We start from the raw sequence: 55,080 nt of genomic DNA on the forward strand, positions 1-55,080 counted from the left end.
AAATGCTATTTGAACACGACTATGCTTAATTTATAATGTATTTGTTGAGGGGCACCCTTGGTGGCTCTGTCGGTTAAGGTTTAACTTCAGCTCACATGATGATCTTGTGGATGATGGGCTCCAGTTCAGAGCCTGGACCCTGCTTCACATTCCGTGTCTTCGTCTCTTTGTCTGCCCCTCCCCAACTCGTGCTCTATCTCTCTCTCAAAAAATAACTAAACATTAAAAATAAAATAAAATAAAATAAAATAAAATAAAATAAAATAAAAGTAAAAAGTATTGGTTGATTATCCAGTAAATGGCATTACTACCACATACTTATTTTGAGACTGGTGGGTTTTGTCAGATTTTTTATATTTGAGTATTTGCAATATGTTGTCCTGGTCACTCATGAGGAGTTCAGAATATGTGTCAAATAAGTCTTACTTCCAATATTATTTATCTCTATGAACCATTTGATTCCAATAAAATGTTCATGGGAGAGGGGTTCCCAAGCATTTATTTTCACATTTATTAAATTATGATAGAATCAAAAGAACTAAGACTCTCCCAGATATTTTATATTTCCTTGGATTAAGTGTAGAGCAACTTTGCACTCTATTGTAACATGGTGACTAGTATCTAGCAACAAATAAATATTAAATGAATGATGAAGGATTAGTGTATTGTACAGAAGGTGACTTTTCGGCATGGACCAAAATGACTGCCAACAGGCCAACTCTACCTCTAATTAGCTGGTGACCTTGGACAAGGTGTTCCCTCTTTCTCCTTCAGTTCCTTGCCCGCCCCCCCCCCCCCCCCCCCATGAGATGCACGAGTGGACTTTCGGCCTAAGCAGTATTCAGAGCTGTTGGAACCCCTGCCACCAGCTAGTCTGCATGGTCACATCATGGCTTTCCACTAGTGGGTGCCATTGAGCAGACTTCAGAGACTGCCTCTGCCTCTGCTCTCCGGAGTAGCCTGCAGCATTTCCCATCCTGACTGACGCATTTGGGTCTGAAATGGCATAGGATTAGGAAAGTCATTGGGCATAATTCGACGCCATCAGCTATTCTGAAGGTCTTCCTTGGCTCTCTGGTTTTGAGTCATGCCCACACTGGAAGCTTACAGTTTTGCCACCACAGCCTGTTGCCATCAAAACAGTTCATCCTTTGTGGAAAATGCTGACCCTTCTATTGCTCTGCTCTCTTAATAGGCAATTAATCTCTTCCTACATATTCAAGGCAGGCTTCATCCTCCCTGGGCTCCTGGACTAATTTTCACAGGCAAAATCTTAGAGATGACTTAAGTTGTAAAAGTTCAGAGCAGAGTGAAAGCTGAAGAGTCATTCTAGTCAAATCCTCTTGTTTTACAGAAGAAAGATCCAGAGAGGATTAAGTGATTGGAAGCCACTCAGCCCCTCAGAGAGGCAGGGCTGGAACCCAGGGATACTTGTGACCTCAAAGTGACTTGTGACCTCAAAGGGACCAAAAAGTGACCCTCAACTCAAGGTTTCTCGTAGCTTTCATTACCTTAACTGCCCTCTCTGGCATTTTCAGTGATGCGGAAGGTATGTGAGTTGCAGCTTGTATTGGTCTGTTTTTGAATAAATGTCCTTCACTTTGCCCTTATTGGCTGGTCATTGTATGCCAAGTGCTAGGCTAAGCTCCCAAATGCATTGTCTCATTTAACCCCAGGCCGTGCAGTCCAGCCTCATAAGGACAGTCTCTGGAGCAAGCAACCTGTGCTCAAGTACCAGCTCTACTTCTCAAGAGACTTGTGGGCTGGGGCAAGTGATATACCCTCCCCGTGCCTCATTTTCCTCTGCTGAATCTGGGGATGATACTAGAAAGTCCTTCTATTCAGTGAGATAAAGCATACAAGCCACTTAGCAGATAACCTGGCCCATGGGAAGCACCCCCAAAATGTTAGCTATTGTTTCTATCATTCTAAGACATTAGTTTCCTTCATATTGATATACAACACAAGAACTATCTATGTTCCCATTTATACTGTAAGCGAAATATTAAAAGTATATTTAGCTATCAATATGTTAATAACTCTATCATTTGTCCTTCATGTAAATAATGTTATTGTGAAATGAACAAATAAAACCAAAGTGATATAATTCTGCTTAAAAAATTCTATGCTAGTCTTCAAAAACAGTTTGTTTTCTCCTGATGGATCTCTTCACCCTCACATTTAAAAAGGTCAAAACATGGGGCACCTGGGTGGCTCAGTCAGTTAAGCATCTGACTTCAGCTCAGGTCGTGATCGCATGGTTCGTGGGTTCGAGCCCCGCGTTGGCCTCTGTGCTGACAGCTTGGAGCCTGGATCCTGCTTCTGTTTCTGTGTCTCTCTGCCCCTCCCCCATTCATGCTCTGTCTCTCTCTGCCTTCCAAAAATGAATAAATGTTAAAAAAAAGGTATATAAAAAGATGAAAACAAAAATAAGAAAACACTCCAGATCAAAGGCATCACCGCATTTCTTCCTGATAGTCTGTTTTCTTCTTTTTTCTTTTTAAGTTTATTTATTTTGAGAGAGAGAGAGAGAGAGAGAGCGCACAAGCAAGGGAGAGGCAGAGAGGGAGGAAGGGAGAGGATTTGAAGCAGGCTCCATGCTGTTGGCATGGAGCACAACACAAGGCTCAATCCCACAAGCTGCAAGATCATGACCTGAGTCAAAATCAAGAGTTGGACACTTAAATGACTGAGCCACCCAGGCACCCCTCTCTTTGTTTTGTTTTTTCTTTTTTTCTTTTCTGTTGTGTTTTTTTTCTTTTAAGGATTGGCACTGTGTTTATGGCTCTGACCCAAAGTCCTTTTCCACATACACTTTGTAATGTGTAGGTGATAATTGTGGTTAACTTGTTTCTTCACAGAAGAGGACAGTGAAGGACAGTGGAGACTTTGATTCCCCACATGGGTCAATGTGGTAGCATTGTCTGAGCCGTGCATCAGATCCCCATGACAATAACCCCCACATGTTTACAAGTTACATAAGTTCTTGCCTTCTGGACAGCCATCAGAGTTAATACACCACAGTCCGAGGATTCTGCTTGAATTCCCTTGACAGGCTCAATATTCAAAGCAATAGCTGTTTTCAGTTTGTTGCATTATAAACCTGAAAGCTGGGGTTCTAGATATAAATAGTATGCACAGTTGGACAACAGCATTGCCATCACGGTGAGATCACTTCCAGGAAAACACTGAAATGTAGCAATGGGAATAACATCTGGCCTTTCAACAGTTGCATTTGATTTAGCCTTGGACATCCCGCATGAAATAGAGGCTGTATTTATTAATGACTTCAGTTTCCATGCAGTTCACTCATTTTAACTTGGAACTCACAACTTCCATAGCTATTTGTTAAACCTACTATGTTTAGGGTATGGATGCAAAACTCATTTGACCTAGTAACTGCTTGCTCACGCATTCCTCCCTGATGCATCCATTCCCACCTTATACCACCCCAAAAGAATACAGCCAAAGAGGACCCTAGGGAACTACGTTTGTCTTTTTCTGATAGTGGTGGTGGTGATAGGCTGGGGCTGGAAAAAAATTGTTCATTTAATAAGATAAGATCAAAATGGGAATCCTTTGTTTCTCTGTTTCCATTTCAGTGTCTGGATATCATTTTAGTTTTCCCTGTGTAGCAATGAAATCCTCTTTTTCTTTTTCTTTCTTTCTTTCTTTTTTCTGTTTTGCTGGCTACATGGCCAACCAAAATAAAAGTTCCTTTGCCAGCCTTCTGTGAAGCTAGATGTGAAAGTAACAAGTGTTGGCCAAAGAGATACAAGCAGAAATAGGACTTGCAAATTCTTGAAAAAAAATTTTTAAATGAGCTTTTAAAAAAAAAAAAATGTTTTGTTTTGTTTTGTTTTTTTAAATGGGTGGCACAGTCAGTTAAGCATCCAGCTCTTGATTTTGGCTCAGGTCATGATCTCACGGTCATGAGATTGAGCCCCACATGAGGCTCCGTGCTGAGCATGGAGCCTGTTTAAGATTGTCTCTCCCTCTCCCTCTGCCCCTCTCCCCGCCTGCACATTCTAAATTAATAAATAAATAAATTAATTAATTAAAGGAGCTGTGAAATCCCTTTTCTTATCTTGTTCTTCCCGTATTTGGAAAGTGGTTCCAACAGCTGGAGTTTCAGCAGTCATTTTGGACCAGGGGTGGCCTTGAAAATGGAAGATATATATGTGTTGTGGAAACAGGAAATAGAAAGAGCCTCAGTCTCTGACACAGTGGAGGGTCTTAATAATCCTAGGCAGAGAATTTCCAGATTAATGTGGAGAAATAGTATAAAAACAGTAATGTAAATAAAATACAAATATACAGCACAATGAGTTATCAAAAAAGAAAGCCCCGTGCAACTACCACTTGGTCCATTTTTGTAAATATTCCATGTAGGCTTGAGAACAAAAATGTATCTTTTGTGTTTGGGATTGTAGAAGATGTGTCCATTGTGTTAGTTTGCTAATCATGTTGTCTACATTTACTATATTTCAGTTGGCTGGCTGCTTGCTCTTTTGGTTCTTGAAATAGGTGCACAACAATCTCCTGCCTGTATCCTCTCTGATACTTTATTCACACACTTATATTTTGAGGCGATTTTATTGGATGCATACAGTGTTAGAATAATTGCATTATCCTCTGAATTGAACTATTCAAAAACACTTTTTAAATTTGTTTAAATTCAAGTTAGTTAACCTACAGTGGAGCTTTGGTTTCAGGAGTAGAACCCAGTGGTTCCTCGCTTACATGTGATACCCAGTGCTCCTCCCAACAAGTGCCCTCCTTAATGCCCGTCACCTGTTTAGCCCATCCCCCCACCCAACACCCCTCCAGCAGCCCTGTTTGTTCTCTGTATTTAAGTCTCTTATGGTCTGCCTCCCTCTCTGTTTTTATCTTATTTTTCCTCCCCTTCCCCTATGTCAATCTGTTGAGTTTCTTAAATTCCACACATGAACAAAATCATATGAGATTTGTGTTTCTCTGCCTGACGTACTTTACTTAGCATAATACACTCTAGTTCCATCCATCTTGTTGCAAATGGCAAGATCTCATTCTTTTTGATCGCTGAGTAGTATTCCATTGTATAGTAGTGAGTTGAACTACTTACTTTTAAAAAAGTGTTTATCTCTGGTAATACACTTCACCTTAAAGTCTCCTTTATCTTTAAATGTTAATCTAACAAAGTCAAATATATTTAGAGGTTTCCGTGTTAATCTTTTTTCATTCCTTCACTTTCAACCTTTCTGGATCCCTATGGTTTAGGTACATCTCTTATAAGTGGTATATAGTTGGGGTTTGTATTGTTAAATCAGGTGTCACAATCTTTTTTTTTTTAATTAGAATACGTAAACTGCCTTAGCCACAGTGAAGAAGCATGATAGGTCCCTACGCAAAATATGTTGGACGTTGAGGCTGATGGCACCACACATACGTGCCAGAGGATATGAAAAGGTTTATCACTTACATAAGTGAAGCTGTCTGGGAGAACATGTCAGGCTCCCAGAGGAGGTCTGAAATGGCTTGAGAGAGCAAGGAAGGGAGACTGTGGTTAGAGTATTGGGTCCGGGGCTTACGTGGTTTGAATCTCCTACTGGTGCCAAAGGAGAGAGCACCAGCTTATCAGTTTTCCTGGATATGGGGGAGGGTGAGGGAAGGGTGAGACTTAAGACCTGTCGGCACTGAAATTTCCAAAAATGGATGCAGACTCTCTTTGTAACGTAGACCCATTTGTTTAACGTAAAAACTGATACTTTCGTTTAAATCCATCATCTTAGTCCCTTTCCATTTTTCTTGCCTATTCTATATTAGCTTTTCTCCCCACTCTTTCCTTTCTTTTGACTAAGGATTTTTATATTGGCATTAGTCTCTCTGTTAACAGAAGCATTTTGTATGTTTAGTCATTCTTTTTTCCTCTTTTTTATTGAAGTATAGTTGACATCCAACGCTTTATTCATTTCAGGTGTACAACATAGTGATTTGACAGTTCTTTCCATTATGCAGGACTTACCATAACAAATGTGGTCACCATCTGCCACCATACAGTGTTGTTATAATATTGTTCACTGTATTCCCTATGCTATACTTTTCATCTCTGTGGCTTATTTGTTTTATAACTGGACGTTTGTACCTCTTAATCCCCTTCCCATATTTTGCTCTTTCCCCCACCCCTCTCCCCTCTGGCAACCACCATTTTGTTCTCTGTATTCATGAGTCTGTTGGTTCATTTGTTTTGCTTTTTAGATTCCATATATAAGTGAAATCATATGGTATTCTTCTTTGCCTGAGTTGTTTCACATAGTATGATACCTCTAGATCCATTCTTGTCGTCACTCATTGTGAGACTTCATCCTTTTTAAAAATGGCTGAGTAGCATTCCATTGCACATGCACACTACATCTTGTTTATTCATTCGTCCACTGATGGTCACTTAGGTTGCATCCATATCCTGCCTATTGTCAATAATACTGCAGTAAACATAGGGGTTCATGTATCTTTTCAAATTGGTGTTGTTTTCTTTGGGTAGATACCCAGTAGTGAAATTACTGGACCACATGGTGTTTCTATTTTTAATTTTTTTGAGGAATCTCTGTACTGTTTTCCACAGTGGTTGTACCAATTTGTATTTCTACCCAACAGTGCACAAGGTCTCCTTTTTCTCCACGTCATCACGAATGCTTATTTCTTGTGCTTTTGATTTTAGCTATTTTGACAGGTGTGAGATGATATCTCATTGTGGTTTTGATTTGCATTTCCCTAATGGTTAGTGTTTTGAGGATCTTTTCATGTATCTGTTGGCCATCTCTATGTCTTCTTTGGAAAAATGTCTATTCAGATCCTCTGCACATTTTTAATTGGATTATTACAAGTTTTTTGCAGTTGAGTTGTATGAGTTCTTTGAATATTTCAGATATTAACTCCTTATTGGATATATCATTTGCAAATATCTTCTCCCATTCAGTATGTTGACTTTTCATTTGGTTAATGGTTTCCTTAGATGTGTAGAAGCTTTTTCTTTGAGGTCCCAATAGTTTATTTTTGCTTTTGTTCCCCTTGCCTCAGGAGACACATCCAGAAAAATGTTCCTAAGGCCAATGTTCAAGGGATTATTGCCTGTGTTTTCTTTTAGGCGTTTTATGGTGTCATGTCTCACATTTAGGTCTTTATTCATTTTGAGGTTTTTTTTGTGCATGGTGTGAGAGAGTGGTCCAATTTCATTGTTTTGCATGTTACTGTCCAGTTTTCCTAACACCTTTTGTTGAAGAGACTGTCTTTTTGCCACTGCATATTCTTGCCTCCTGTGTTGAAGATTAATTGACCATATAATTGTGGGTTTATTTCTGGACTCTCTATTCTGTTCTAACGATCTATGTGTCGATTTTGGGCCAGTATCATACTGTTTGGATTCCTACAAGTTGGTAGTATATCTTGAAACCTGGGATTGTGATACCTCCAGTTTTGTCTTCTTTCATAAGATCCCTTTGGCTAGTTGGGGTCTTTTATGGTTCCAGACAAATTTTAGGATCATTTCTTCTAGCTCTGTGAAGAATACTGTTGGTATTTTGATAGAGATTGCGTTGAATCTGCAGATTATTAGTCATTCTTTTAATAATTATTTTAGAGATTTTAGCACATATTATGACTTTCCAAAATCCAGTGTGAATTGGTGTTTCTCTTTCTTTCTGGACAATGCTGTGATTTTATTTAATACTTTAACTCTCTGCTTTTGGTTGTATTTTCATTTTTATGACTTTTCAACACGTAAGACATTATTGTTTTACACACTTGAATGTCATTTAGATTTATCCACATATTGTCCATTTCTTTTCTTCTTTGTCTCTTTCTGCATCTTCACATTTCTGTCTAGGATCATTTTCCTTCTACCCAAAAAATACTTTTTAGTATTTACTTCAGTGCAAGCCTGCTGGAGAAAAAAATCTCTCATTTTTTTACTTGTCTGAATTTTTTCATGTCACCATCTCTGAAGAAATTTTTTGGTGGATATAGAATTCTGTGAGAGCTGAGAGCACAGAGCCTGGAGGCTGCTTGGGATTCTGTGTCTCCCACTCTCTCTGTCCTTCCCCTGGATGCTCTGTGCTTACAACACAGAGCCTGGAGGCTGCTTGGGATTTTGTGTCTCCATCTCTCTCTGTCCTTCCCCTGGAGGCTCTGTGCTGAGGGCACAGAGCCTGGAGGGGCTGCTTGGGATTCTGTGTCTCCCTCTGTCTCTGTCCTTCCCCTGGAGGCTCTGTGCTGAGAGCACAGAACCTGGAGGCTGCTTGGTATTTTGACTCCCACTCTCTCTGCCCTTCTCCTGGAGACTCTGTGCTGAGAGCACAGAGCCTGGAGGCTGCTTGGGATTCTGTGTCTCCCTGTCTCTCTGTCCTTCCCCTGGAGGCTCTGTGCTCTCAGCACTGAAGGCTGCTTGGGATTCTGTGTCTACATCTCTCTCTGTCCATCCCTTGGGGGCTGTATGCTGAGAACCTCTGTGCTGGAGGCTGCTTGGGATTCTGTGTCTTCCTCTCACTCTGTCCTCCCCTGGAGGCTCTATGCTGAGAGCACAAAGCCTGGAGGGGCTGCTTGGGATTCTGTGTCTCCTTCTCTGTCTGTCCTTCCCCTGGAGGCTCTGTGCTGAGAACCTCTGTGCTGGAGGCTGCTTGGGATTGTGTGTCTTTCTCTGTGTCTACCTTCCCCTGGAGGCTCTGTGCTGAGGGCACAGAGCCTGGAGGGGCTGCTTGGGATTCTGTGTCTCCCTCTCTGTCTGTCCTTCCCCTGGAGGCTCTGTGCTGAGGGCACAGAGCCTGGAGGGGCTGCTTGGGATTCTGTGTCTCCCTCTCTGTCTCTCCTTCCCCTGGAGGCTCTGTGCTGAGGGCACAGAGCCTGGAGGGGCTGCTTGGGATTCTGTGTCTCCCTCTCTGTCTGTCCTTCCCCTGGAGGCTCTGTGCTGAGAGCACAGAACTTGGAGGCTGCTTGGTATTTTGACTCCCACTCTCCCTGTCCTTCCCCTGGAGACTCTGTGCTGAGAGCACAGAGCCTGGAGGCTGCTTGGGATTTTGTGTCCCCGTCTCTCTCTGTCCTTCTGCTGGAGGCTCAGTGCTGAGAGCCTCTGTGCTGGAGGCTGCTTGGGATTGTGTGTCTCCCTCTGTCTCTACCTTCCCTGGAGACTCTGTGCTGAGAGCACAGAGCCTGGAGGGGCTACTTGGGATTCTGTGTCTTCCTCTCTCTCTGTCCTTCCCCTGGATGCTCTGTGCTTAGAGCACAGAGCCTGGAGGCTGCTTGGGATTCTGTGTCTCCCACTCTCTCTGTCCTTCCCCTGGATGCTCTGTGCTGAGAGCACAGAGCCTGGAGGCTGCTTGGGATTTTGTGTCTCCATCTCTCTCTGTCCTTCCCCTGGAGGCTCTGTGCTGAGGGCAAAGAGCCTGGAGGAGATACTTGGGATTCTGTGACTCCCTCTCTGTCTGTCCTTCCCCTGGAGGCTCTGTGCTGAGAGCACAGAGCCTGGAGGGGCTGCTTGGGATTCTATGTTTGACAGAGAGGGAGGGAGACACAGAATCCCAAGCAGCCTACAGGCTCTGTGCTCTCACCTGTCTATCCAATAGTTACTCCTTCCCGGGTAATCTGTTTTTAATGTTTGTCTGGGATGTTTTTACAGTTGTTTTTGTTTGCTTATTTTTGTTTGTGATCTTGAACAGAATTGCTGTGGTGGTCCTATTGTGGCTCTCTCTTTAGCCCTGTTAGGTTCTTAGAGCTTCTAGGCTCTGTGGCTTGATATCTTGTATCATTTTTGGAAAGCCCTCAACCACTGTCTCTTAAATTTTTGCTTGGGATCCAGTCTCTCTGTAATCTTGTTTGGAGATTGCAACTACACTTTTGTAAGACCAGAGTCTCACCATCTTTGCTGTGCCTCTTCCTTTCTCCTCTGTGTTGTTTAGTACCTTTTCCTTTCTGAAAATTTTCCTTTTTCTGACTAATGCTTCTCCAATTTTAATGTCTTTAAAATCACATAGGGATCTCATTAAAATATAGGTCCTGATTCACTTGGCCTGTAGTGGGGGCCAGGATGCTGCATTTCTAAAATGCTCCCAGGCATAAAGAGAACATTAAAAAAAAAAAAAAAAAAAAAAAAAAAAAACAACTAAGGAGGTATGAATAAAGTTGGACTTGAGTATTAGTTCATTAATTCTAACAAATATACCATATCAATATAAGATATTACTGATTGCAGTAATTGGTTGTGAGTTATATGAGAACTTTCTGTACTATATTTGCAACTTTTCTGAAATCTAAAATTATTTAAAAATTTAAAAATCTACTTAAAAAAATACCCCCAGCTTATGTCAGTGCTGCTCGTCCACTAACCATAGTATAAGCATAATATTCTAGCCTATCTTACCAATTTTCTCGTGGGTTATCTCTATTATTAAACACATCTATTGAGTTCTTAATTTCATTTATTGTATTTTTAATTTCCAAAACTTACATTTGATTCTTTTTATAACTATTAGTTCTCTGACCAATATTCTCAAGCTTATCTCCTATCTCTTTGAAGGTAAATAGCATAGTTGCTTTTAAGTCTGTGTTGTAACTTAAACATCTGAAGCCCGTGTGGGTTTATTTCTTCTCTCTATTGTTTTTCTTAATTGTCTCTCATGTTGTCATGTCTTTGTGTGCCTCTGGTTATTTTTAATCCCATGTTGAACATCATATTTACACATTTTTTATAGAAGTAATTAGAGGACTAAGATGCAGTTATAATTCTAGAGAGGAATTATGTTTGCTTTTGCCAGATCCCAAAGCATCCCAGGAAGCCAGGGTGAGCTCAAAAGCATTCTAAGATTCAGATGAGCTACAGTCCCTGCAAGACCTACCCCCATCTTTCACCCCTACTCCCTGGGGGTGCAGATGATTTTCAGTGTCTTGCCCTGAAGCAAAGGGGGTGACTTAAGTCTTTTACTTGACAGGCCCTGGATTCCACTGCCAGATCTCCTACGCTGCCTAAAGTCTGTTTAGACTGTAAGTCTAAGTAGTAGGTTGGATCAGTTCAGCCAGAGGCCACTGAGAGCAATGCCCTTCTCTCATTCAAGATAATTCCTGTATGTTAGCAATACACTCTTTCTCTCTTAAGCCTTCATAACATACAAGTCCCTCACTCAGCCCAAGTACCAGTGACTTCAAGTGGGAAGATTCAAGAAAACTGTAGGCTTTATTCTACATCCTTCTTTCTCCCTATCCTAACAGTTTACAAATTCAAGTTGAAGAATAAAACTGGAAAAGATGTGACCCTTCAAGGCAGAAGATTAAGTACAGCTATGTGGTCCTCAGATGTCAGTACACATGAGAATCCTTGGTATGGTTATTGAACATGCTTATGTCTGGGTCCCCTACCTAGAGGTTTTTGGCTAGAGTGTTTCCCACAAACTCTGGATGGTTTTGATGCAGGTTTGATCACGAGGTCTTCTCAAAATGCCTCCATGAACAGATTGGTGCCACCCTCCCCCACCCAGCTCAGAGCACCTCGGTGGCTTCATGGCACAGGTAGACTGATCCAGGTGATCTGGCTTCGGCCTCTCCGCTTCTTTATTCCCATGCCACCCACTCCCCACTTCCACTCTGCACCCTTTTAGCCAACTGGATGACTTCTTCCTGTTTCTCTAGCATGCCACGTTTAGTTCTGCCTCGGGGCCTTTGCACTAGCTGTCTCCTCCACCTGGAAGGCTCTTCCCTGTCTCCCTTCTTTTGTCCTCAGAACTCGCTTTAAAGGACACAGGTCTTTCCTGACCCTTATCACTCTCTATTCATTTTCATTCCTTTAACAACTGCTGCCATTTGATTTGTTGGTTGGTTGTTATCTGTCCCCTCATTAAATTCAAACTCCTTGCGGGTAGGAATCTTACTAGTCCTATTCACTGCTGTATCCTCAGTATCTAAAAGAATACCTGGCATAGAGTAGATGCTCAGTAAATATTTATCCACTACAGAAACCAAACACACGCAGGCCGTGTGGGTGCCTTCTGGGGAAGGCTGTTCTCTCTGCTCTTTAGCGAAGTCTTGAGCTGACTTATTTATTCGGTGTAAGCAGTCACTGCTGAGCACTGAGCATGCGCTCTGCATAAGCTGCATCTGAGGTGAGGAGTGGACATGGCATGCAGACTGATGGAGAGACAGCCACAGAGACGAATACGGGACAGTCTGGAAAATGCTGTGACCCAGCTGGGGAAGCAGAGAAGGCACGATCTTCTGCTGACCCTCAGGCAGCAAAGTCCGGGGCAGCCACAGAGAAAGATCCTTTGGGATGCGTGCATTTCCCCCTCTTGCTTAATGTCTCATTCCAAACTTTAGTAAGTGCCATTGAGGACAAGTGTGTGCTTCTCTTATAGTGAATAACAAGGGAGTCTGGCCTAGCCTGCGAGTCAGGGAAGGATTCCTTGAGGAAGTAATGGCCTGAGCCAAGATCTGCAAGAAGGGCAGGGGATCAGAGGGGGCTGGTGCTGGGGCAATGCCAAGGGGGAGAGAAGAGGAGGGCACCCCAGGCGCAGGTATAGCTCGCGCCAGTGCCCTGCACAGAGATGACCCGTGTGTCCTGCAGGGGCACGAGAAGGGAATGTGGGGTGAGAGGAGCCCACAGGTGGGGCTTGGGGCAGATGTTCAGAAGTCCAGCACACAAACTTCATGGACCACATGAGAGACTTCGGTGTCTATTTCAGAATAAAATGGGAAACCACTGAAGGTGTTTATAAGCAGAATAAGAGCCATGACCGAATTTGTGTTTGGGAAGAGGACTCTGGCTGCAGGGAGGGAAACTGAGAATGACAAAGAGGGACTGAGAAAGGGTAGCAGGGAGGACATCGCAGTATCAGTGGCTGGGTCTTCGCTGGCAGTGCAAGTGGAGAGAAGTGGACAAAGTTGGGAGACATTTCGGAGGGAATACAAGCAGCACGATAACAGGAACACTCATGTGCTGTGCTGCGCTCACTGCAGTCTGTCACTGCCCAGCACAGAGTACCCGGGTGATTACCAGTAGTGCCATCAGCCCTTCGGATTAGCCCAGTACGTCATTCAGAGGGTCGGTTCCCAGACAGGCCTTCCAGAGTGACTGCAGGGAAGACGTTTCCATTCGATGCAGCTCAGGTGTGTGAAGAAGCTGGCAGGTGAACCCAGGCCCTCTCCACGTGGCCCACTCTGGGGTAACAAGGAGCTGCTGGTTCTTAGCACCCACACCGATGAGTAGAGGAAAAGCTGCCTCCTGTCTTCTCTGTGTGCTCCAGCTGCCCTTCCTCTGTGTTCCCTGTTGTCAGCTAGCTCCATGTGTTCCCTCACACAGATGAGGGAACTTCTGATTCGCCCAAACACGGAGGCTGCATGAGCCAGGAAAGGGTTAAGTCAGCCAAGTACATTTTCTGAGTCAAGTTGCCCTTCTCCCACCCCTGCTGCTCCTTCTCTTCCATTTTATGTTTCCTCTCTCTTCGTCATATTCCTATGCAGCTTTTTCCTCTGGATTTCCCATCCGTGGGGAGAACAAATGACATGCTAATGCGTTCAATTGGTATCATATGTGGTCGCTTGGAGAGGAAAGTGCCAGAATGGGTAAGGGAAGTTGTGGGGCAGTGGAAAGTATCCATGGCAATGTTACCCTGTTTAGCAAACATATTAAGAAAATTTGTGCTGAGATAATCAAAGCATAACTTAGAGGTACCCTTTGGCAGGTCCACATTCAAAACTGGGATTTTCCACTACTTGGCTACAAAGCAGAAATAATTTTCATACAGTGTGTGCCCTGAACGTTGTAGCAGTGGTGAGGTGGGCTTTCTGTCACTGTGGATAATGATCAAAGTGTCCTGTGACTTTGGGGTGTATCCGGATCTCACAACAGTATCAAATTTCATGTAAGACAAGTCCACACACCTCTCCCCCACCCTCTGCAGTGAGATGACCTCTGGTCATGCCTGTTTCACCAAATAATTTTTATTGTTGTTTCCTTACAGATTCTGTAAGTACGTGGAAAGAGAAATATTTACACAAAATACCAAAAATGCTTACTCAGTGCAATCAGCATTTATAAGGAGTTGAGTCATTGGCCATCACTCACCATTGAGTGTGCCCTCACTGCTACTCATTGAAGTCCTCCTTGTTCACGCAGCAGGTGTCCCTGCATGCCTTGGTGCATTCCGAATTGCCTAGAGTTTATGTCTTGTCTAAACTTGGCCCAAGAAAAAAGATTAAAAGCAGCAGCGTGTCGCAGTTTTCTGGAGGAAAATGGAAGGTCTGGTTTTGGGGATGGCTTTGAAATTGGCATACATTCCATTTTCTTGCACGTAAAGTACGTCAGAACAAATTAGGCGTTGGCCTGTGGGTCCTCTGGGAATTGAATCAAATTCGTCCAACAAGGAACTATGCAAAGCTCTGCGAAAATCCAAAAGGACCTAAGTTTGGGGGCTTCTAAGAAGTGGACATTGAAATCAACCAGCTTCCAATGGCAAACGCAGTATGTGACCAGTCGGTAACAATTTGTTTAGTTACAGCAGCAAATAACGTGCTGTCCTTGCTAAGTGTCGATGATTCACTGTTGAGAGGACATTTTCCTGGTAGGCTAAGTTAGACATAACCTAGGTAGTGGTATGTATATATTATTAAATGCTGTATAAACATAAAAATTGCCCATTATCCAATTATCCTAAGGGCCATAGATAATATTTTGTTGTATGTTCTTAGGGTCTGTGTATCTCTGTGTGATGCAAACTACCCTATGCTGATGCAAACAACCTGGAAATCTGTTTCGTTGGGTTGTCACGTGACCACTGAACTTCGCACAGGGCTTAGTATACAGTAATTATCCAATGAATTTTTGAAACAGCATAGTGATAAGGGCAGTTTAGTCTAGCTTTGGTACCGAATCTTAACAGGCATGTCCAAGCCCCTCTATAAAACACATTGATAACATCTACTTTGTTTTCGGTGATCCTTGTAATTACCTCAGCCAGAAAAGTGATTTTTGGATTTATGGCATTCTTGTCATTCTTGTCTGTCATTCGTTCTGCCAGACTGAACCCAGGCTACTCTGACATGACACAGGCCACGTGCTGGGTCCGTGGCTGCCTTTCCAAGCCCAGAGTCTTTCTATGGAAGAACGCTAACAGCAAGGCCTCTGCGCCCAGGTGCTTGGCACGGGAAGGGAAGAATGTCAGTGTCTCCCCATCCCAAACCCCAGCATGTACTCCGGGAGCACTTGTTACATTTCCACTTCTTCTGGCTGCCCACCCCACCTTTCCCCTGAAGTCACAGAGAGCCACCCAGCTGAAAATGGTGTGTTAAGTTATTCAGAACACCTAACCTAAGGTGAGATCAACAACCTTATTCTGTCTCAGAAAATCTAACTGAGTCATCGTTTGGGTTAAGTCCTTTTCCAATCCATTTATCCACCAGACCTCCCACATTGAATGTTGTAGCTTTACTTCTTCATTTTTTAAGTTATGAGAAAGAAAAAGGAGAAGGAAGAGAAGAAGAGGAGGAGGGGGGGAAGGAGGAGGAGGGGTGGGGAGGAGAGGAGGAGGAAGGGGAAGGGGAGAAGGAGGAAGACAAGGAAGAGGAGGAAGACGGGAAGGTGGAGAAGAGGAGGAGGAGGAGGAGGAGGCGGGGAAGGCAGAGAAGAAGAAAGAGACTATCTGGACGATGGCTCTGTGATGCTTGCTCCACTTGGTAACTTGAAAGGGAAAGATAAAAACACGGGAGCCGGAGTCTACATGAAGCAGAACGTCACCTACTTTGTCTCAGAAGCATAGGCATCTTCGGAAGGACATTCTGCCTCCGTAGAAAATCATTTCTAGAAAATTGTCCAAAACAAAGACTTCAGATGAAACAGGCTCTAAGGAGTCAACACCAACAAAACAGATGATTTCAAAAACCTTTGAAATGTACACAGCCACAGATCTCTTTTCTGTCATTGGTGGGGTTTCAGGTTTAGCTCACATTTACCCACCTCCCTGCAAGCTAAAGTTTCTGAGGCTGAAAGCCCATGGGAGATGCACTCTGTCAGCCGGCAAAAGGAGAAAGGGCACAAGACCACCCCGACAGAGAAGATACTGGAAACTTTCTCCCCAGTGGCTCACTCCCCTCCTGCCCAGAAATGCCTACCCCCTCGGATGTCTGACTCATCCAAGAGCAGACAGTAAGCAATCAGGTTCGTTGATTACAAATCAGCCTATCTGGAATATAAATATTCCTTTCAAGTAGCTATATTACTCTATCTCTGAAGCATGTAGGAAGTCTGCTCCGTGTCATTTTTCCATTAAAATGTAGTCCTAACAGAATTCCAGCTACCCAATAACATCTCCAAATCTTCACATGATTTATATGATTTGTGGCCAACTCCATGTATAAACACAGATAGAGTCCGAGAGGGATCTCATTCTAAACATGAGTAAAAGGGGAAAGATAGGTACTTAATTACATCATCAAACTTGTTTTAAATCTTAGAACCTCATATTGTCAACCACATTTATTATCTCACATCATTGAATCACAAGAGTGCTGTAGATATATATGTTCCTTGTAATTCTGAATATTTTACATAATTTATTTCTATGATAACTGCAGGCAAGAAAGAAGGAACAGATTCCATGAACTCTGTTCTATGGCTGATGGAACTCAGTGGTCGCACCACAAATCAGGTAACCAGCACCCTACCCTTTTGACTCTCAGCTTACTTTTTTGGTTGATAGTCTCTGCTCAAAGTCATAAAAGTATATTTTTAAATTTTTTAAAAATGTTTTCATTTTTGAGAGACAGAGCGTGAGTGGGGGAGGGGCAGAGAGGGAGACACAGAATCGGAAGCAGGCTCCAGGCTCTGAACTGTCAGCACAGAACCCGATGCGGGGCTCAAAACTCACGAACTGTGAGATCATGACCGGAGCCCAAGTCAGATGCTTAACCGACTGAGCCACCCAGGCACCTCGTAAGTATTTTAAATAAAAATAAGGAGAAATGTATGGCCACATTTGATTGAGGGGAAGGGCAATGCCACTCAAAGGTCAGCAAGTTCCTGTGTCAGAGTGGCCCTCTTCTTTGGCTGGGAATTTTGTGTTAACTTACTTTGGCTGCTGTGTGGGAAGTAGACTATACCCTCAGGGTGCACAGGTAGGGTTGGGGAGGCTGTGCCACTGTTCCGGGTGAGAGACGGTAATAGCTTGGGCTTGGGTGATGGGGTGTTTGCGCTGTGAATGAAGAGCAGGAGGCTAGTTCAAGGGAGATGTGGAAGGCCAACCAAGTGGGCTTTCTGATCACGTATGGAAGGTGAGGGAACGAGAAGATGGAAAGAAGGGTGGCACTCAGGTTCCTGCATGGATGGTCTGACCATTCATTAAAATAGGAAGTTCAGGAAGAGGCCAGGGGTCCAATCAAAGAGTTTCGTCTTTAACAGACTGACAGGAGATTGAGGCTTGGAGCTGAGAGGTCACTGGGAAAGCAGACCGGGCATGCGGGCCTTGCCCCCCTCACACCTGCTCCCATGTGTGTGATAGGTTAGTGTTCTGTGTAAATGGGTTTTGGAGAAAATAGTCTATAACCACGGAAAATACTTTTAGAAACACCAGCTGTAGGCAATGGGGAGTCACTGAAGGATTTCAATCAGGGAAATGCATTGAATGGAATTGTGTTTGCGTCTGCCTTAGATCAGGAGAGAGGAGAGGGAAGAGGTTTGAATCGTGGCAGGGGGCCCTCACCAGCTGTTTAGATTTGGGCAAATTAGCCAAACCCTCTGGGCCCCAGGTTCTTCGTCAGCAAAGTGGACCTAGGACTTCCTTCCTCCCAGGGTTGTTATGAGAATTGTAATTAAAATGTCTAGGATAAGAAATACTTAATATGTGTTGGTTCTCTTGTCTGTGACTAAGCACCTATTGGCGCAATTCAGCAAGTGGGGTGGCTGGAGGTGATTCTAGCAGTCTCCCCAGGGAGGGGTGGGCAGAGTCCAGACTGCTGGGTTAAGTGGGTCAGGGCCACGCCGATGAGTGTGGGGTTGGGGGCCCGGATACAAGGTGGTGCTGTTGATCGTGTTCAGGGGGAGAAGAGGAGCATTTGGAGTTTGGTCAGGTAGAGGGGCCATCTGATAGCCATTTGTATAAACAGGCCCCGTGATCCTACTAGACCCTAAAGCTGCTTTGCACTTGTCTTTCCTCATCAGCACCCACTCTTCCTCTTTTAGTCTCTGCTGCTGCCACTAACCACTGCTCAGCTCACGGCCTTCTTCCTCTTCCCAGTGCCCACGACCTCCTGAGACTCTCCACTTCTCACAAGCCACCAGCCCATGTGTAAGCGCTCTCTGTTTTAACCCCAGGATTTGGTTTCTGCCTCTCTACAGTTAGGGGTGCTAGTTGCTCAGGTGTGAGCTCTTTGCTTCCAAAGATGGGGATGTTTTCTTTTTACCTGGTTCTCTCCATGTCTAGAACCCTGCTACCGTCTCCTTGCTTTCCAGCCACTGCCTTTGCTGAACCTCATCTCGTGGGCAGTATCCTGAGTGACAGTGGGAAGTGGGGTAGTGGCTGGCTAGCCACAGGCCGCACCAGGCAGCAGGACCTGGGCAGTGGCCCTCTGACCCTTGATCCTGGTGAGGATGCCTTTCATTGGTGGGAAACCCCATGCCCCCTGTTCAGACTGTAATCAGGCTGGTGGCCGGGACGTGTGGATTCAGAGCAACATGGTATGTCCTGAAAGCTCTTCCCTCTGAGCCATGGTGAGGCCTCTGCATGGCTTACCCGCTGCATGGCATGGGATAAGCTTGGGGGTGGCCAGACCATCTTTGAACCTCCAAATCCAGGCTTCTCTTTCAGAACACCTGGCCCCTCTTTGTTTTCCTCTCTCTCTTTTTTCTGGGCTTTTGTTGCTGAGCGGACACTGTTTTAAGTCGGTTAGTTCACCTTATAAGCCACATTTTGGTCTCAGCCTAGGAGCTCATCTGTCTGGGAGAGACGGCGATATCAGTGTTCTAGGAGCTGGCTGCCTCCAACATGAGTCCGCAGGCATTTTCCCGGGCTCACCCTTTACAAATCATGTGCACATCTCCATTTCAGAATGGTATGGCCTATAACGTTGCCAACAAAGTCTTAGTTGATTACGAATATACAAAGATTTTTTCTTTTTAAGTCAGTCTTGAGGCATGACTTACATATCATAAAATGCATCCATTTTATTTATCTTTTAAATGTTTTATTGATTTTTGAGATAGAGAGCATGAGCAGGAGAGGGACAGAGAGAGAGGAGGACAGAGGATCTGCGCTGACAGCAGTGACCCTGATGCGGGGCTCAAATTCACAAACCATGAGATCATGACCAAAGCCGAAGTCAGAGGCTCAACCAACTGAGTCACCCACGCGCCCCCCAAAATGCATCCATTTTAAAAATACAATTGGATGACTTTTGACAAATGTATACTTCCCTGTAGCCAGCACCACAATCAAAATACAGAACATTTCCATCACCCAACATGGTTCTTTGTGCCCCTTGGCAGTCATCCCCCTGACCCCTAGCCCCAGGCAGCTACATATCTACTTTCTGTCAGTACAGATTAGTTTTGCGTTTTCTAGATTTTTCTACACATAAATCATACAGTATGTTTACTTTCCTGTCTTATGCTCAGCATAATGTCTTTGAGGTTCATCCATATGATAGCATGTTATTAGTAACTTATCCTTGCTTTAGCTGAGCAGTATTCTATTGTATGGAAATCACATGATTGGTTCATCTCTTTACCTGTGTGTCCAGTGTAGGGGGTATTATGACTACAAATGCCTTTTCTGATTCTGGATGTAGCACCTGGAGTAACCATGGCTGTTGCCCTTAGAGAGCTTGAAATCTTGGCAGGAAGAGGTTTAAATGATGCGATATTCGTGGAGGTGTATTATTGGTTGTAATCAACTGCAGGGATGCTTAACAGTTGTACCAGGTGTGATAGAATAGTCAGAGAGTGAGGGAGTACAGTGGGAGGGAGTCACTGTTATTTTATCTGGGGGGGGGGGGGGTGGTGTGTTAAAGCTTCATCAAGTGAATGGGGACTAAGGAGCAAGGGGCAGGGGAAGTGCTCCTGGGAGTAGACAGGAGTGGAACACAGGAGGGAGCAATCCTGGCAGGCGGGAAGGGCCATGCGGATTCCATCAGACCTGGAATAGAGAAGTTGTGTTCAGTGAGAGGGAGAGGAAAGGGCTGGAAGGCCTTGAACACTGGGATTAGAAGCTCAGAATTGATGTCCCAAGCAAAAAGAATGGAGGTGCTGTAGGTTTTGAGCCGGGAAGGGCAAAAGCTGTATTTTTGAAAGATTCCCATCATTCGTGGGCAGATTAACTTGAATGGAGCAAAGAATGCAAGAATAGAGATAACAAACAGTAGGTGTTCATTTGAGCTCATTTTCTTGCCAGCTTCAAGGGTGGCCTCCCCAGCTGCAAAACATGCCTGGTCATAGAGTGGGGCCGAGACACAATGGGGGCGGGAAGTCGCTCAACATACCTCTGTCATGGTGTATTAGTTTTCGGTTGGTGCATAACAATTACTTCAAAATCAGTGGCTGAAACAACCTGTTTTGTTTTGTTTTGTTTTGTTTTGTTTTGTTTTGTTTTAATCGCACAGTTTTCTGAGTCAGTAGTTGGGACATAGGTTAAGTAGAGTTCTCAGCTCATGGTCTCATCAGGCTAAAATCAAGGTGTTGGCTGAGGCTGTGTTCTCATTTGGAGCTCAGGATCCTCTTCCAAGTTTATTCAGGGTGTTGACACAGTTCGAGTCCTGCACTTGTAGGGTTGAGGTCCCCACTTCCTTGCTGATCTAGGGGCTGCCCTCAGATTCCAGCCAGGTGGCCCCCTCCATAGGTCATTCACAACATGGCTGTTTGCTTTCTTCCAGACCAACAGGAGAGAGCCTACTGTCACTTTGTCTCTTTTAAGAGCACTCCAGATTAAGTCAGCTTCACCCAGGATAACCTCCCTTTCGGTCGACTCCAGGGATCTTAATTACATCTGTAGAACCCCTTTTTGCTATGTAAAGTAATGTAATCATTGGACTGATATCATATTTATAGATCCCGCTCATGCTGAAGGGGAGGAGATCAGGCAGGATGTACACCAAGGAGTGGGTGGCTGGGAGCCATCTTCGAATTCTGCCTACCACACGTGGTTTGGTTTCTCTTTTGACTCCCCGTTTCCTCTACCTATAAGCGAGGAGTTGTTGGCTAGGTCCTCTCAGAGGTTCTGCTCTGTGTTTTCCCTTCCTTTATGATTATGGACTCAAGGTGGAAGCTCTCTTACCAATCCTCTCCTCCAAAATGTGACTGAAACATTGTGGTGACCTGCTGGGCAAAGATGGCTGACTGTCATTGAGAAGGGTGTGTGCTGAGGGAGAGGACAGCCAAGTGACAACAGGTGGGTACGTTGTGGAATGGGTGGTTGGTGTAGTTGTTAGGGCTGTCCACACATACACCCTTTCCTCTCCTTCTGAGCAGCACATGGTAGGACTGCTTACTTTGGCCAATGGAATGTGAGCAGGTGTGACGTCTATAATTCTGAGTGGGAGTTTTCAGAGCCAGTGTGTGTGTTTTGTGTCGCTCTTTTTTCCTCTGCCACAGTGACTAATAAGATTTGAGACAGTGGCTGCTCCTTTAGCCTGGGTCACTAGGTGAGGGTATGCAGAGCAAAGCCCCAGCCAACCCACCTTGGACTGTGGCATAAACAAAAAATAAACCTTTGTTGTTTAAAGATCCTGAGATTTGGGGTTGTTACTGCAGCATAACCTAGCCTATCCCTGGCTGATACAAAGGACAGTATCAATGTTAATCTTGCTGCCACCTTCTCTCTCTTTTAATTGAAGCCTAATTAACCCACAATATTAGTTTCATTACAACATAATGATTCAATACTTGCGTAATTTTATGACCACATGTGTCACCATACGTGGTTATCAATTTTTTTCTCGTGATGAGAAATTTTAAGATCTATTCTCTTAGCAACTTTCAAACATGCAGTGTGGTATTATTAACTGTAGTTGGCATGCTGTATATGACATCCCCATGACTTATTTATTTTATAACTGGGAGTTTATAGATTTTTTTAAATGTTTATTTATTTTTGAGAGAGACAGAGACAGAGTATGAACAGGGGAGGGGCAGAAGAGAGGGAGACAGAATCCAAAGCAGGTTCCAGGCTCTGAGCTGTCAGCATAGAGCTTGACACGGGGCTTGAACCCACAAACTGCTAGATCATGACCTGAGCTGAAGTCAGAGGCTTAACTGAGTGAGCCACTCAGGAGCCCCGGGAGTTTATGGCTTTTAATGTGCTTCACCCATTTTGTTTACCCCGTAGGCCCCCTGTCTCTGGCAACCACCAGTCTATTTTGTGTATCTATGAACTTGGTTTTGTTTTTTGTTTCTGTTAAGATTCCACGTGTAAGAGCAATCATACAGTATTTGCCTTTCTCTGTCTTATTTCACTTAGTGTATTGCCCTCAAGTTTTATCCATGTTGCACATGGCAAGATTTCACTGTTTTTTATGGCTGAATAATGTTCCATTGTATCTGACTATGGCACATTTTCCTTATCCATTCATCTATTGATGGACATTTAGGTTGTTGTCTATGGAACTTCTCACCTTAGCCTGATCCATTTTCTTCTGTGAGATATAGCTGTAGGACCCAATCCAAAAACCTTCATGAAAAGTGATGGTGTTGCTGTGTCGTCTTGTATTTTGTTTCTGCCATTCAAGCAGGACTACCCACCTGCTCACTGAGAAGATGCTTTCTCACACCCTGGGACCTTGGCCATTATGACAAATAAGCTATTTTTGTTTGAGAACAAATACGTGTAATTAGCACATTTGGGGAAAGCAGCCAGGCAGGTGCACCCTCTCCTGATTTGGATGTGCTTGATGCAGTTTCCCTGTCCCCACTTTCTGAAAATCTCAATTACCGTGCAGTCTACACAGACCCTGGCTCTTTTCTTTTCCTACACCTGTAATTTGTCCATAATGTTGACGACTTTATGATTCTTGTGTTTACAGACTTGCGTGTTGACTATGTCTCTCTCTTAGATCTCTCTTTTCTGCCACTGAACTGTTTCTCTTTCCTGAGCATTTTGAAGGTCTGTCCCTTCTCTGACGTCTTGTCAAATGCTCCTTGTTTGCTTCCCTTCCTCTGAGGACGGTTTCCCCCTTTTCTTCGTAGACCTGCCTTTGCAACCCTCTACTAAGGGCTTTCTTCTCCTGCTCCCTCATATCTTAGGGCTTCAGGAGATGCCTCTCTACTGGGACTATCTACAAGCCTCCATCTGGCTCTCAAGACTGTTGTCGCTGCTACACAACTGCCTGATGGGGGGAAACACAGGGCCTTATTGGACTGTCACACAGTGATCATATACAACAATCCGGACTCCTCCCAAAGACAGCATAAATCATTGGTGACTGCAGGTGGAGATCCATGTGGGGCACATAGGCAGGGACCAGCCTCAAGTAAAGACTGAAAATAGTTGCTGCTATGGGAAGAAATAAGGCACAAGAGCATGCCATGGTGTCAGTTATGCTGTGGTGTAAAGAGGAGGGAAATAAAACAGCGAGAATCTGGCAACTATAACAATGATAGCCAGTCGTTAACAAACACTTATTGTGTGCCAATTACTCTGTAGACACCTGCTATGGTTTATCTCCTGCATGATATTTCCTATGTGGTAACAGAAGTCTCATGCCCACCTGTCTGATGAGGAAATCGAGGCTCATGGCGTTTAGGTAGCTGGCCTAACGTAATGCAGCAAGTAAGCAGAGAGCTGGGATGAAATCCTGGACAGGACAGCTGGTTCCAGAGCCCATGCCCCTACCCAGGAAAGCATGGTGCCTCAAGGCAAGGGGAAGGAAGAGCCCCATGTGCAGGATGGCTACCTGTTGCCATTGCTTATAATGATTCCCTTCACTGCAGGGTGCAAGGCCTGCTACCCACCGGCCCCTCCACCTTCCTTCCTAGCTCCTGTACACAATGCAAACTGAAGAAGCCCCAGTTTGAATTCTTCCCTTGCTGGTCCTAAGAGCCTAGAGCCGCGGGGTCCAGACCATGGGTTCAGGGGTCGACTTGCTTCCGCCTGAGGCAGTGCAAGATGGGCTTTGAGTTTACAGCTCAGCCAAGGCAGGCACCCAGGGAGGTTGGACGGCCTTGCCTTTCAGAATAGGAGAGAATTGAGTCATTGTTACATCAACTCCCCTGACACTTTCAAAACTATGGCCTCCCGCCCTCCTTCCTCTGCAGCTTTTCTCTGCCTATAAAATGAAAAGCAGATTGCCTTGCCGGGGGGCTCAAAGCCGGCCCGCATCGGAGGTGTGTGAGGAGGGGAAGCACAGCGTGCGAGGGCGTCTGGGCCATCTGCTTCTCATTGACCGCGGTGCCGCCATGGAACACAATGGGCCAGTGTGCAGCCTGCCCCCAGAGCGGCCGCAGCGGTGACCCCGGGCCTGCTGCCTGGCAGGCTGGGGAGTGGCCCCAGAGGCTGGGATCTGCTTTCCTAGAGTGTGGGGGTGGTTCCCCCTCATCTGACCATTTCTTCTTTCTTTTCTTCCTAGAAAGATGGCTTTCAGCTGTTTCCTCAAGACTCCTGGTAACCTCTTGAAAAAGCGGTATTTATTGTATGTGTGTTTTAACGTTATAAATGTAATCTGCATTTGATGCACAAAACCCAGAAGAGTAAAAAGAAGCAAAAACTCGTGTGACAGTCCCACTACCAAGGGTTAGTATGTGTTCTGCTAGTCTATTTTCCGTGAATGTTTTTCAGCATTGTTTTTAAAGACATTAATGACCTAATTATACGCTTCTGATTTAGGCATCGTTCTAAGTACTTTGCCTGGATGCTCTCAGGCTGCATATAGTACAGCCCTGTTACATCAACACTTTTATTACCACCATTTTTACAAATGAAGGCGCTGCCGTTTAGAAAGGGCAGGAAATCTGCCCAGGACTTCCCAAGGCGATGGTGGGGCCAGGATTCAGTAGCAGGCTGGGCTCTGCAGATTCCACAGCTCCAAACCACCTCACGATACACATCTGTGTGGGATACAGACTAATGTGTGTCCAGTTTTTCACTGAACAACAAATTGGGACTAATTTCTCATTCTTTTGATAGCCCTCTACACATGGGTTTTACAGTTGCCTATATCCCACTGCACAGACTTATCTTAACCTTTGTAGCCACTTCCCTGGTTTTGGATTGTTCCAGATTTTGCCATTGTGATCCCGAGATAATCACTCAGTACAGATTTTTTAAGCCCATCTCCCGTGATTTGATGGCAGTGGAATTCTGTGTGAATGGGCACACACACCTGAAAGAGTTTTCAAAGATTGGCAAATCACCTTTAAGAAAAATTATACGTGCAACATTCGGTATTATAATCTTCTATCAAACTGGCAAGCATTTTTATTTTATTATTTTTTTAATGTTTGTTTAATTAATTAATTAATTAATTTTTGAGAGAGGAGAGAAAAGCAAGCCAGGAAGGGGCAGAGAAAGAGGGAGAGAGAAATCCCAGGCAGGCTCTCTGCTGTCAGCATGGAGCCCAACGCGGGGCTCAAACTCATGAACCACGAGATCATAACCTGAGCTAAAACCAAGAGCCACCCAGGCACCCCAGCATTTTAAAAAATTTATATCTAACTTTTAAACTTTTACCTTATTTTTTTAGTGATCAAGCAATGAACTTTCTTATTTATTCATTGTCAATTTTAATTTATTCTTTTGTAAATTTACTGCTTATGCTCCTTACCTAGTTTTCTACTGTGTGTGTGATTCATTTTTAGATTGACTTGCAGAAACTTATTAGATTAAGAATATTAATCCTCTGCTTTCTGGATTGCAGATAGGTATCTCAGTTTGTCTTGCTTTTAGTCAGTTTTATCCTAAGATAAAATTCAATTCGGTTTACCTTAGGATGTTTTTGCATTTTTGTTAGAGGCTTGAAAATGTTATGCAGCTGATTTATTGATCTTTTTCTTTGTGCCTGCTTCCTTTACTTTTTTTTTTTTAAACTTCCTTCTGTCTCCTCAGCAATATGACATAAACATTCATGTTGAATGTGGATTTTATCCTGTTGCTTAAAATTAAACTTGCTACAACATGAACTAAAGCACTGAGATGTCAGAGTGGGTGACTCAGTGATAGAAGAGAGTGAAATGAAACCGTACCAGCTAACTACCCAGGAAAACACAACCCAGTAACACATCGATCCTGAAACGGAGATGTAGACTGACACAGTTATGTTGTTTTATCTTATCACACAACTACAGGAGAAAGAAATGTTTATGTGTTTGTTTTTTGGTGTGATTTGTCAAACTCCTAAGGAAGATATCACCATTTCTTACCTTATGAATGGAACTCATATGTATTTTCTTTAAATATCAGAAAGTGTTGCTTAATTTTCTTCATAATCATTATAAAGCTAACATTTTATGACTTGAAGCACTTTTTAGCATAGAACTGCACCCAGTTTCTACATGTTCAGAGTTAAGATATCATCTATATTCTGCCACAGAGCTCAGAAGCAAGGAGTGCCATCCTGATCCCAGCCTCAAGTCTCCAGTTCAGATGCCTCCATGCCTTTTCAATTTCTTCTCCATGGAAAGGAATAGAAATCTTATAGGTCAACAAGTATGGGGTGGATTCCAACTTGCAAAACCTTTATAGATGGACTCATTTACTTATATACATGGGGAAAGGCATCCAAAAGACAGGAAGGAACAGTAAAATATCTACATGAGTGATCCACCATACTATTGAGAAATACCACTGAATGCCAGTGTTACTCCAATGTTACATTTCCTTGGCCTCTCTTTTTTTCCTTCCTTTAATCTATTCCAGACACGCTCATTGGCAAAGCCCAACCAGAAGCCAGAGCAGAGAGCCTGGGCACTGTGTCCTCTAGAGGTTACAGATCCAAGTTCACAGACCAAGGTCGAGAGACATGGAGAATGGGTCTCATGGCAAGCAGAAGCAGAGAGAATTAGCCAGGATAAAGACGAGAAGAAAATTAAAAATCCTTCGGAAGTCCACCCTCCAGAGGTAACTTTGATTAACACTTCGGTCAGTTTGCAATGAGTTTGTCATACGGGTTACTTTTATACAGTTGAGATCTACTACATAATTGCTTTTGAAAGCATAGTTAACCAGGAAACCGAGGTCCAAATCAAAAACTGTTTTAAGAAGGGTTTGATGACAGATAATCATTGTATCTGAGTGGTTTATTAACTTTCCAAATATGTTAAAACATGCAGGTGCACGTGCATGTGCACACACACACACACACACACACACACACACACAAAATGACCCAAGTCATTTAATGGGAGAATTTTTTCCCCAAAACTATTGCTCTAGCTTCTTGAAATGTAAATGCTCTTTTTTCTTACACTGTGAGACCAACTATTCTTTCATGGACAAAATTAAGATTTTTCGGTTTATTAATTTTTTTAAATCGCAGTATCCTGAGTATGTGATCAGAGATAACAAATGAATGACACATTTACTGCCATGTTCCATTGGATTCCCCAAGACAGACATCACTCACTGATCCCCTCCTTCTTTCCTCTGGAGTGCCCATGTGGCTCGGTTTCCTCCCCAGCACAACAATCCTCAGTACAGTAAGTCTCATAAATTGAGGCCTATTCCTGGCCATCAAGTTCAGCAATCATTAAGAATAGAAGTATACTACCCGATAGTTTCCGTGGCCATCAACCATGGCAGAAGATTCTTCCTAGATGTGAAGCGAGAGATACAGCACCAAAAAATCCATTTCTTAGCCTCAGCAAAACTGCACAAGCTGAAAAACAGCTGAGGAAACTAAGTGAAGAGATGAGGCAAAGTGGCAGAACTCTCCACCAAAGCAACCCAACTGGATTTTGAGTTTGGGATCTCCAGAAAAGAAGAAGTGCATATCCACAACTCCCCATTCTCACATTCTTGGAGTTCATGGTCTCAGCCACCAGCCTAAGTCTGTTTTGCATGCTTACGCATCCAGGAATGTCTATTGCCCTTGCTCCGAAGACTGCAAAATGATAGGGTCCCCACTTTTTCCCTCCAGAACCCTCTGAAGGCTGCTCCACAGAGAGTGGTAAAAGAAGTCTGAGGCCAATCAATATTTTATGTTCTTTATAAGAAGTTGTTTTTTCTTCCTTGATGCCTATAATGTAAAAGTAAATTATTCTTAATATTCAAATATTTTGCTAGAATGTGTTTTAAATGAAGCCCCTGTGTGATGGGTCCTGAAGGCCATCCATCACTAGGTTTGGAAATTCACCAAAATGACTCCCAGAACTTCGCCTGAAGTATCCTGTGGCTAAGATATATTATAGCAAAGTCATAGGAATATGCAGCTAGCTTATAAGGGCAAAGGCACAAGCAAGTCTGGCGGAATATAGGCTTCTTTTTCCTCTCTCCCTTCTCTTAGGGGTCACAGAGAGCTCACTCTTCCCCTGGCAAGGAAAACGGAACAACATATGTGTGATGTGTCTGCCCAGGGAAGCCCATTAGAGACTCCATTCTCAACTTTTTTATTGGCGTCTGATCATATAGGCCCTCCAGCTAGCGTGGACCAAAATTCCAGACTCCCAGAAGGAAAGCAGGTGTCAGCGTATACCCCAGCATTTGTAAAAACAGTTCAGGCACTGTGAGCCACTCTTTCCAGTTAGGCGAAGTTTTCTGTCAGTGTAGGGAACTAGTTACCAGCCAAGTTCCCAGATACCAGCCAGCATGGCTTCCTAAGGGCAGCGGCTTCAGTCTGCTTTATTAACTCTTTTCTGCACAGCCCTCTTTCAGTTTATTTTTCCTTAGAAGGTGATGAGCCCCTTCAAATTGCATACTAATAAAGTTGTCTTTAATTCTTTCATCATTGCTTTGGTTCTGGTTGTACAAGTTTCTTCCTTAAGATGTTCTATAATTCTTGAATTTGGTGAGATAGTCAAGGAGGACACAACCTCTCCTCTTCTTTCCTTTCCTTTCCTTTCCTTCTTTCCTTTCCTTTCCTTTCCTTTCCTTTCCTTTCCTTTCCTTTCCTTTCCTTTCCTTTCCTTTCCTGAGAGAGAGCACAAAGTGAGTAGGGGCAGAGAGAGAGAGGGAGAGAGAGAATCTCAAGCAGGCTCCCCATTCTGTCTGCCTGGAGCCCTACTCAGGGCTCAGACTCTCAAACTCTGAGATCATGACCTGAGCCAATATCAAGAGTTGGGCACTCAACCAGCTGAGCCACTCAGGCACCCCTCTTCCTTTTTATTTCCATCACTTTGCCTGTCTTCTCTGCATTCTCTTCTATTTCCATGCTTGTCCTCCATGTTACTCGTTCATGGTTCTATGGTCTCAGCTCTGCTTCCTGCACCCCTAATGCAGGGTTGGGAGGTAGGTTTTTGTCTGGTATTGCATTAAAAACCTCTAAATTGCAAGCCTGAGTGCTTTTTCCTCAGATGTTATTTTCGTGTTGTTGCTTCTCCCCCTCCAGCCTTTCTCCACAGTGAGAAGTCTATCTCGATCCATTACTTTCCATAAGAGAGGTCGTGGGGGCTTAGGCTTATTGCCGCCCCCGTCATTGGGGGTGGTGTCTGTCAAAAGTCCTTTCCAGGAGTTGAGTCATAGATTGTGGTGCAACTTCCCGGTCTTGCTCCGAGTGACCATCAGGTAGCATTTACTGAGTATCTGTTAACTGAAATCATCCTTCTCCTGCCCCGCTAGATAGCTCTCTGACGCAGTGGAGACATGGAGAACGTAGAAAGAACGGTGCCCTGGCGTGCCTGCCTATGGGCTGTGCCATCTGCAGGCTGTGACTGTCGTGTCATATCTGTGAAGACTCCCGTCCTGGGCTGCTGTGGAGCCTCATTGTTCTCCACCCCCGTTTCCCAGGACATGAAGAGAGGGGTGCCCATGGACGCAGCACTCTGGATGGTGTCCTGATATTTCAGACAGGTCAGCCCTGTGGTTCTGGTTTTAGGGATCTTGGCTCATGGAATGAGAGGTCCTGACGTGGCACTTTTAATCCAGTTCATTGCCTGGCATTTGTTTGAATATTGATCCTAACTCACTGAGTGATGTTTTTACTGTTTCCAATGTTTCCAATCTTAGGTATTTTCATGAGAAGTTGGGAAGGGCTTGTTAGGGAGCTATTAACCAAGCATCATTTAAAAACTCGAGTTCTAAGGAAGCTTCTAATTAAGGAGCTATCAGGGCTCACACAGAATAAAGCGCTGGAAGCAGCCAACAAAGATTAGAGTCTCATTAAGGGGCTAAGACAGGTACATGTGGAAAATAACCCACAATCCCAGACAGTGTATTTTGATGGGTGCCCTGGGAGTACAGCAGGCTGGGACTCGGGCACTCCGGCTTCTCCTTCCTGCCTCCAGCATGGACTTGCTGTGTGACCTCGGACAAGGCAGGGCTCCCTTCTGGAACTCTCTTGCCTTGTTTACAAATGAGGGAATTGGTCTAGAGAGTTCCAATATGCCTCCAGCTCCAACATTCTTCATCTTTCTCAGCTGTTGTGATTCAGTGGGAATTCTGTAGAAAGGAGGGATCGGCTGCCCTTGGACTGAGGGATCACCTCTAAAGGCCAAAGAAGCAGAAACTACAGACCCCTCCCTGAGTCCTGCCTCCATGCTGGGAGTGCCTGCATACCTCCAGGGCTGCTCAACTCCATGTCTCTTGCTTGTCTCTTTGTCTCCTAGATTTCCTTACGCATAATGGCCTGTAAACGATATGAGCATGAAGTTTACAAAGGTCTTGTCTGTTTGAATCATCCCGCCTGTGTGCATGTATGTGTTCAGTGTAGCAGAAAATGGATGTAAGAGCCTTTTTAAAAGGGAAAAGTCCATTCTCCCTTTTATAATTGATTCATAATTTATCCCTAAGGAGTTGGGTGTTGCTTCCTTCTGACAATAAGCCATGACCCTTTTGTTAGGCCAAGTTTAGACAAGAGGTCTAAGGCTCGAGTGAGTAACTTCTGATACATCAGGGTGTGCGGAGACCTCGGGACCTGGCCTGGATCCTCCTCTGCTCCAGGTAGAGTTTCTTCCTGTGTTCAGAATTCCATATTCTCCGTGAGCGTCTGGCAGGCAGAGGTGAGTCAGCAGCCATGGAGACAGCAGCCTGGCACGCTGCTGTCTGAAGAGGCTGGTCTTAAGTATGACTCCCCCAACCCTGCCCTGCCTTGGGTCGGTGAGATAAAGACCTGGGGCCTCAGGGACTGTCCTCCCCGTGGGGACACTGCTGCCTGGCTGTCCTCCTGAGCGGGAGGCCCTGCTTCCCTCCACTGTGTCTCATGTGAGAACTCCTCACCCCGCCACCCCCGTCCACCGCCAGGATAGGAGGGCAGGGAGCTAATTTAGCAGATTATAAGACACCACCAAAACCAGGTACTCAGGTTGACGCAAAATCCTCGTGCGGGGGATAAATAAACTAACTGGCTGTTGATCTGCAACCCAATAGAGAGATCATCGAAAGTGCTCTCTGGTAGTTGTGTTAGAGTTTCCCCTTCTTCCGAGACAAACTGCTCATACTGGTGCCTGTCACATGCACCCATACTTGCAGGAGAGAGGAGAGTGGGGAGAACTGTTGTTATCATTAGTATCTGTGAAATGTTGCAAGAGGGGGAAACGCACGCATCCCAAAGGATCTTTCTTTCTCTGTGGCTGCCCCGGACTTTGCTGCCTGAGGGTCAGCAGAAGATCGTGCCTTCTCTGCTTCCCCAGCTGGGTCACAGCATTTTCCAGACTGTCCCGTATTCGTCTGTGTGGCTGTCTCTCCATCAGTCTGCACGCCATGTCCACTCCTCACCTCAGACGCAGTCTATGCAGAGTGCATGCTCAGTGCTCAGCAGCGACTGCTTACACCGAATGAATAAGTCAGCTCAAGACTTCGCTAAAGAGCAGAGAGAACAGCCTTCCCCAGAAGGCACCCACACGGCCTGCGTGTGTTCGGTTTCTGTAGTGGATAAATATTTACTGAGCATCTACTCTATGCCAGGTATTCTTTTAGATACTGAGGATACAGCAGTGAACAGGACTAGTAAGATTCCTACCTGCAAGGAGTTTGAATTTAATGAGGGGACAGATAACAACCAACCAACAAATCAAATGGCAGCAGTTGTTAAAGGAATGAAAATGAATAGAGAGTGATAAGGGTCAGGAAAGACCTGTGTCCTTTAAAGCGAGTTCTGAGGACAAAAGAAGGGAGACAGAGGGAAGAGCCTTCCAGATGGAGGAGACAGCTAGTGCAAAGGCCCCGAGGCAGAACTAAACGTGGCATGCTAGAGAAACAGGAAGAAGTCATCCAGATGGCTAAAAGGGTACAGAGTGGAAGTGGGGAGTGGGTGGCGTGGGAACAAAGAAGCAGGTGGGCCGAGGCCAGATCACACGGATCAGTCTACCTGTGCCATGAAGCCACCGAGGTGCTCTGAGCTGGGTGGGGGAGGGTGGCACCAATCTGTTCATGGAGGCATTTTGAGAAGACCTCGTGATCAAACCAGGGTCTCATCCTTCTGTGGGGATGACCCTTCCACTGTCATGCTGCTTTTAAGGGAGGGACGTGACTTTCTGCTGCTCTTTCCTCACTTGCTTAGCCCTTCCGGTGCACGTTTGGGCCTGTAGAGGAGAGAGACTGGCTCTCAGGAGGACGGAAACCACAACTCCGGGCTTGAAAGCACTGAACAACTCCACCCTGGCCAGGGCTCTTTGGTTTTGTGTGTGTGTGTGTGTGTGTTTAGTTTATTTATTTATTTTGAGAGTGAGAGAACCAGGGAGGGGCAGAGAGAAAGGAGAGAGACAGAATCCCAAGCAGGCATGGAGCCGGACGGGGGGCTCAAACCCACAAGCCCACGAAACATGAGATCATGACCTAAGCTGAAACCAAGAGTCAGATGCTTAACCGACGGAGCCCCCCAGGCACCCCTGACCAGGGCTGTTTTAAACTGTAAGTAAGCGAGACACCACACGAACCAGCTAAAGTCAGAAAGGGAGTTTGTCGGCTGCCAAGACTGATAGTGACCGTGCTTGCACTTGAAGGGTTCAGTGTCAGCAGGACTGTCTCTGTCAGCTGTCACTCTGTTTCTCTCTTTGCACTGACTTTATTTTCTCTTACTCTAGCAGAGCTTCCTCCCAGATGCCTTCAGTCCTGCAAGGTGGAGTGTCTGTCCTGGACCTCATGCCTCAGGGGGCCCCATGCTTTGGAGTAACTTCCTTGAAATTACTGGAGCTGGAGCCATCAGTCCCTTTATAGGTGCTCTGGTCCTCATCTTCCATTAGGTCCCTCTTTCACCTACAGAGTCAATCATAGGCTGGGAGGAACTTGAGAACTCACATCCGTGGGGTTATCCTGGGGCCCTGTGGACAGGCCCCAGTTCCAGGATGATGGTCTGATGAGTAGTTCACTCTCCCAGGGTAGCATGGTATTTCTTTCACTGGATCTCACAAGATGGCCATCAGAATGATGCTGACATGCTGATTTGGGATGACTTTAAAAAAAAATTTAATGTTTATTTATTTTTGAGAGAGAGAGAGAGAGAGAGAGAGAGAGAGAGAGAAAGAGACCCAGTGCAAGTGAGGAAGGGGCAGAGAGAGAGGGAGACACAGAATATGAAGCAGGCTTCAGGCTCCCAGCTGTCAGCACAGAACCCAACACAGGGCTTGAACTTATGAACCGGGAGATCGTGACCTGAGCGGAAGTCGGATGCTTAACCCACTGAGCCACCCAGGCATGCCTGATTTGGGATGACTTTTACTCCCATCTGACACAGGATGAGTTCAGAGTTCTGGGCTGCCATGACTCTTGGGCTCAAGGTGCATGTGAAGGCCTGAGCATCAGTCTCTCCTGTTCATGTCCTGCTTGTGGTGCCCTTTTAGTCTGTAACCCCCGAGGATGGCCTGTTGGTGGCAGGCGTCCTTTATCCTGTCCCCTGCTGCTGTACCACCCCACACTACACCACATGTCAGGATCTATACCACATGGCCATGCCTCTCTCCCTCGAGGGTTTTGAGACCATTTCTCCACAACCACAATGTGCTATTATAATTGATATTCTCTCTTGCAACAGATTGATTTTTGTGCCCTCCTGGGTTGGTTGTGACGCATGCCAGATAAGGGACAGGCCTTCTTTGTGCAGATGGAGATAACAATACAGCTCTGACCTCTGCCCTCAATCACCTGCATCTTTTCATTTACCTCCCTTCCATGTATGATTGGCTAGGAAACCTTTATAAAGCCAGGACCAAGTGGCACAGTTTCAAGAAACACAGACCATCTATCTAAATTAATTTCAAAATAGCTCAAGTATTTTTATTCTTTACTCTTTGAAAATTCTGAAGGGAATCTAAGTACATGCTTCACAGCAATTCTCTACATTTTTACCTGACAGTTCACAGCTTCTCCAGCACAGATTTCTTCAAAATTCATACCCTTCCTGGGCACCTGGGTGGCTCAGGCAGTCGGGCATCTGACTCCTGATTTCAGCTCAGGTCATGATCCAAGGGTCGTGGGATTGAGCCCCCTGTTCGGTCCCTCACTGAGTGTCAAGCCTGCTTAAGATTCTCTCTCTCTTTCTCTCTCCCCCCCACCTTCTGCCCCTCTCCCCTGCTCGTGCTCTCTAAAAAAAAGAAAAAGAAAAAAAATTCTTGCCCTTGCCAAAACACCTAACCCCACAGCCCGTGTGGCCTTTCTTCTTCATTTCTACTCTTCCTCTTAGTATTTAATTACCTAGATCTGTGCTGTCCAGAGTATGGTGGCCACTAGCCACGTATGGCTGTTAAGCACTTTAAGTGCGGCTGATCTGAAAGGAGATGTGCACTAAGTGTAAAAAACACACTGTATTTTGAAGGCTTGATATGAAATTTAAAAAGGAAATTTAAAATAACTGACTGATTTTTTATATTCATTCCAAGTTGAAATGATAATGTTTTAATATATTGGGTTAAATGAAATATGTAATTAAATTAACTTTACCTGTTTCTTCTTGCTTTTTCTAAAATATATATATGTATATAATATATATATACATGTACATATATATGTATATATATGGGATATATGTATATATATATGTATATATACATTTTTTTTTTTGAGAGAGAGAGAGAGCAAGCAGGGGGAGGGCAGAGAGAAGGAGACGTAGGACCCAAACCAGGCTCTGCGCTGACAACAGCGAGTCCAATGTGGGGCTCAAACTCACAAACCACAAGATCATGACCTGAGCCGAAGTGGGACCCTCAACTGACTGAGCCACCCGGGTGCCCCTCCTTTTGCTTTTTTAGTATGGCTAGTAGAAAATTTTAAGTGGCATATGTTGCTCATGTTATATTTCTTTTGCACAGTGCTGAGTCAGATCAATGGAGACTTCCCAGTTTTCTCCTTTTCCTCCTGCTTCTTCCTCTTTCCTTCCTGGTTCTGTCTTCCTTGACCTGATGTCTTGGTTTGAAAATACAAAAGTCCCACTAAGTGGTCTGGCAGAAAAGAAGCTCTCCCAGATGGGGGTATCAAAGGGCAAAAGCTCTAGATATAAATACATCAGTCATTTATTTTAAATTTTTTTAATGTTTATTTTTTTTGAGAGAGAGAGACAGCATGAGTGGGGGAGGAGCAGAGAGAGACACACACAGAATCCAAAGCAGGCTCCAGGCTCTGAGCTGTCAGCACGGGAGCCTGATGCAGGGATTGAGCTCATGAACCTCAAGATCGTGACATGAGCTGAAGTCAGACACTTAACCACCTGAGCCACCCAGGCACCCGATACATCAATCATTTTTGTCTCATCCCACGTATGTTAAATAGTATTTGCTTTACTTGAGGAAAGAAAGGACTTCACTATTGAAATTTACTACACAGAAAACATCAGATGGAGGAAAAACAGTAATTCTTTTTTCCTGAAACACTTACAAAGTCCACATCTTAATCTAGAGTTTAAATTATTTCATTCATGATTTAACTCCTCGCAAATGTCTGTTGTGTCCAGGCTCTGCCATGATTCTATACTTCTCAGTCGACACATTCATATTAAGACCATTAGCTCTTTTTTATTTAAAATTGGTAGGCAACACTTTCCTATTTTGTGTTTCTTCACTTGGATAAATGTCTAGTTCCCAGTCCATCATCAACAATAACTTAAGAACCATTTTATTCTTCACTCCAGGAGGCTGTCCCTAACCAGGAAAGCCAGGCTGCTGTGACTCACGCCTCGCATAAAATATGTCTGTTTGGGAAAACAGCCAGAACTATTGCTTGACCTTATGATAAGAGATAAAAAGTAGTTGTGAATACAACAGGAAGATTTGTTCTAAACTTTTAAATATTTTTATTTGATGATCTTTTAAATCTTTTTTTTATTGAAATGCAGTGCACAATGACAGCTAACAAGAGACGTATTCCCACGTCTAAGTGTTCACATATGTGAAAAATAATTGGATGTGGGCTGAATAGATGCATTTGAAACAAGTCATGGGTGAAGAACAAGAGACGATCTTTTACTTGATGATTATTCTCCCTGTGTTAATAAGGGAGTAATTTACCCTGGGTGGTTGCAGCCAAAGATTGAAAAGCTAACCAGTTAATGCTATCAGCCTGTGGTTTTGTTAAGTCAGGAATCGAACTTGGAAAATGGTTTCTCGGAATCTCCAGGGAACAGGGTGGGGCTGGAAAGCCGGAATCCCATGTCTTTGCCCATGAAGAGCACACATATATAATTTTAGGATTAATTAGTTAGTATTTACTAATACTTTGGTTTTGTACATTTAAAATTTCAGACAATTGCTTGTTCATGTTCACTGAGGAAGAGGAAGTCGAGTATTGTGTAATTAAACGGAATCAGGAGAATTTACGCTGATATTTGGTAAGCCATTTCCTCTTCTTACTACAAGTGTCTGATACATGCTTTTCCCGATAAGTAGCAGAACTGCTGTTCTCATCAGAAATTTCGGAGCTGAAATAGAGGGGCTGTTTGACTTTGAGGTGGCCTTTTTGTAAGGATTTGTTTTGACTTTGAGGTGGCCTTTTTAAAGGATTTTTTGGAAACAAGGGGCAGTTGCGAATTTAGATCTTCGAGGACTGTGCTATTACCTCTGACGAGATGAATGTTCAGGCATGTGCAAACAAGTCTCTTGGTGTTTGGCCCAGAAAGCTCGATTGTTTCCCCCTCTGGCCTGCACTTTCTGTGTGAGAGTGGACCCTGGCAGTAGAGCGGGAGTAGGACAGTGATCTGGAGATCTACACGCTTACCCAAAAGCCCAGCCAGCTTCTCCTGAGTCAGGATGAGGCCGACTGCACTCCTCAAGAAGTCCCAAAGTAGAAGCAGCTTTCAAAGGTCCCTTTCCGCACCCCTCCCCCTCTCTGCGGTGGTTGCCCTCAGCCAAATGAATGGCTGTGCACTCCTAAGATCTCAGGACACCTCCCAGCAGCTTTTGCAACCCGTCCCAAGCCTAACACTAGAGCAAATCTTCTAAATGTGTAATATAAATTTGCCCTGGTCTAATCTGGGGACCCCGTGGGGGCGCTGCCTTAATACCACATGTCCAGGTGAGGTATGGAGAGACAGACTGATTTCTATCTCTGTTAAATATGCTCCCTCTTAAGTGATGTGACTAAGGAAGGAACACCTTCTCAAATTTCTCTGGAGGCCTATGGTTTGGTGCTAAGAAGATACGGAGGCAGAAATTTGCGGCTCTTTACTAAATCCTGCCATACACCTGCAGCCTTGTCAGTATAAATTCTGATCTCAGAGGAAAAATGAACTTCAAATGTGACCCACACGGATGCATATCAGAACCCTGTCTAATAGATAGGCTGGCAGAGTCATAGAAGAAGTGGGTACCAAATCACCAAGTCAAAAAGATGTCTACACCCCAGTGTTCATTACGGTATTATTTATAATAAATATGGAATATATAACAGATAGATATGGAAGCAGCCCAGGTGCCACTGATGGATGAGTGGCTAAAGGAAAGGGGAGGTGCACACACACACACACACACACGGGATGGAATACTATTCAGAAAGAAAGAAGGCACTGTTGCCGTTTGTGAGAACATGGATGGCCCTTAAGGACAGTATGCAAAGTGAAGTAAGTCAGACAGAGAAAGACAAACTACTGTTTGATATCATTTATACATGGAATCAAGAGAGAACAGACTGGTGGTTGCCAGACTGGGCGGTAGGGGACAGGGGCAGGGGACAAAATGGGTGAAGGGGGTGGAAAGGTACAAACTTCCCATCATAAAGTCCCGAGGGTGTAATGTACAACATGGTGACGATAGTTAATAATACTGAATGGCAAATTTGAAAGCTGCTCAGAGAGTAGATCTTAAAAGTTCTCATCACAAGAAAAAATAATTATATATATGTATGGTGATGGATGTTGACTAGACTTACTAGGGTAATCATTTTTGCGAGATGCATCAAATCATTATGTTGGAGAAATAAAACTAATACAAGGTTATATGTAAATTATCCCTCCATTTATCAACGTTTATTTATTTTTGGGACAGAGAGAAACAGAGCATGAACGGGGGAGGGGCAGAGAGAGAGGGAGACACAGAATTGGAAACAGGCTCCAGGCTCTGAGCCATCAGACCAGAGCCTGACGTGGGGCTCGAACTCCCGGACCGCGAGATCGTGACCTGGCTGAAGTCGGACGCTCAACCGACTGCGCCACCCAGGCGCCCCATAAATTATCCCTCCATTTAAAAAAAGGTGTGGGTGGGTGCCTGGTAAGGGCAGGAGGTGAAGGTGAAGAAGACCTCCCAACACTAAAGGAGCACCAGCTGGGGCCCCGGGTCCCTGGGGAGGAAGACACAGGTCTGCCCTGCTTAGAGGCACGTGGAGCAGTGATGGTGGGTGGAGCCCTCCTCCCGGCATCCTGTTTCTAGACATTAAATATCTGGTTCACTGCCTGAGCAAATCTCTGAATGCTTTTCATAGCGTGAAGGGAAAACAGAGGAGGAGTCCAAGCCTAAATGCTAATGCAAGTCTCTGCATTAAAGAAACATTTATTATGGGTTTGAACCAAGGCCAGGCTCAGGCTGCCAGAGAGAGCTGGAAGGAGAGATTGGAGAGTGCTTCCTTTGAAGCTGGTGGTCAGATCTCTGCTGGCTGTGGTAGCGAACCTATCTTTTCCCACCAAAGAGGAAGGCTATTATTTAGGAGGGAGGGGGCCCGCATTTGAAGTTCTGTATTAACATTATTACAAATGATAGAAAACTTTTTTTTTTCCAGACAGCTTTTATGTTGCAGAGACCAAAACAACTTGCCTAATGTGGGTTTTGCCCACTCCCCTTAGAGTAGTAATTTTAAAAGAGCTTTAATTTAATGAAACAAATTGCCATGCCAAATAGTCCCCAGTGGGGGTGGAGATGGTCTGCAGTGCTGAAGGGCTCTCAGCCCTGCCTGAAATTTCCAGGCTGTGGAGTTGTCCTGGGCCTGCCCGCCGCCTAGGGGTGCAGCTCTTCACGAGTAACTCTGAGTGCCGAGCCAAGAGCCTGGATGAACAAGGATGAGCCGACCTTACTCTGCCCTCATGGCAGCTCTGAGCCTGAGGGGGCCAGGTGGGATGGGGAGAGAGGGCATCCAATGTGAATCCAAAGCAGAAAGTATGAAGGGCCATGTGAAAGTCTGATAGAACATTGCAGGGAGATCACCACCAGGCAGGGGGCATCAGGTGGAGAAGGCATATTTAGGATGCACATCAAAAGATGGTCAGGATTTGGACAAGAAACAGAGTAGAAGACAGATGAAAAGAGGGCACATCGGGAAGTTGGAGGCATGCCTGGGGAAGGAGGAGAGTTTGGAGAAGAGGCTGAGAAGGGTAATCAGGGCGAGGTTGTGGAGGGTCTGGTGTGGGAGGGAAAGGGCTGGGGGTCACCGCAGTGGCCCAGGGGAGAGGAGCCGAGTCTGGCAGTGCTGTTGCAGGCGTGTCTGTGACAGTGACTGTCAGCGGGCCCTGGGAGCTTAAAAACTGAGGCTGGGAGCACAGAACCTGAGTTCGGGCTTAAATGGTCTGAGGTGAGGCCATGGGCATTAGGATTTGTGAAAAGCTGCCCATAGTCAATGATTCTAAGATGCTGTCAAGGTGAAGAAAGAATCGTTTGCATTCTGATTCAGTGGGGTGGAAGCTTGCGGTGATGCCAGTGATCCTGGTCCACGGGCCACTCTTGGAGTAGCAAGAGGGTCCTTAGGACTTGGCCATGCAGAGCACCTGCCTGCAGTTGAACCTTGCTGGGGAGGAAAAACGGAAAACATTTGACCTCTTCCATCTGGTATGCCCTGAGATGCTGGCGCTTGCAGAGGGAGGGCAGCCTCTTTCACTAGCGGTCGCTGTCCTTCAGGGACAAATGGGAACTCTAAACTGAAGCACACATACTCCTAGGGCTAGAGGAAGACATTTCAGGGGCTGAGCGAGCATGGGCAGCTTTTGCTGGATCCGTTTCCTCAGCTTCCACAGCTGGGCTCTCCCACAACAGATCCGCCGGAGGGCACCCTCCTCCATGCTGACCCGCCTACTCCTCCTCGCCTTCCCTCCCAGTCTCTTCCCTCACCCTTGGCAGAGGGAAGATTTCCCTCTCATAGGCCTTACCACGGACGGGGCACTGTGGCCGGATGCAAAAGTCCCCACGATTCGTACCAGAGGGCAACGAGAAAATGCAGGCTCTCGCGATCAAAGCAAGAAATAGTTGACGGTGTTGCCCTTGGCTTCGTGAGCACAGAGCCTTCTCTATCGCTGCTAGAATCATATCTTGTAAGGGATTCTCAGGAGGGCCCGCAGCAATATGTTTATTTGAATTTAAAAGATGAAATCATTCTTTTCTGACCAGAAGTAAGTCAACTTTGCTTAATGTTGACAATGAGGACTGACTTTGCAATTAGGTCATACATTTATTTAGCCGTATGGACCAGTCCTTATTCCAAACACTTTACACAAATGCAGTGATTTAATCCTCTCAAAGGCCTTATAATTAAGTACTACTATTATTCCAGTTGATACAGAATATTGATGTACAAGAGGTTAAGTAACTTGTCCACAGTCACATGGCTGGTAAGGGTTGACATTTTCTATAAATTTCACGAACTCAATCTATAGTTCCAACATTTTGACAGAAATACAATGTGATGTCCATGTTCAAAGTACAGTACTCGGGCATCTTTGGCAGTTATTTAAACATATGGTAAAGATCTTTAACTATCGCCTTTAAAATTTGGCTCACTGACTATGCAGTCTTGGCCCAGTCCCACTTTTCTGAGGGTCAGCCCCTCGTCTGCAAAAAATGGAACAAGCATCTCTGCTCAGCAGGGTTGCTGAAAGAGCAAATGTGAGAGCCCAAGAAGTAGCCTGGCCCGTAGCCAGTTCTGGATGAATGGCAGATATTATTAACATGGTTGGCATCTGGAAAGCCATCTTGGCGTGTGGTAGGAGCTCCCTGAATGTAAGCGCCCTTCCACCTGATTAATGATCCCCAGATTTCATTCCCATGGCATAAAATGCCCTGTGGGGGGTGGTAGTGTGAGGCAGCTCTGCATCCTCTTGTCTTCCTTGTCCAAATTTCCTCAAAGAAGACATCACAGTGCACTTCCTCCAGCATGCCCCCTCTGAGTGATAAAGCCTCACAATGACCTCTCTTTTCGTTGATCATTTGACTGGCTCACACTAGGTCTTCGTGAGCAGATCAATGAATCAGTGAATGAATGAATGCTGGGAATTGGGGAGAGGGAATGAGGCAGGCACTTCCTTGCCTTCACCAAACTTGCAGTCTAGATGTCACCAGACAATTGCAACACTGACAGATGCCAAAATAGTAGAAAAAGAGGGGCCAGCACAAGCCCACGTAAGGGGCATCAAGGAAGGGAAGGCTTCCTGGAAGGAAGCGTTGTCTAAACTAAAATCAAATGGACAAGTAGAAGTCAGACAGCAGGAGCAGTGTGTTCATAGGCCTGGAGGTAAGAAAAGATCCACTGAGCTTTGAGAATAGGACTTAGTAAACTTGACCATGGATGAAGATTTCCTAGTCCTAAGCTTGATTTCTTGCCTTCTGTTGCCCCTCCCAGATGGTCAAAACACAAGGAGTTTTCTACATCTTTTGTATTCACCCTATATTTGCTCATTTCTTACCTCCTGGAGCACTGCATAGAACCCATTCTAGCCAGGAAATGGGTTAACAGCACCCCATCTGCTGGTCTCTAGGACACACATCCCCAGGAAGCCATGCTCTGAAATATCTGTTCACACATCAAAATCGGGATTATGTGGGAGCACTTCACCTGCAAGGGGCATACAGACCCCGTGGCCTCAGAGCTGGGGCTTTGGGTCTATAGGGTGGATGAAATGTGTGGCTTGTCCCAGTCTGCCTTTCGATCCCAAGATCAGAGAAGAGCACAGAGTCAGCAGCAGGGCAGGGAGAGCAGTATTGTCTGTTTATACTCTCTCTCTGTGACTGAAGGTCAAATCCTGTCACCATCAGACAGACTAGCCTTTGTTGCTTCCCCGGAGTGGCCCTGGACACTCTCTCTCCCCCATACTTTCTGGGGCTTTCTGTTCCAGTTAATTTGCAAAATTAACTCCTGCAAATGAAACAAGAAACAAGATCTGGACACTGCAAATCCACCAACCGAGATCAGATATGTCTTTTGAGGCATGAAAGCAAAGATTTTCTGTGATTTTTCAGAGCCTTTCGAGTTGCAAGATTTTCCTGGAAATCCACAAGTAAGTGCTACTTGTGTACTAGAAACAATGAAATTCATTCTTACGGTTGGCTCCAGAGTGGTCAGTGATATCACCACACAGGCAAACACACTCCCTATCCCTCTGCTAGTGAAGGCTACATTTATGTCAAACTAATTTATGTGTTTCCAGTTTAAAAAATTCAGTTTATTTTCCCTGTGGTTGTGATGAGCAGGTTGGCTGACAAAGAAAAATCAGTAGAAGGAGACTTTCCCAAAGATCAGAAAAAGAGTAAAGCAGAATGTGAGAACACTTGGCTCTGTTGGCCTGACCAGTACATTGACCAAAGCCTGAGGTCTAGGGTGAAGTTCCCTGTACATGGAGACTTGGCCACTTGAACCATACTAGAGCCTGCCATTTTCTTTCTTTCTTTCTTTTTTTTAAATATAATTAAGTGTCAAGTTAGCTAACATACGGAGTATACAGTGTGTTCTGGGCTTTGGGACTAGATTCCCCGTGATTTTTCACTTACGTGCAATACCCAGTGCTCATCCCAACAAGTGGCCTCCTCGATGCCCATCACCCATTTTCCCTCTACCCCCCCCATCAACCCTCAGTTTGTTCTCTGTACTTAAGAGTCTCCCATGGTTTGACTCCCTCTCAGTTTGTAACTATTTTTTTTCTTCCCTTCCCCCATGGTCTTCTGTTAAGTTTCTCAAATTCCACATATGAGTAAGAACATAAGAGATCTGTCTTTCTCTGAATGACTTATTTCACTTAGCATATTACATTGTTGCAAATGGCAAGATTCCATTCTTTTTCATTTCTGAGTAGTATTCCATTATACACACACACACACACACACATATATACACACACACACATATACACCACATCTTTATCCATTCATCAGTCGCTGGATATTTGGGCTCTTTCCATAATTTGGCTAGTGTTAATAGTGCTGCTGTAAACATTGGTATACACGTGCCCCTATGAATCACCACTCTCGTGTCCTTTGGATATAAATGCCTAGTAGTGAGCCTGCCGTTTTCTAAGAGCACTTCTTTTTGCTTCTAAAAGTAGTCCCAACTTTCCTTTACAAGACCTTTAACATGTGTGTTTTCCAGGATGTCTTTCCTGACCAATCTCACCTGGCCCTGGTCACTCCTTTGGGTTTTCTTTCATGGCTGTGTGCCCCACCTCGGGTTGTAAGCCCTGTGAAGTCAGGAACAAACCATTTCTTGACTGTCCTCTCTGCAGCTCTAGAGGAAGCATTTTGTCAATAGGAGGGATGGGGTCCGAGGCTACCGACTCCACAGGTACCATTTCCTTACTGGCGGGATGTTTGAGCCCAAATCCAGCCCCTGTCTTCCTCATCGCTTAGGACTCCCCTTGCAAATAGGCCGTTTTGCACAACTGCCTTTTCCAGGAGACACCTTGCACTGCGGTGCTTGTGTTTGGCTGCAGTTAACTCCAAGGCCTGTGCCAGCCACACACTCAACAAGGGCCATGCTTCCAGCCAAGTGAGTCCTCTGAAATGAAAACACAAACAGGCCATCCTGCCGGGACCGGTAGCCGCCTGCTGCTAGCTGGGGAGGAAGGACTTTCATTAGTTATTGTCACTGAGCTGGCACTGTGCCAATCCCCACATCTGGAAACAGTTATGAAGAAAGAAGAGGCATGAAAGCCTGGGCCTCATGACCCTGCAGTGTTCCTTTCTGCTGCTTTATTTATTAATTTGCTGGTTTGGAGTGATCAGCTCAGGTCCCCAGTGTAAGTTACAGGAACCGAAGTTAAAAAGGGGCCACGACAGTCACAATACGCTCCGAAAACAGGCCAAGATCTTATTTATGGGGTCTTGGATGAACTTTACATCTAAATAAACATATTTTGAAGTTGCATAGTGTGTTGGACTTTAATCACCAAGCCAAGCCTTTCTAAGCTCTGCCTCGAGCTTCATGCTCCTCCCCAACTTGGCAGAACTCTGCCACATAGGTCTCCAGGGCACGCTAGGATTTGTGCTCATTGGATTTGGACATGCAGATAGAGCCTGCAGTTTGCGCGCGCGTGCGCGCGCACACACACACACACACACACACACACACACACACACACGGACACACTTGTTACCTCCCCCGCCTGCCTCCTTTAAACTGTAAGTAACTGAAATGTTTCAGTGGAGGCTGACCTGTGTCTGCACGCACCAGTGCCATGTGCTGTTAGCTGCTGACAGTGCCCTGAAGGTGAAATAGTCCCCAAGGCCTAGGGGCCTGTTGCAGAGTGCTTATTGGTTTGGAAAGTGCTATATGGAAGATGGGCTTTTTGAAAAGGACCCAAATTCAAACGTTAGGATATTTAGATTTCTATACAATGGAAGGGTGGAGAAGGATGGTCTTAAATCGAATGATCAAGAAGGCATTTTCCTTGGCCATTAAGAATGGATGCACAGAAAAGCAACTCTTCCAGGCTCTTGTAGGTCTCAGAAACTGTAAGGTGCTAACGAGAACCAGAAACCCAGACTAGCAGTATGTCTGTCTGTGGTACTAACTCTGTCTCTGGTTTGGGGTTTGATGAGTTGCAGTCTACCTTGCTGACTTGGCTTCCCTCCCAACCAGATGATGAATCACCTCTTCTGGGAAGAATCCCAAACCCCCTCCACTCCTCTCACCCTCGACCGACTAGCCAGCCACCATCCCCCCCTCGCCCCGTGTGGTTGGGTACTTTCCTTTGGAGCTCCTTTCTATGGAGCCATGTATTAAGCACTTATTTCATTGTATATACGCCTGGCTCCCCCACCAGACTGAGTGCCTCATGGACGGGGAATGACTGAGTCATTTCTGCAACTGCCACAGGCAGCCCGTCGCTGAGCTCGTAGCATGATTTCTGTGAGTGTTTGTACAATCAGTCCAGAACCACTTTGTGGAGCGAGACGGTTGACCCATGCATCGGCAGTAGCATTTTTTTTTTTTTTAATGACATAGAAAAATAGGACTTACTCAAACTACAGTTCAACTGTGACTTCAGAAACGTGCTAATTAATCCGGACACATCTTTTCTACAGACTCTGGGGGTCATTTTAATTCTTTTGTTGTCCTGGGATTCTGTTGTATTAAATGTTAATCTAAGTGACTGTGCCGTTAATTTGAAGAATTCTCAAGGACAGATAATTGATGTTTGATCAGTAATTTAAAGAGGAATAAAAGGAAAGTTTGGGTTTTTGTTTAAATGAGACTTGCCCAAGTGTTGTCGTATGTGGGGTTGTGCCAGGCACCCCAAAGAATTATCTTTCACTTCTTATGTTACACACTTTTACGATGCTTTAAGAGAAATGAGGGCTCAGAATACATAGTCCATCCGCAGTGTGAAATGTATTAGGAAAGAAAATGATCTGTCTTGCCAGCCAAAGAGTCAGACGGAGGTCATTGCTGGAGTACGGGAGGCTGCAAAGAGGGGTCTAGATAATTAAAGAGGAATGATGAGGCCTTGCCAGTGCTTGCTGCAGTATGTTTAAGAGTCCACATGTGCTGAGACCATAAGTTAGCTCTGGGAGCCTAGAGGCTACCTGATGGTAAATTGGGTGCAGGTGGGAATGTTCCCTTTGGGAGGTCCCAGGCCATGGGGAGCCCAGTGTCAGTGCTGCAAACTCCCTCAGGTGTCTGCTTAAGCCGTGGGGAAAAGACAGGGATGTGCTTCCCCCAAATTCAAGAAAGCAATTCTCGTCTTGCCCATGCCAGCTGAGTAGCATTTTTATTTGTTCAACGCAAATTCTGGAGACTTCATCAGAGGACCCTGCAAGTGGCTAATCTGGAGGAGCAGCAAGTCACTGCTATGGGAGCAGGTGGGTAATCCCTTCCCCTGTATCTGGGAGGCACAGGCTCATCTAGATTCACCAAGCAGTAAATACAGATGGTTCTTTCTGTAGGCTGGGAGTGGCCTAACGGTAAGGTTGTTGAGGGGTGCTAAATAATTCTAGTTGAGTCACTCAAAGGAACACAGATTTCATGGTGAAGATAAACGATGGTTCCACAGCTCAGTCCTCTGCCTCTCTGGGGTGGGAGGGAATGGCTCTGTGTCACCACGTTCCTCACCGAAGCTGCCTCATTCACCAGAAAGTCTGCTGGGGACTTGCAGGGGTTTGCTCAGTGAACATCTGTGCAAGCAAGAGAAAGTTCTAGAGCTTTCGAAAAGTGTGCAACTACACTGCCCGCCGAGGGGCATTCAACAGTGGTGTAGGCAGTGCGGCTGCTAGGACCTGGTGGGCCATCTGTGCTCAAATGCTGACTCTTCCGCTTACAGCTTCATCACTTCTCTGGCAAGCTCCTTCACCTCTCCCAGCCTTGCCTTTCTAACATCTGTAAAACAGAAAAAATAATGATTCCCACCCCATAGGATTATGTTAAGGAAGAAATGACTTAATGCACAGAAAGTACTTAAGACAGCACCTGCCGTTGGTCAGCTAGGAGTGTTGTGCAAACGGGTAAATAGTCCGTGTGTGCGCATACGTACAAGTATAGCCTGTGCATATGCGTGCACCTATGTGCCTTTCTCAGCTTCCCCATCGCTCTGAAGCTCACTGCCTTTCTAGAAACAGCCTCATCTAGGGGATCCCAGGGCTAAACCCTGCTTTTGCTGTCTTGGGAAGCAGCAGTCCAAGCCCCTTTCCGTGGCTCCTCTCATCACAGCATTTAGGCCCTCAAGTCTTGGTGAAAGGTCAGGAGCCCCATGGGTGGAAGGCTGAGGAGGAAATGCTGGGGAAGGCTGGGAGTGGGAGGGAGCCGGCTCGGAGAGGCAGCTGGTGCTGACAGGTGGGCTCTGGGCCCAGCCTGACTGCTGCGTGAGGGGCGGGGCGGGTCCAGAGAAGTCAGCGTGTGTATCACAGAACGCTGAAATGCAGAGTAATTTTGCCTCCATTTCAGGGTAAAGGTGCTGATCTAGAGAACGGGCATGTTCCAAAGTGTGCCAACCAGCAGGCAAGATGTGTCTGTTATCTCTCAAGCTGTCTGGCCTGCACAAATCACCTTCTGTACCATGGATTCAAATGTCCTGAGGCCTTTTGGGGGAGGCAGGGTGGGGGCAGGATCAGAGCATTTCTTAGGCACTTTCAACATGGCTCTCAGGATGGCTGCTGTAGAGCCACATCTCTCGATGGCTGCAACCTCTTCCCCCTTCTTCTGATGGTCACACAGCTTGCGGCTGAGGAAGTGGAGGCTTTCGCTGCATTTTAGCACGCGGTGGGGGGGGGGGGCAGTCAAAATCAGGATGTGACGTTGGGAGGGAAGGTGGGGAGGGGAGCCAGGACAAACATTTTTTTAAACCCCTTGGTTTCTGCCCGACTCTGAGGGCCACTTAGATCAGAATCCTAGCTGCGTGGAGGAACCACCAGCTAAAGTGGTGTCCGTCTCCGCTTACTCCAGACCCATCCGTTGCAATGGGTGGGGGTTGCACCAGGAGGGATTTAGGCTGGGCCTTCCAAAACACAGACAGCAGTCAATTACTGAGGCTGTAGCTGTTAACTGGGCTCCATGCGGAGCTATTCTGAAGTTCTAAAAGAAGAGCATGTGTAAACACTTGGGCTAAGTGTCATGGCAGGCCTAAGGGCTGACATGGGAAAGGAGAGCCTCCCTCAAGTGGGAAGGCCAAGGAACGAAGACGAGATGATAACACAGCAGCCCAGAAAGGTTACAGAATCTGCCTGAGGGCGCACAGCTTCTCAGGAGCAAAGCTGTTCTTACGTGAGTGGAGACCAGGAGGAGCCCAGTGCTCTGCATAGCGGAAGCAGAAGTGGGGCTGTGTGGGGTGTGGGCTGTGTGCTGTGTGCCTTGCCCCGCAGGAGCCAAGGCTGATGTCAAGATACGTGGGAGAGCAGGCTAGATCCATCAAAAGGAGGCATTCTATAGGAGCCTTAGCGGCCAGGCACAGCAAAAGAACGGCAATGCGTGGAAAGTAACTTTGGATGTAGGGATTATGGATGGGATCAGTTTTATTCTATGATCTAGCCTTTTCGGTGTTTTCCAAGCTCTGTATAATCTGCATGCGTTCTTTTTTTAACCAGAAAAAAAAAATGTCCATTAAAATGAAAGAAAACAGACCGGGAAGTCTGGATTTTCTCTCATAAACAATAGAAGCCATTGGGCATGTCCTAGGAGATCAGTGTTTCCAGAGAAGTGGTATTTGGGGAAGATAAGGCAGGCAGTGTTGGGAAAGGTGGATGGCGGCAGTGAGGGTAGGGTGTCAAGGAGACTGGCTGGGGACTGCTGCTGGTGAGAAGTGAGGCAGTGGGGTATTTGAGTGCTACCTGGGGGAGCAGAAACATCTGGAGAGGTGTGGAAAGAATGCTTGGAGGGTCTTGGTGACCGTTTGCACGTGGGGGGCAAGAAGAGGGAAGAGGCAAAACTTGCTGTGGGGTTTCCAACCCTGGGCGGTGCCCTTGGCAGGAATATAGAAGCCAAGAGGAGTCGGAGGAAGGAGAGGAGTGGGACAAAGCAGCCATTGGGGCTTGCTGGAGTTTGGAATGCATTGCCTTTGGGTGATGTCTATTTTTTTGAGGCCTTTGCCCTCCAAGCAGGAAAACTTGAGGGGAGTAGAGAAAAGGCATGGGTTAGCTTTGTGTCTCAAGTTCCCTACTGTGGGTATCACTCCTCGAAAGTATTTGAGGTCAGGCAACCTCAAAAGTGCCTGCGGATTCTTCTAGGAGATTTTATCTGAGCCAAATCAATGCAACTCTCGTGTGAAAAATCCATTTCCCTGGAAAATGAAGTTGGGTTCTAACCAACAAGTAGTAGCGTTTGGCAAGCCTTGATTAAGAAAGCCAGTGTTTGGAGAAGTTGCGACAACAGCCAGTCATTTAGGAAAGTAAACACTGGGGACCTCATGCCATTTTAGGGCTGTGACAGTTGGTTCTGTCCCCTTCAGATGTAGAGGTTGACGCTGCAGGTTTAAGTGCTTGCTGTTACCAGCCTGTGGACCACCCAGGCCCCCCTTTGCAGGCTTTGAAAAGCAAGAAGAATTGAAGGTGACCCCGACCAGACACAGTTTCCTTTCCCTGTTCATTGTGAAGACACTGAATATCTAACAACTGGACTTAGCAAAACAAAAGACAAACCACCTGCCAGTCACCACGGTATCTTGACCGACATTCAGAAAGTCAGCTGGGCCTCAGTGCAGCAGCTGACCACTTTCCAACGTGCTCATGTCGCTGGTAAAAATTTTCAGGTGTCTTTCTCTTTGTCGATGTCTGTATTTCTTGAAAAGCTTTACATGAATTGAATCGTAGTTTAAACTCATCTGAGCTTTACCTGTTTAACCTAAAACGCCACTGGCCTATGTTTCTCAGACTTTGACATGCACACAAATGACCTGGTGATCTGTTAAAATACAGTATCTGACAGGGGGTGGGGGTGTCTAAGATTCTGCATGTGTTCCACACGTTCTCAGGGGCAAGGTTATGGTACGCCCTTGACAACCCAAACCCAAATTCCCCAAATGGCACTGCAGTAACCCCTCAATTTTAGTAGACAGGGCTGTTTCTTGCATTTGTCAGGGGGATAGAGAATTGCTGTGTGAGGTACTGTTCTAAATGCTGTGTGTTGTACAAAGAATGGAAGCTTGGGGCGCCTGGGTGGCGCAGTCGGTTGAGCGTCCGACTTCAGCCAGGTCACGATCTCGCGGTCTGTGAGTTCGAGCCCCGCGTCGGGCTCTGGGCTGATGGCTCAGAGCCTGGAGCCTGTTTCCGATTCTGTGTCTCCCTCTCTCTCTGCCCCTCCCCTGTTCATGCTCTGTCTCTCTCTGTCCCAAAAATAAATAAACGTTGAAAAAAAAATTTTTTTTTCAAAGAATGGAAGCTTTCCCCCAGATGTGACTCATGTGTTCCTTTAAGTTGGATATGTCATGCCAAAGCTCATCCTTCTTTCTCCCCAGCAAGTCTTAGGGTGCTGAAGAGCTAATTCGCTACATGGCGGCAGCTTTTTTAGGCCGAGTGCCCTCTGGAAATTATTTTGGCCATGTCATCTGTCCCCACTGATGCACAGACATCACCAGGAACTCTGGGGAGGATGGCCAGAGGGAGGTATGAAGTGGACCAAGCTGCGAACCCCAGTTGTCCCACCCACAGACCCCCAAACCAGTTTCTCTCGGTTTCCTTTGTGGGGAACTTGCTGGAACCACTAATTCGTCGTGATGTTTAAGGCGCGTCGTCAAGCACAACAGGGTTATTTTCAAAAACTGGACCGTTTTTGGTGATCTTACATGAGCCACAGAATGTGAAAGTAGTCATTTTTATAAAGTGCCTGAGAAAGCCTAGTAATTATTGTTCCAAACAAGCCGGTCTTTCTCTTCAGTTTGTCTGACATGGAAAGAAAAAGAAAATCCCTTCCAAGTGAGCGGTCTTTTAGTGAGCTGTGCTCGCCCTGGCTGGATCCAGGTCAGCGGGGATGGGGGACCCCTGCTTTTCTCTCCAGCTGCATCTTGTCCTGTGGTCCAAAAACACCCCTCCAAGCAGCTGTCTCTGGTGGGAGAGCATGTTTACAATCACGGCGCTCTGTGTTTTACAGTTTCCGAGAGGGGCAGTGGTGGGCAAGAACGGGATTTATTTTTTACTTACATCTAAACAGTCAATGAAATATTACTGTAATCTCTTACTGAGCTCATGGAAAAACTCAAGTCATCGAATGTTAGTTTTACAGATGAGGGAAGTTTTACAGCAACATTACCTGACTGGCTCCAAAGCCCGTAAATCTTGCTACAGGGAGAGTTAGGCTGGCAAAGCAGGGCTCCCGGGCTCTTACACACAAGATGCATCTTCCCTAAAACTGCGATGCAGCTAATGCTCCAGCCCCGGGGGGAAATTTCAAGCCTGGGCTTGGATCTCTTTGAGTGCTTCCTAATGTCCTGTGCCAAGCAGTCATGTTGAAACAGAGAAACGTTCTGCTTGAAATTAATTAAAAGATCATTTTCACATGATCGCTTCTAGAGTTGTTAATCAGTGACCTCTATTATATAAAACAGTTACTGGGGAGAAGTAAGCGACTCATATGCATCGACCACTTGACTTGAGTTATATTATAATCTACCCTAAGTCCTATGGGGTAGTTTTGATGATCATCTCTATGAGATAAGTAGCAGTTGAAGCTCAGAGGAATTGATCAGCTTGCCCAAGGCCACACAGCTTATAAGGAGCTGGGATTGGAACACAGGCCATCTGCCTCCAGAGCCTGTATTCAACAGCTTTGTTATACTGGTGTCATTACTCAGGCAAGACTGGCTGTCTACTTGGTGGATCCTGCGTGGGACAAACGTGAACCAGCTGCAAACCTGAACCATCAAGCGAAATTGCCAAGGGCTGCTTCCTCCCTTTCCTTCCCAGAAACTTCCTGTCGTTTCTTACCCTACCCTTCTTGTCAAAGCCACCCCAAATTTATAAAGGAGTTATTTTATAGCAGCTCATACTCAGATGCCAATCCATGGAGGCTGCTGTGTGCTCAGACCTCAGCCCAGCCAATGCAGCCTTCCCAGCCGGTGATCTGAGAGGCCATCCATCTTGACTCAGTGAGTGGGGTCATTGCCAAAGATACCTCTCTCTTTGCTTGGCCACTGGCTGAGCAGAAGTCAGCAGATAGGATTTTTTGATGGGAAAATCACCAAAATAGTTCTTCCTACGCTGCTCTCTGGATTTTCTCCCAGAGACTCCAGAAAGAAAAAAAAAAGAAGAAGAAGAAGAAGAAGAAGAAGAAGAAGAAGAAGAAGAAGAAGAAAGAAAAAAGAAATGATAATAAGCACCACAATGAGGAAAGAACTCATAGATAAAGTGGAGCTAAATCCTAGGGGCCCAAACCCAGAACCTAGGGCAGCAGGAGAGACATTTTCCTCTCTCAGAAATTTGTTTTCAGGAAAGTGCATTTATTCCAGACTGAAGTGTGTATTTGATAGTGCTCCCCAGTGAGCAGAATGAGCCTCATCTGGACAGAGATAGGCAAAGGGAATATTTTCCCCAAAGTGGCAGAGGTCCCCAGTGCTGAGCCTGGCCCCCACAGCTAGCCAGCAGAGTGAATGTCCCAACCTTCCCTTCTGGGGAGGTGGGGAGGGGAGGAGACAAGGAGGGCATCAGGGAAGGTCAATGTCAGGACCACTCCAGATCACCTCCTGGTCTTCAGGGCAGAAGACACAAGTGGGGTTTCCAGGAAACTATAGCCTTCTGGTCTTTGGCTTCCTGAGTGCCAGCCAGAGGCTAGAAGCCGCTTTGTGATACGATCCAGCTGGAACTCTGTGCCCCAGCTGACAGTGGTGGTAGCTCTGTGAAATCCTCCTCTCCATTGGCCGCCCTTCAGGGTTTCTTCTCTGCCTGCCTCTCCGCCTCTCAGATGGATCCTTCCACAAGCTCGGACCTGCTTCCTCACCTCCCTTCCCCTTGCTCTTCCTCCTTGTCTTTTCCAACGCAGGAGCTGCAGAGAGCTCACCTAGTCCACGGTTTGGCCACCACCTGCTGGTGTGCTGACTCAAATCTGTATCTCCAGGCCTCAGGATTCCCCTGGCCCCTGGCCCTGTGAGGGCAGGTCTGTCCTGGGCCTCTCCATCTGGAAATGCAGGGGTCTCAGAAGGCATGATGTGGACACACCCGGACTCGTGGTTCCCTCCCCACTGGCACCTCAGTGTGCCCTTCCCAGGGTGCTCATCATGTATCCAGTCATCTGAGCCTCAAGCCTTGGTTAACTCTGACTACCCCCCCTCCCTCCCTTACCCTCCAGTGCCCACGGGGTTTCCAAGTCCAGTCAAGGCTACCCTGAAATCTCCCTGCAACCTGTCCTCCCCTCTCGACTCCCTCTGTTCCCCCTAAATCAGGCCCCCAATAGCTCTTCCTGCCCCTTCCCCCGGCCCTCAACTGCTCTGCTCCCCTCCTCTCCTTGCACCCCACACTCTGATGACCCCTTCTTCTCTTTCTTCTTCCTTTCCATCAGCATTCTAACATGTACAAGCCTCTCTTGATTTTGTCTTCACCTGACCTCCGTCCTGACTCTCCCCTTCCCTTCCCAGACAGGATTCTTGAGAAGAATCTTCTCTACTCCATACTCGTGTCACCACTCCAACCACTGCAGTCTGGCTTCAGCCATCCTGCTGCGCACAACCAGGTCCCCAGGGGCTCTCTGTAACTCGGCAGGCTGAGTCTGTCATGTATACAGTAGTGCTGCTAACAGCCCCTCCTTGCGGGGCCCCCTCCCCAGTGTAGCTCCACACTCCCCATCTCATGTCCCTCTGTCAGCTGCACCACCTGCCTGGTGACTGCTCTGTGCCCTGCCTCCTCCCCATCATTGCTGTCACCCACCTGCTGCTTTGCCTGCCCTCCCCCAGAGTTCAGGGACTCCTGCAGCTTCAGCTTCATGCAGGCCCAGGGTGACGCCCACGTGGGAATCTCCACACCCCAGCCCCCCCAGAGAGCCACATCCCACATCCAGCTGTCTGTGGGACCCTCCACCTGGTTGAGTCACAAGCACATCAACCTGAGAGGATCCAAAACCACTTACCCTCTCCTGGCAAACCTGCAACCCCGTCCGTGTCCCTTATTCTAAAAATGGTATCACCACCCGCCTGGATGCCCATGCCAAGAGCACCTTGGTCATTGTGCCTCCTCCTTCTCCCCTTCTTACGTACAGCGTCCAAGTCCCGCTGAGTGTGTTACCTCCTCCATGGAACCCCTGGAGTTTGTCCGCCTCTCTGAATGCCCACCTCCACCACTATTGGTCCAGCTCTTACATGGTCCCCCTCCTAGTCACCTGACCTTCCCACCCCAGGCTCGCCCTGTTTTGCCTGGGCCTCTCCCAGCCTGTTCCTGACACTGATCATGTCACTTGCCTGCTTTTCCGTCACCTGCACGACTCTTAGTTTGGGTCTGGGTCCTGTGACGTGTCATCCCGCTTCCTCTCTCCTTGACCTCCCTGTTCCTGAATGCATGCCGTGGTTGCCTGGCTAACTCCTTTTCACCCTCAGGCCGAGGAACAGGTGTCACTTCCATAGAGCCAGGGGTCTCCTCCCGGCCCCCCAGGCCCCAGCTGCCACTCTCCATGGCACGGTATCGGCTCAGGGATCTCCAAACGGTGAGCTTTTTCAGAAAGAGCCTCGATCTCCTTTGCTAGCACGTCTCTGTCTCCCCAGGGCTACCAGTGCCAGGTAACTGGTGGGTGATTAATAGGTGTTTGGATGGATACTTAGCTCCCTCCCATGTGACTGTCTGCTTAGGCACTCTGCGCTGCTCCGGGCCAGGAATCTAGCCCCTTCTTCCATCTCTTCACAGCATCCATCTGGCGCGTGGTGCTGCAGAGACGTTTACTTAAAGAGAATGAGTGTGTACCAAGGCGAGGGACCCCACCCTTCTCCAGGGTTTCCAAGGGTAGCTTACCGTCTAACAAAACCTGCCCCGTGTATTTTTAGCTTCTGGCAGTCATAAGG

At 45.9% G+C, this 55,080-nt stretch overlaps 1 long non-coding RNA gene across 1 annotated transcript; it reads left to right on the plus strand.

The window, feature by feature from the left end:
* Positions 1-18,188: 18,188 nt before the first annotated feature.
* LOC123601081 lies at positions 18,189-36,949 on the plus strand. The gene is made up of 5 exons (XR_006713969.1): positions 18,189-18,293; positions 24,559-24,722; positions 26,844-27,044; positions 29,704-29,930; positions 36,746-36,949. It is a non-coding gene; the product is annotated as an uncharacterized LOC123601081 (long non-coding RNA).
* The last annotated feature ends 18,131 nt before the right edge of the window (positions 36,950-55,080 follow it).

The sequence above is a fragment of the Leopardus geoffroyi genome, chromosome A1, assembly GCF_018350155.1.
Source record: "Leopardus geoffroyi isolate Oge1 chromosome A1, O.geoffroyi_Oge1_pat1.0, whole genome shotgun sequence".
NCBI classification, from domain to species: Eukaryota; Metazoa; Chordata; class Mammalia; order Carnivora; family Felidae; genus Leopardus; species Leopardus geoffroyi.